The following is a 71,888-nucleotide window of genomic DNA, read 5'->3' on the forward strand; positions in this document are numbered from 1 at the left end:
TTGGATGCTGCCTGAACTGTTGTGCTCTTCCAGCAACACTAACCCAGAATTTGTTGTAAAGTGCCCTCCCCTCCTCCAGCTCCCTCAGCACGAGGGCAGCGCGTGGGCCCTTTGTCCGGAACAGGCGCGGCTCCTATTGGCTAACCCCTGACAGCTCGGCATGCGGATTAGCCAATAGACAGTGTTGGAGGACCGGAAGCACGCTAGTCCTCCATCCAATCAGCGCGCTTACCGCCTGAACACGGAAGTTGCCCGATTCTGGGGGTGTTCATTGCTGCCGCTGCAATAACATTCCACCATCAAGGGGTTCTGTGTGTGTGGGGGCACTTCAGGCTCCAGTTCATCATCCAACCTGGAGGGACACAAGGACAACAGCACCGTGGAGAAGCCATGGCAGTGTGGGGACTGTGGGAAACGGTACCGGTTTCCCTCTGAGCTGGAGCGTCATCGGCGGGTTCACACCGGGGAGAGGCCGTTCATCTGCTCTGACTGTGGGAAGGGTTTCACTCACTTATCTGGCCTTAAAACACACAAGCGAGTTCACACAGGGGTGTTGCCGTACTCCTGCTCGGAGTGCGGGAAAGGATGCATTTCAGCGTACAGCCTACGGATCCACCAGCGGGTTCACACCGGGGAGAGGCCATTCTCCTGCTCCGAGTGTGGAGACATATTCAGCGATCCGTCCAGCATGCGGAGACACCGTCAGATACACACCGGGGAGAGGCCTTTCACCTGCTCTGAGTGCGGGAAGGGATTCACTCAGTTGGCCCCACTTTTGGTCCACCAGCGCATTCACACCGGGGAGAGACCATTCCCCTGCAGCGTGTGTGGGAAAGGATTCCGGGATTCATCTGCTGTGCTCAAACACCAGCGAATTCACACCGGGGAGAAGCCATTCACCTGCTCTGTGTGTGGGAGGGGGTTTAACCAGTCATGCACGTTGCGGAGACACCAGAGTGTTCATCAACGAAGACTGCAATTGGACTCTGCTATTCTTGCTGCTGAGAATCACATCCAAGACTGAACCGTGTTCGTTCGCATGGTGGGTGAAGTGGGAGCGTTTTTATTGAAGTGTTTTATTGAAGTGAGTTTAATGCTTCTCAGCCCGGGAGTGCACATTTCCTCTGAAATGATCCACAGAAGCTGATGAACAACATTTACTTTCTCCTGGTTAGGAAGCAGAGTGTGCATCCCACTGCAGGTAGATCTGAAGTTAACACATTTAGACCATGACATCGAGGAGCAGGAGTACACCATTCAGCCCATCGAGCCTGCCCCACCATTTAATACCATTGAGGCCGATCGCATCCCGGCTTCAACTCCCCTTTCCTGCCTACTCTCCATAACCCTTCAACCCGGTACTGATTAAACATCTGTCTATCACCTTAAGTTTACTGAATATCCTGGCATCCACAACACTATTGGGGGAGTGAATTTCTCAGATTAAAGACTCTTTGAGGGAAGTAATTTCTCCACATCTCTGATTGAAATCTGCTACCTCTCATCCTAATGATATGACCTCTTATTGTAAAGTGCTGTAGGAATTGAAGTATCTTACCGATGATGAGGAAATGAGTAATGGTGCGTAAACCGATGTTGTCCCATTTGCCAGTTTTGGGCCCATATCTCTCCAAACCTTCCGATCTATGTACCTGTGGAAATGGCTGTTAAATGTTGTAATTGTAGCTGGCTCTACCATTTCCTCTGGTGGCTTGTTCCATACACGCACCACCCTTTGCATGAAAAAGCTGGACCTCGGATCCCTTTTAAATCTTTCCCCTCTCACTGAAAACCTATGGTCGTCATTTTGGACTGCCCCTACGCTGGGGAAAATGTCTTCACTAATCACCTTATGTCTGCCCATCATAATTTTGTGAACCTCAGCAAAGGTCATCCCTTGTCCTCTGATGCCGCATGGGAATAAATCCCAGTTTGTCGAGCCTGTCCTTGTAAGTCAAATCCTCTATAACATTCTTGTAAACCTTTGTTGCACAATTTGCAGTTTAATGATAGCCTTCCTCTAACAGTGTGACCAGAAGTGCACGCAACTATGCTCTTACCATTGTCATTTGTAGCCTTAATGTGACTTGCCAACTTCTATACTCAGTGCTGTCACCAATGAGGGCAAGCATACCAAACGCTTTCTTCACCATGTTGTCTACCTATGACACCACTTTCAAGGAACTAATTACCTGCATCCCTAATCTCTCTATTTGACAACACTCAGGACCAGTTTAAGCCCTGCCTTGGTTTGTCTTAGCAAAATGCAACACCTCACATCTGTCTAAATTAACCTCTATTTGCCATTCCTCAATCCAACTAATCCTGATCCTGTAGTAGTATCAAATATCCTTCTTTACCTTAAACTATTTCAGCAATTTTGGGAATATTGACCATTCCCATTATCATCACATCCAATGCATTTATATAAATGACAAGTAATCATGTTGAGGTGAGTGGTGCTGGAAAAGCACAGCTAGTCAGTCAGCATCCGAGGAGCAGGAGAATCGACATTTTGGGCATAGGCCCTTCATCAGGAATCTAGTCAGTGTACCTTGAACCGATACTTCGGGCACAGGTGACTCACAGGTCTGCAGTCTGAATACGTATCCTCTCCCACCACCCTCTATCTCCTACCATCAAGCCAATTTTGTATCCCATTGTCTAGCTCTCCTTGGATTCCATGTGATCGAATCTTGTGTCGATGTGTCGACTGAGGGTCAAAACAGTTCCAATCCAGATTGTTAAGGGTTAATTGTGTATGGCAATAAGTAATTGAAGGGGAGATACTTGAAAAACAGGCTTTGGGTAAACACAGGCCGTTCTGGTTGGAAGGCAACTGCAATGACATTGGGTGGTCTTGGGGACAGACTGTCGTGCAAAGGCACAGAGATACCGGGACCTGTTTGTGTACAAAGGAATGAATGGGAAAGGTACTCAGGGACTGCAGTACAGCACATAATATCTGAGTCAGAATAGTATTAACATTGGGAACATTTCCTAACCCAAGAGACATTCACTATCAGACTAGAGTTCGAGAGACCAGTTTGTGGGAACGGAAATAGAGTTCGAAGTGACAGCCGTCACCCAGGACACCCCGATGTGATGACAAGGCAGTGAGACTCACTTGTTGACTGTATCGAACGTCTTTTAAACTAATTGAGTCCCTCATTAGTTTCCATGTACCTTAAGTAGATTCAGTGAATAAATGTGCTTTGTACTGGAGTGCATATATCTGCTTATATTCGTTTTGATCACACCTTAGGTCCTTTCATTCAAATGGCCTGTGCAATCCTTCTTGGAAATTCATCTCACTCATTCCAGGGATCTGTCTTGGTTGCTGCTTCCTGCTCTTCTTTTGAATTTGAAAGGTTAATCAGTTTTGCTTTGGATTTCTGGCCTGCTGTCACTGGTCCATCACTGACTTCTCAATTGCCTTCCATTTCTGTTGATGGGCTGGCAGCTAAATTCCAATACAGATCTATCGACTCCCACAGTTACCTGGACTGTATACACTCAATCATTGCTTCATGTGAGGACACTGTGTATTCTACCAGTGTCTCCATCTCTCCCACTTTTCACCATACCAACTCTGAAGTGACTAGTTTCCTCAGCCATGCAGTTCCCCTTCTGTTGTGTTTGACAGGATCTTTAGCCATGTCTGACCTATCTTTCACGCGTTTGCCCTGATCCCTTCCCGGAACAATACGCTTTCCACAGCCTGTCCTCACTGAATTTGTGTACTAACTGAATGTATTCAGTAGAAATCTTTGTATCGCTTTGCGACTAGGCCGCAATAGAGATGTGGGTGAATTGAGTTGTATTTAGTGCTTTGTTAGAACCAAAAGTCCCTTCCAAACTTGCAGATGGAATTTGTCACGGGTGGACAGTAATTATGGCAGGGAGTTGAGATGGCATTCTTGGGAGGCGGTGGGGAGATTCAGTTTAACCCCAGGATGGGAACAGAGAGTGTAGTGCTCACAGATGTTGGGCCAGATGAGGAAGTCTCAGGGAGTGTGAGGTTACAATGAAACCCTGGGCTTTGTGTGAACACGTGCCTTGGAGGACAATGAAGGGAAGGGATTTGTTGTAAAGTGCCCTCCCCTCCTCCAGCTCCCTCAGCACGAGGGGCAGCGCGTGGCCCTTTGTCCGGAACAGGCGCGGCTCCTATTGGCTGGCTCCCGACAGCGCGACAGGCGGCCCGGCCAATAGACAGCGCTGGAAGACCAGAAGCGCTCTGGTCCTCCAGCCAATCAGAGCACTCCCATTGTCTGAATGCGGAAGTTATTGCTGCTGTTGCTGCTGCAATAACATTCCTCCAGGAGACACCATCAAGGGGTTCTGTGTGTGTCGGGCACTTCAGGCTCCAGTTCATCATCCAACCTGGAGGGACACAAGGACAACAGCACCGTGGAGAAGCCATGGCAGTGTGGGGACTGTGGGAAATGGTACAGGTTTCCATCTGAGCTGGAGATTCATCGACGTGCTCACACCGGGGAGAGGCCGTTCACCTGCTCTGACTGTGGGAAGGGTTTCAGTCACTTTTCCAGTCTTCAGAAGCACACGCAAACTCACACATGGATCTTACCTTTCACCTGCACAGGGAAGGGATGCCATTCTTCAGACAGCTTGCTGACCCCCCAGCGCGTTCACACGGGGAGAGGCTGTTCACCTGCTCCAAGTGTGGAGAGATACTCAGCGATCCATCCAGCATGTGGAGACACCGGCAGATTTTTAAATTTCAAAATATACTTTACTCATAGGAATAAATCTTTGATACCTGTACAATTGGTCATGCCGTTCATATATATACATTGCATGTCTTTACATTGAGACAGATTGAGTTAATCGTATTTACAGTTATCATATTTACAGTTCTGTATATTAACCATCCAGTCTCTTGGTATTTAGCTGCAGCGTCAGCAGAACCCAACTACTGAGTGGGCCCCCTGTTATACGATAGCAAAGGAACCTTCTTTAACCTTCAGTTTTATGGGGTTACCCTTGTCCATTTGACTGTCCATGTCTCTGGGGTGGCATGCCCATGGTGAAAGTGAACTGCTGGACCCTTGCAGGGCTGAGGTAGCTGTCCAGCTCCTCACTGGGGTCATTTACCCGCTCTGGTGTCATTGAGCCGAGGCAAGGGTCCGCACCGTCCAGTTCTGTGTCTGACAGTGGGACTGTTAGAGGATCACAGCTCTCAGTTACCTGTAGCTGTGGGGTAGTGGGTACCCCTGGGTGGAGGGTGGACTTTGGGGGCTCCGTTGTTTCCTGGTTGGGAGTAAATGCCCTCCTCTTCACCTACAGTGCTCTGTCTCTTCTTCTGGTGATGACCCTCCTTGCGCCCATCTTCACCATCCGAAGAGCTGACTGTGCCTTCCTCATGCAGCTGCCATTTTTCCCATTGCTGGGAGGCTTTGGGGACCTGGCAGGATTTTTTCTTCATGTTTTTAACAGGTATCCACTCCTCTGCCTTCTTGATAACCTCCTCCTCCATTGCTTCCATTTGCCCAGCTAGAGCTAGGATCAGCTGCTGTGTCTCTCTGCTGGCTGCCGCCTCCTCCACTCCAGCCTGTTCTTCTTTCTGGGTGCCACCAGGCTGTCTGGGTGGACCTTGCTGGTCTTTGGGGGTCCGCAGATCACGCTGCCACCTCCGGCCATCTGTGCGTAAGTGGGCCCCCCCCACCCACCCCATCTTGGGCAGGTCTTGTTCATGTGGCCTGCCTCTCTGCACAGGTTGCAGCTCTTTGCTTCCTGACAGTTCTTGGTCAGGTGACCCTCCTGCTTGCAGTTCCTGCAGATGGTCACCTTACAATCGGCCGCCATGAGGCCTGACCTCCCGCAGGTTCTGCACACTTTCGGCTGCCCTGAGTATGTCAGGTAGCCTCTGCTTCCTCCGATTGCGAAGCTCGAGGGTGGGTGGAGGATGTTCCCATTGTCATTGGCCCTCAGAGTTACCCTGACCTGCCGCTTACTGGTCCAGATCCTGAAAGGATCGATCACATCGGTACTCTCTCCCTCGACCTGGAAGTATCTTCTCAGGAAGGTCAGGACATCCGCTGCTGGAACGTGGGGGTTGTACATATGGATTGTAACAACCCGACTCCTCTGTGCAGGAAGCACACACAACGGGACCACCGACAAGATGGAGAACAGAGGCTCCCCTTGCTTCTCCTTGAAGACCTTCAGGAGCTGCTCGCAATTCTTCACGCTCCTGAAGGTGATGTCGAAGTAGAGTGCCGCAGGGAAATCCTGCAGGCACTACACGTCCACTGCGGCGAACCCACAGCATCCCAACAGTACCTCCTTGATGAACAGGGTCCGATTAACCGGTGTATGCACACCCGGGAGAGGCCATTCACCTGCTCTGTGTGTGGGAAGGGATTTACTCAATCCTCTGGCCTCAGGATACACCAGCAATATCACACCGGGGAAAGGCGGTTCACTTGTTCAGAGTATGGGAAGGGATTCACTCAGTTGGACTGACTGTTGGTCCACCAGCACATTTATAAGGGGAGAGAGACCATTCCACTGCACTGTGTATGGGAAAGGATTCAGGGATTCATCTGTTGTGCTGAAACACCAGCAAATGCACACCGGGGAGAAGCCATTCACCTGCTCTGTGTGTGGGAGGGGATTTATCCAGTCAAGCAAGCTGCGGAGACACCAGAAAGTTCATCAGTGAAGACTACATTTGGATTCTGCTGTTCATTGCTGCTGAATATCACATAGAACATTACAGTGCAGTACAGGCCCTCCGGCCCTCGATGTTGCACCGACCTGTCATACCAATCTGAAGCCCATCTAACCTACACTATTCCATGTATGTCCATACGTTTGTCCAATGACCACTTAAATGCACTTAAAGTTGGCGAATCTGCTACCGTTGCAGGCAAAGCATTCCATACCCTTACTACTGTCTGAGTAAAAGACTGAACCATGTTCATTCGGACAGTGGGTGAAGTGGGAGAGTTACTGGGATTTCTTGTTTCAGTGAGGCTGATGCTCTCTCAGCCTGGGAGTGCAAATTCTCCGAAGAAGCTGATGAACAACATTTACTTTCTCCTGGTTAGGAAACAGAGTGTGCCTCCCACTGCAGGTAGATCGAAAGTTGACCTAGTGAGACCACGACATCGGGGAGCAGGAGTACACCATTCAGCCCATCGAGCCTGCCCCATTATTTAATACCATCTCAGCTGATCGCATCTCGGCTTCAACTCCCCTTTCCTGCCTCCTCTCCATAACCCTTCAACCCGGTACTGATTAAACATCTGTCTATCTCCTCCTTAAATGTACTCCATGTCCTGTCATCCACAGCACTCTGGGAGAGTGAATTTAACAGATTAATGACCCTTTGAGGGAAGTAATTTTTCCACATCCCAGTTTGAAGTTACTATCCCTTATCCTGAGATCGCTCATTCTAAATTGCCCCACAAGATGAAATAGCCTTCCAATGCTGAATAGATGAGTAAAGATGGTGAGGAGAGTGATGTAGTCCCATTTCCCAGCATTTGGCCCATATCCCTCTTACACTTTCCAATCCACATACATATCGGAATGCGTTTTTTAAGTGTTGTAATTGTACCCTCCTCCACCAGTTCTTTTGGCAGCACGTTCCATACACACACCATCCTCTGACCCTCGGGTCCCTTTTAAATCTTTCCCCTCTCTCCTTAAATTTATGGCCAAGTGTGTGGTGCTGGAAAAGCACAGCAGATCAGGCAGCATCCGAGGAGCAGGAAAATCGACGTTTCAGGAAAAAGCCCTTCATCAGGAATGAGGCTGGGAGCCTCGGGGCGTGGAGAGATAAATGGCAGGTGGGTGGAGCTGGGGGGAAGGTAGCTGAGAGTGCAATAGGTGGATGGAAATGGGGGGTAAAGGTGATAGGTCGGGCAGGAGGGTGGAGCGGACCGGTGGGAAGGAAGATTGACAGATGGGACAGGTCATGAGGACGATGCTGAGTTGGAGGGTTGGATCTAGGGTAAAGGGGGGGAGGGGAAATGAGGAAACTGTTGGAATCCACATCGATGCCCTGGGGTTGGAATGTCCCGAGGTGGAAGATGAGGCATTCTTCCTCCAGGTGTTGATTGGTGAGGGTGTGGCGATGGAGAAGGCCCAGAACCTCCATGTCCTCGGCAGAGTGGGAGGGGGGAGTTGAAATGTTGGGCCATGGGGCGGTGTGGTGGATTGGTGCGGGTGTCCCGGAAATGTTCCCTGAAGTGCCCTGTGAGGAGGTGTCCAGTCTCCCCAATGTAGAGGAGACTGCATCGGGAGCAACAGATACAGTAAATGACATGTGGAAGTGCAGATGAAACTTTGATGGATGTGGAAGGCTCCTTTGGGGCCTTGGATGGAGGTGAGGGAGGAGGTGTGGGAGCAGGTTTTACATTTCCTGTGGTGGCAGGAGAAGGTGCCAGGATGGGAGGGTGGGTCGTGGGGGGGGGTGTGGACCTGACCAGGTGGTCGTGGAGGGAATAGTCTTTATGGAAAGTGGATAGAGATGGGGAGGGAAATATATCCCTGGTGGTGGGGTCTGTTTATAGGTGGCAGAAATGGCGGAGGATGATGCGATGTATACAGAGGTTGGTGGGGTGGTAGGTGACGACTGGAGGGGTTCTGTGCTTGTTGCGGTTGGAGGGGTGGGGTTCGAGGGCAGAGGTGCGGGATGTGGATGAGATGTGCTGGAGGGCAACATCAAAAACATGGGGAGGGGAAATTGCGGTCTTTAAAGAAGGAGTCCATCTGGTGTGTTCTGTGGTAGAACTGGTCCTCCTGGGAGCAGATGCGGCAAAGGCAGAGGAATTGGGAATATGGGATAGCATTTTTGCAGGAGGAAGGGTGGGAGGAGGTAGCTGTGGGAGTTGGTGGTCTTAAATCTGCCATACACAATTAACCCTTAACAATCTGGGTTGGAGATATTTTGCCCCCTCAGTAAATACATTTACTCAGGGTTCCATTACGTAAAAATCCATGGACAGTTAGCCAATGGGATGGGAAATCAGCTTGACGGTAGGAGACAGAGGGTGGTGGTAGAGGATTGGTATTCAGACTGGAGACCTGTGACCAGCAGTGTGCTGCAAGGTACAGTTCTAGATCAACTGTTATTTGTCATTTATATAAACGCTTTGGGTGAGACTATAGCAGCAATAGTTTTGGATCTAGTTTTGGATTCCCATACCCTTGGGAATAAAACTTGGCAATTCATCTTATCTTTGCCCTGCCATGATTTTAGAAACCTCTACAAGATCACCCCTCAGACTCTGGTTCTCCAGGGAAGATTGTCTCAGTCTGTCCAGCCTTATAACTCAAATCCTCCTGCCTCAGGAGCATCCTTGTTAATCTTTACTGAACGCTGTGGCCATACCAATGTGTTGTGCAGCATAACATTCTGTCCCAATTCCAATACGCGATTCTCTGAACAATGAGAGGAAGTATACCAAACGCCTTCTTCACCACCCTGTCTACCTGCGACGCCACTTTCAAGGAACTTTGTACCTGCATCCCTAGTCTCTCTGTTTAACAACACCCTCCACCTGAGTAAGTCCTGCCTTGGTTTGTCTGAGCAAAATGCAGCACCTTACATTTCTTTTAATTAAACTCTCTTTGCCATTCCTCGGCTCAGCTGATCAAGGTCCTATTGTACTCTCAGATCGCCTTCTTTACCTTAAACTTTATCAGCAATTTTGGTGTCACCCACGAACCTACTAACTATTGCTGCTATAGTCTCACCCAAAGCGTTTATATAAATGACAAATAACAGTTGATCTAGAACTGAACCTTGCAGCACACCGCTGGTCACAGGTCTCCAGTCTGAATACCAATCCTCTACCACCACCCTCTGTCTCCTACCGTCAAGCTGATTTCCCATCCCATTGGCTAACTGTCCATGGATTTTTACGTAATGGAACCCTGAGTAAATATATTTACTGAGGGGGCAAAATATCTCCAACCCAGAGTGTTAAGGGTTAATTGTGTATAGCAGTAAGCAATTGAAGGGGAAATACGTGATAAAGGGCTTCAGGTAAACACAGGCCGTTCTGGTTGGAAGGTAACTGCAGTGACCTTGGCTGGTCTTGGGAACAGACTGTCGAGCAAAGGCACAGAGACCCACCCACCTGTTTGTGCACAAAGGAATGAGTGGGAAAGGTACTCAGGGACTGCAGTACAGCACGTACCGAGTCAGAACAGTATTAACACTGGGGACTTCTCCCAGCTCGAGAGACATTCACCCTCTGACTGGGTTTTGAGAGACCAGATCATGGGAACGGAAATAGAGCTCCACGTGACAGCTGTCACCCAGAGGACTCAGATTTGAAGCCAACGCAGTGAGACTGACTTGTTGACTGTATTAAAAGTCTTTTAAGCTAACAGAGTCATTCATTACTTTGCATGTACTTAAAGGATATTAAGTGAATAAAGTTGCTTTGTGTTGAAGCGCACATTTCTGTTTGTATTCATTTTGACCAGGGAGCAATATCAACATCTTTGAGAGAGACCTCGACCAACCTTTCCAGAGTCTGTCCCCCTCTCCTTTGATTCACTCCCTTTCCCTCAAGCTCCTGTACATGAACAGTTTAACCCCAGGATGGGAACAGAGAGTGTGGTGCTCACAGATGTTGGGCCAGATGAGGAAGTCTCAGGGAGTGTGAGGTTACAATGAAACCCTGGGCTTTGTGTGAACACGTGCCTTGGAGGACAATGAAGGGAAGGGATTTGTTGTAAAGTGCCCTCCCCTCCTCCAGCTCCCTCAGCACGAGGGGCAGCGCGTGGCCCTTTGTCCGGAACAGGCGCGGCTCCTATTGGCTGGCCCGCGGCAGCTCAGCATTCGGACTGTCCAATAGACAGCGCTGGAGGACCGGAAGCGCCCTGGTCCTCCAGCCAATCAGAGCACTCCCATTGTCTGAATGCGGAAGTTATTGCTGCTGCTGCTGCTGCAATAACATTCCTCCAGGAGACACTATCAAGGGGTTCTGTGTGTGTGGGGCACTTCAGGCTCCAGTTCATCATCCAACCTGGAGGGACACAAGGACAACAGCACCGTGGAGAAGCCATGGCAGTGTGGGGACTGTGGGAAACGGTACCGGTTTCCCTCTGAGCTGGAGCGTCACCGGCGGGTCCACACCGGGGAGAGGCCGTTCACCTGCACAGACTGCGGGAAGGGGTTCACTTTTTCCTCCGACCTGCAGAGACACCGGAGAGTGCACACCGGGGAGAGGCCGTTCACTTGCTCCGACTGTGGGAAGGGATTCATTCGGTCTTCGTCGCTGCTGGCGCACCAGCGGGTCCACACCGGCGAGCAGCCGTTCACCTGCTCCGAGTGCGGGAAGGGGTTCAGTGCGTCGTCCAGGCTGCTGGCGCACCGGCGGGTCCACACCGGGGAGAGGCCGTTCACCTGCACCCAGTGCGGGAAGGGGTTCACCGAGTCGTTCTACCTGCTGAAGCACCAGCGACTACACACCGGGGAGAGGCCGTTCACCTGCACTGACTGCGGGAAGGGGTTCACTGAGTCGTGCCACCTGCTGTCACACCGGCGTGTCCACACCGGGGAGAGGCTGTTCACCTGCTCTGACTGCGGGAAGGGGTTCAATATTTCCTCTGACCTGCGGAGACACCGGAGAGTTCACACCGGGGAGAGGCCGTTCACCTGCACGGATTGCGGGAAGAGATTCACTCGGTCCTCCTCGCTGGTGGCTCACCAGCGGGTGCACACCGGGGAGAGGCCGTTCACCTGCTCGGATTGCGGGAAGGGATTTACTCAGTCCTCTTCCCTGGTGGCGCACAAGCAGGTGCACACCGGGGAGAGGACCTTCACCTGCTCCGAGTGCGGGAAGGGATTCAGTTCATCGTCCAAGCTGCTGGTGCACCAGCACATTCACACCGGGGAGAGGCCGTTCACCTGCTCTGACTGTGGGAAGCGTTTCACCCACTTCTCCTACCTGCGGAGACACCGGCGAGTGCACACCGGGGAGAGGCCGTTCACTTGCTCCGATTGTGGGAAGAGATTCACTTTGTCTTCTTCGCTGCTGACACACCGGCGGGTTCACACCGGGGAGCGGCCGTTCACCTGCTCTGACTGTGGGAAGGCATTCACGCAGTCTTGTTCACTGGTGGCGCACAAGCGAGTGCACACCAGGGAGAGGCCGTTCACCTGCTCCGAGTGCGGGAAGGGATTTGCTCTCTCCTCTTCCCTTCTCGCACACCAGCAACTTCACACCGGGGAGAGACAGTCCACTTGTTCTGAGTTCGAGAAGGGATTCACTCAGTCGGCCTGACCGTTGATCCACCGGCGCGTTTGAGACTGGGGAGCGACCATTCCCCAGCACTCTGTAGGCGAAAGGATTCGGGGATTCATCTGCTGTGCTGAAACACCAGCGAGTGCACACCAGGGAGAAACCATTCACCTGCTCTGTGTGTGTGTGTGAGAGAGAGAGAGAGATGGGGTGGGGGGGTATCCAGTCATACAAGCTGCGGAGACAGCAGAGTTCATCAGTGAAGACTGCATTTGGATTCTGCTGTTCTTGCTGCTGAGAATCACATCCGGGACTGAACCATGTTCATTCGGACAGTGGATGAAGTGGGAGGGTTAATTGTGCATGGCAATAAGCAATTGAAGAGGAACACATGGAAAAAGAGGCCGGAAGAGGTACATGCAGTTCGGGGGATCGGTGAGGCGAGTGATGCAAGTCAAGGACTGTCGAAGGGAATGGTCCTTGTGGAAGGCAGAGAGGGGTGTGGAGGGGAAGATGTTCTTGGTGGTGGGGTCTATTTGGAGTTGGTGGAAGTGTTTAAGGATGATGCGTTGGAGTGTAGACTGGTGGGGTAGTAGGTGAGGACAAGGGGGACTCTGTCATTATTGCATTGGGAGGGAAGGGGGGGGGGGGGGGGTTTAGAGCAGTGGAATGGGGGTGGTCTGGATGACCAAGGGAGGAAAAGCACTTTGTTCAAATTCGGTGGACATCTGGGATGCTCACTAGTGGAATGCGAGCAGTTTGTATGTCCCTAAAGTAGATGAAGTGATAAACTTTGATTTGCATTGGAGTGCATGTTTTATAGCAGGTCATTTGGCCCAACAAGTCCACACTTTACCTCTGAAGGGTAACTCTCCCAGACTTGTCCCCTGTTCCTGTAACCCTGCATTTCTCACAGCCGATCCACTCTAACCTGCACTATGGGTAATTTAGCATAGCCAATTCACCCTAACCTGCATATCCCTGTGTACTAGGTAATTTAGCATGGCCAATTTCCCCCTAATCTGCACATCCCTGGGCACTATGGGTGTTTGGACTGTGGGAGGAAATCCGCACAGACATGAGGGGGCAAAACGTGTAAAGCCCACACAGTCACCTGAGGCTGGAATTGAACCTGGGACCTTGGTGCTGCGAGGCTAGCCACTGTGCTGCCTTTCGTGTGCAGGTATTCATTTTGACCTTAAAGAACCCTTTCAGCCTAATACTGCCAGTGGCCCACGCAATCCGTGCACATCCACCTTCCCGATAGGTAGGACATCCTGGGTTATGACCTGTCGCTGTTGGAATAATGCTTTTCCTGAGATCGGGGAGGTGACTTCCTTGCAGCGTAACCCCTGGACTTTTAATCCAGATATCCAGGCAACATCCCGGGTTCAAATCCTGACGAAGGGATATGAATTCAAGAAAAGTCTGTATTTGGGAGTCGGGTGATGACCACGAATCCATTGTCGATTGTTGGGAAAATCCCATCTGGTTCACTAATGCCCTTTTAGGGAAGGAAACTGCCTTCCTTACCTTGTCCGGCCTATGTCTGACTCCAGACCTATCCTTGCGCCCTCTTCCTGTGAATGGAAAAGTTTTTCGAAAACCTATGTATCTCTAATCTGACAATACAGTGTCATGTACATTACAACCTCGATTATCCGGATGGCAATTATCTGAATTTTGGATTTTCCGAACAAGATCTCAAGGTCCCGTAAAAATGGCATTAGGCAACTCCGTCATCAGTTAAACGGTATTATGGCGCGTATTGCGGGATGACCATAAGAAATAGGGGTGGAAGTAAGGCCATTGCGTCCACTCTACCATTTAATCATGGCTGATGGGCATTTCACCTGCACCCGCCCCATATCCCTTAATTCCTTGCGAGATTAAGATATTATCAGTCTCTGCCTTGAAGACATTCAACGTCCCGGCCTCCACTGCGCTCCGTGACAGTGAATTCCACAGGCCCACCACTCTCTGGCTGAAGACATGTCTCCTCATTTCCGTTCTAAGTTGACCCCCTCTAATTCTAAGGCTGTGCCCGCGGGTTCTAGTCTCCCCGCCTGATGGAAACAACTTCCCAGCGTCCACCCTTTCTAAGCCATGCATTCTCTTGTAAATTACTATTAGATCTCTCCTTTAACCTTCTGAACTCGAATGAATACAATCCCAGGATCCTCAGCCATTCATGGTATGTTAGGCCTACCATTCCAGGGATCATCTGTGTGAAATGTTTGATAACTGGCACTCAAATTACCGCGTGCGTACGATAGATCAGTTATCCGATCGAGATACTCCCATCGTTCGGATAATCAGTTGCACCACACGTGGAAATGTGCAGACAAATGACCTGCGGCAGACTATCAGGTTTTCAACAGGTCAGAGCACTCTTTTCCACAGTCAGGTCACCGGAACACTTGCGTGTGGGTAAATCTCGGTGCTTTTCCAGCCCACCTCCCCAATGTCCTGAAGCTCCGGGGAAGTTGAAACGTCTCAGAGGATCGTGGAGGGTGCTGAGAGGCTCTTCGGCTCATAGGGTCCATGCTGGCAAAGCTCTGCTAAATTGACACTGGCTCCATTTCCGCAACTTGCTCTGCAGCCTTGGAGCGCCAGTTCAATTTATAAAATGTTATATATAATTGACTGCCCGCAGGTTGGATACTTTTTGAGCAAAAATAGAATGTATTTGCAAATATAATTCTGCAAATTCACCCCATTGACTTATGTATGTTTTTGTGTGGGTGTGAGGGGTAGAGAATGTGTGTGTATACAGAGGCTGTGCGTGTGTGTATGCAGGGGATGTGCAAGTGTGAGAGAGAGAGGTACTGTGTGTGTGAGTGAGTGGGTGTGAGAGGAAGGTAGAGAAAGAGAATGAGTGTGTGCATGTGATGCTGCTAAGTCTTTCATTTTTTAGAATGGATTGCAGGTTTCGTTTCGATTGTGTGACACTGATCTTTTACTCTAAATTTTATTATAAATGGACGTACATGGAATAGTGTAGGTTAGATAGGCTTCAGGTTGGAATGACAGGTCGGCACAACATCAAGGGCCGCAGGGCCTGTACTGCGCTGGAATGTTCTATGTTCTATTCTGTGTCTTATGATCCTGCTCCACAATCTGACGAAAGAGCAGTGTTCCAAAAGCTGGTGCTTCCAAATAAATCTGTCGACTATAACCCAGTGTTGCGTGATTTTTAACTTTAGATTAGATTCCCTATGGTGTGGAAAGAGGCCCTTCGGCCCAACAAGTCCACACCGACCCTCCGGAGAGCAACCCACCCCCCCCCCCCTACATTTATTGCTGACTAATCCACCTAACACTACGGGCAATTTAGCACGGCCAATTCACTTAACCTGCACATCCTTGGACTGTGGGAGGAAACCGGAGCACCCGGAGGAAACCCACGCAGACACGGGGGTGGGGGGGGGAGAATGTGCAAACTCCACACAGACAGTTGCCCGAGGCAGGAATTGATCCCAGATCTCTGGCGCTGTGAGGCAGCAGTGCTCACCTCCACCTCCACCCCCCACACCCCCCCACACCATGGTTACCTTTCATTTCCTTGTATTTCTGTTTTCCTTTGTCTTTCTGTTTCTAATTCTTGTTTCCTATTCTTTTAAAAGGGCAATGCTGCGTGATACACTCCTGTTTTTTTTTCTAATTAACCCCCACACTCCCGCCTAACTGCGGTAGTGCTCATTTTTCCCCAGCACCCATGTTGTGTGTGTGCAGGTGTGAGACACAGTGAAAGACACAAAGTGCACGAATCTTTATTCAATTCCCACCACCAGGAAGATAGGAAAATACCCAAGTGGCCCGTGACAAGCACTGCCCTTCACATCAAAGGGCAATGCTGTGTGATCAAAACAGTGAAGGGGAGGGTAGTGACGAAATCAAAATAGAGTTGGAGGGGGAAATGATGCACTCCACTCCCTGCGGCACCCACCTCTCCCTGAACGACTCCAGGGTGTTGGTGGACACCGCGTGCTCCTTCTCCAAGGACACCCGGGCTCTAACGTAACCCCGGAAGAGGGGCAGGCAGTCGGCCCTAACGACCCCCTCCACGGCCCGCTGCCTGGACCTGTTGATGGCCAGTTTGGCCAAGCCCAGGAGCAGACCCACGAGGAGGTCTTCGGACCTGCCCTCCCTCCTCCGTACCGGGTGCCCGAAGATCAGGAGCGTGGGACTGAAGTGCAGCCAAAAGCAGAGGAGAAGGTTTCTGAGAAAATCAAAAAGGGAGTGCAAACGCCCACACCCAATATACACATGGTCCACGGACTCCACAGCGCCACAGAACAAGCAGTTGCATGGTTACCTTTTATAGATCTTTAAAAAAAAACTCTTGCAATCTTCTTTTATATTACTAGCTAGCTTACCCTCATGTACAACGTAGAACATTCCAGAGCAGTACAGGCCCTTTGGCCCTCAATGTTGCGCCGACCTGTCATACCACGCTGAAGCCCATCCCCATCTATTTTCGTCCATATGTTTATCTAATGGTCATTTAAATGCCCTTAAAGTTGGTGAGTCCACTACAGTTGCAGGCAGGGCATTCCATACCCCTACTACTCCGTGAGTAAAGAACCTACCTCTGATGTCTGTCCTGTATCTATCACCCCTCAATTTAAAGCTATGTCCCCTCATGCTAGCCGTCACCATTGGAGGGAAAAGGCTCTCCCTGTCCACCCTATCTAACCCTCTGATTATCTTTTATGCCATAGAGTCATAGAGATGTACAGCATGGAAACAGACCCTCTGGTCCAACCCGTCCATGCCAACCAGATATCCCAACCCAATCTAGTCCCACCTGCCACCACCCAGCCCATATCCCTCCAAACCCTTCCTATTCATATACCCATCCAGATGCCTCTTAAATGTTGTAATTGTACCAGCCTCCATCACATCCTCTGGCAGCCTGTTCCATACCCGTACCACCCTCTGCATGAAAAAGTTGTCCCTCCTTTTATATCTTTCCCCTCTCACCCTAAACCCTCTCCAGTTCCGGACTCCCCCACCCCAGGGAAAAGACTTTGTTTATTTCCCCTATCCATGCCCCTCAGGATTATATGAACCTCTTTAAGGTCACCTCTCAGCTTCTGACGCTCCAGGGAAAACAGCCCCAGCCTGTTCAGCCTCTCCCCGTAGCCCAAACCCTGGCAACGTCCTTGTAAATCTTTTCTGAACCTTTTCAAGTTTCACAACATCTTTCCTGTAGCAGGGAGACCAGAACTGCTCACAATATTCCAAACGTTGCCCTAACCAATGTCCTGTACAGCCGCAACATGACCTCCTGTACTCAATGCACTGACCAATATTGGAAAGCATACAGTTCACTGGCGCCTTCTTCACTATCCTGTCTGTCTACAACTCTACTTTCAAGGGGAACATTTGCTCAAGGCAACTGGTCTGGAAAGATAAAGGCAGGTATATTGTTGCTGGAGGAACACTGCTGACATCCTAATACCAGAGTATATTCTGCTCAGGTACCAGCAACTGGGCGGATTTTGAATGGGTCAGTCAAGGGAGGTGCAGTACTGGCCAGCCAATGGCGAGGGACGTTTGAAACAAGACAGACAAAAACAAAAGAGTGGACTGTTTTTGGCAGGGAAAGGTTGAAACAAAACTAATTAACAGAAAAGACAAAGTCAGAGCATTGAGTAGTGGAGTTGGGACATCATGTTGCGGCCGTACAGGACATTGGTCAGGCTGCTTTTGGAATACTGCGTGCAATTCTGCTCTCCCTGCTGCAGGAAGGATGTCGTGAAACTTGAAAGGGTTTGGAAAAGATCTACAAGGACATTGGAGGGTTTGAGCTACAGGAAGAGGCTGAGTCAGCCGGGGCTGTTTTCCCTGGAGCATCGGCGGCCTGAGAGAGATTTATAAAATCATGAGGGAAAAGCGATAAGGTATTTTCCCTGGAGTGGGGGAGCCCAGAACTAGAGGGTTTTAAGGTGAGAGGGTTAAAAGGGACCTGAGGGGCAACCTTTTCACCCAGAGAGCAGTGCATGTATGGAAAGAGATGCCAGGGGATGGAGGCTGGTACAATTACGACACTTTTTTTATCCACTGATAAATCCTTAAGTTAACTCGGGGCAGTGACTTGACAGAAGTTCTGGGATTTACATAATAATCAATCAGAAACTGCACCCCCATTCTAAGTGATTACAGACTTAACAGAAATCTAGGTTTGTTCAACACATCGCATCAGTTGTTTGATCTTTTACTGTAAGTCTGTATCATATGTTCCTGTCGCACTAGCTCCCTGACGAAGGAGCAGCAATCCGAAAGCTTATAATTCTAAATAAACCTGTTGGACTAGAACCTGGTGTTGTGTAATTTTCTAACATTTAAAAGGCATCTGGATGGGGACACGAATTGGAAGGGTTTAGATTACTTACAGTGGAGAAACAGGCCCTTTGGCCCAACAAGTCCACACCGAAGCGCAACCCACCCCAGACCCATTCCCCTACATTTACCCCTTCACCTAACACTACAGACAATTTAGCATGGCCAATTCACCTAACCTGTACATTTTTGGACTGTGGGAGGAAACCGGAGCACCCGGAGGAAACCCACACAGACACGTGGAGAATGTGCAAACTCCACACAGAGAGTCGCCTGAGGCGGGAATTGAACCCAGGTCTCTGGCACTGTGAGGCAGCAGTGCCACCCATATGGGCCAAGTGCTGCAAAGGGGACTAGATTAAGTTAGGACATCTGGACGAGTTGAACTGAAGGGTCTGTTTCTGTGCTGTACAACTCCATAACAGCTCAGTTTTACTTTTTTAAAAATTCTCGGATGAATGAATGAGTCAGTGAATACAAACATTGAATGAATGAGAGCATGGAATCCTTACAGTGTGGAAACAAGTCACTCGGCCTAACAAGTCCACACCAACCCTCCGAAGAGTAACCCACCCACACCCTTATTGCTCGACATTTACCCCACACTAATGCGCTACACCTGCACATCCCTGGACACTATGGGCAATTTAGCACGTCCAATGCGCCCTAACCTGCACATCTTTGGACTGTGGGAGAAAACTAGCACAGCCAGAGGAAACTCATGCAGACACAGGGGAGAATGTGCAAACTCTACAAAGACAATAGCCCAAGGCTGGAATCGAACCCAGGTCCCCTAGCACCGTGAGGCAGCAGTGCTAACCACTGAGCCTTAGTTTTATAAGGGAGAGAGTCAAGCTGTAAAGGAATAAAGACAGAACATGTGGATAGTTTCCTAAGTCTATGACAGTAAAATGTAGGGTGTGCAGGTTAGTTTGATCTTAGAATAGGATCAAAGGTTGGCACAACATCGAGGGCTGAAGGGCCTGTACTGTGCTGCACTGTTCAATGTTAAGATGGATGTTACATAGCACAAATATACAAGAATGAGAAATGGTAGGTGAAAATTGGTGGCGTATTGGTTCAGTGGTTTGTGCCTCTGTGTTACAGCATCAGGGACCCGGGTTCGATTCCAGCCTCAGGGCAACTGAATGTGTGGAGTTTGCACATTCTCCCAGTGTCTGTGTGGGTTTCCTCCCACAGTCCAAGATGTTAGGGTGGATTGGCCATGCCAAATTACCCATAGTGTCCAGGAATGTGTAGGCTAGGTGAATTAGTCAGGGGTAAATATAGGGTAGGGTAGGGGAATGGGTCTGGGTGGGTTACCCTTCGTAGGGTTGGTGTGGACTTGTTGGGCCAAAAGGCCTGTTTCCACACTGTAGGGATTCTAGATGGACCCCCCTTTGATGAATTGACCAGCAGTAATAGAAAGGGAGGTAGAGAGTCTGTAATTTATTGGGGTAGGGAGCTGTGTACACGTGACCCTCCCAAACAGGGATCTCCACATAGGTTCAGGTCAGAGCGAAAAACCCTGCCATGACTAGTCGATAAACCTTTCAGGAGGAGATCAGGATCCTGACTGTGGTGACTCTTAGGTCAAATTCCTCAGTCAGGGTTCAGACCTGCATCTTCTGATCAACCATAATTTAGCAGGTCCTTTCCCCAAGGTGTAGGATTCCAGAACTAGAGGGGCATAGGTTTAGGGTCAGAGAGGAAAGATATAAAAGGGACAAGGGCAGCTTGTTCACACGGAGGGTAGTGTGTGTATGGAATGTGCTGCCAGAGGAAGTGCTGGAGGCTGATTCAACTACAATGTTTAATAGGCATCTAATGGGAAGGGTTTAGAGGGATATGGGCCAAGTACTGGGACGAGATTAGGTTAGGATATCTGGGTCGGCACAGACAGGTTGGACTGAAGGTCTGTTTCCATGCTACAGCATCTCTATGACTCTATGCCATTCAGCGAGAGCTAATTGAAAGTTGGGCATTTGAACTACAAGTTAATACGATGAGGAAACTATGTTCACTTGGCAGGTATTTTCATCAGGATCAGTTTATCCCGCTTAACTGTAGCAAAATCCACACTTGTGAAGGTGTTTGAACAGACAGTGATTAGAATCACAGAATTCCTACAGGCCAGATAGAGGCCATTCAGCCCAACAAATCAGCACTGACCCTCGGAAGAACAACCCACTGTATCCCTGTAACCCACATTTACCGTAGCTAATCCAGCTAGCTCCCACATCCCAGGGTGCTACGGGACAATTTAGCGCAGACAATCCACCCTGACCCACATACTTTTTGGACTGTGGGAGGAAACTAGAGGAAACCCCATGCAGACACGGATTTGGGAGTGGAGGGGGGTAGAGGGGAAGAAAGGGAGAATGTGCAAACACTATATAGACAGTCGCCTGAGGGTGGGATCGACCCGGGTCCCTAGCACCGTGAAGCAGCAGTGCTAAACCATTGAGCTACTCAGATTTAAATGTTTAGTCACCAGTTAGAATGTGTGACATGAACCATGGTTTGGTGGATCGTCTGATGCTTTCGAGCGGGTAACTGTATTTTGTGCAGACATTTCCCACTATTCATAACTTAGAGTCATCCAGCACATAAACAGGCTCTTCTGACCAACCAATCTACATCGACCATGTTCCCAAACTAAACTAGTCCCAAATGCCTCCGTTTGGACAATATCCCTCCAAACATTTCCTGGTCGTGTACTTATCCAAACATCTTTTAAACGTTGTGACTGGACTCACGTCCACCAGTTCCTCTGGAAGCGCATTCCACACACGAACTATACCCTCTGTGTAAAATCGTGTCCTTTTTAAATCTTTCTCCTCTCACCATAAAATATGCCCCCCCCCCCGCCATGGTTTTGAACTCCCCCACCCTGAGGAAAAGATCCTTGCTGTTCACCCTATCCATGCCCCCCATGATTTTATAAACCTCTACAAGGTCACATCTCAATCTTCTACTCTCCAGTGAAAAAAAATTCCCAGGCCCTCCTTATAATTCAAACCCTCTATTCCCAGCAATATCCTGGGAAATCCTTTTCTGAACCCTCTCCAGTTTAATAGTATCCTTCCAATAGCAGGGTGGCCAGAACTGCACACAGTATTTCAGAAGGAGCCAGATTTAGTGGAGGGTCTTTGAGCGCTGCTCCACATCTCGTCCACTTGGCCCATTAGATGCCTATTAAATGTTGCAATTGTACCAGCCTCCACCACTTCCTCTGGCAGCTCATTCCACACACGTACCACCCTCTGTGTGAAAATGTTGCCCCTTAGGTCTCTTTGATATCTTTCCCCTCTCACCCTAAACCTACGCCCCTCTAATTCTGGAACGTGAACAAACCATTTACACCTTTGCCTTTGTTACTTGACACTGACCACTTAGACTCACAGAGATATACAGCAGGGACACAGACCCTTCGGTCCAACTCGTCCATGCCGATCCTAAATTAATTCAGTCCCAATTGCCAGCGCTTGGCCCATATCCCAACGGATTTGATGCCAACACCAAAGGAAGGAGCTGGTGCCCGGAATGAAGCAGGATGAAATGCAGCAGCGTGTGTGTGTGTGTGTGTGTGTCCCTGAGGGGGGAGGTGCATTGATGCTGGTCCCTATTTGAAAATACGCCTGGTTGCAAAGTGCTGCCCTTCCAAACAAGACTGGGACAGACTGCAACAAAACCTTCTAGGATTCCTGTCTTCCGGGGTGGGGGGTTGGGCGGACGGCGCATGTGTTGGGCGATCGGGGTTTGTGTCGTCACAAAGGGCTGCGCCCCGATGGACCAATAGTAAACTTTGGAGGACCGGAAGGTGTCCGGTCCTCCTGCCAATCCGAGCCCTCCCTATTGTCTGAATGCGGAAGTTGGACTATGGGCTTCTGAATGTGCTGCTCCTCTCTCTCTCTGAATGAAGATTAAGCTTCACCTCAGGCTGCAACTTCCTCTGGCCAACATCTGTGAGCGCAGCACTCTCTTTTGTCACCCCATTTTCTGATCCTGGGGTTAAAGTGTTGCCTTGCAGGATCTGAAAGGAAAGGAATTGAATCCAGGGAGGAGGTAGACTCTGGGAAAGGTTGGTCTAGGTCTCTCTTTTGAAGACGTTGAAATTCTTTTCCTCCCTCAACACGGTGCATTTATTTGTCTCGCTAAAAGGATGGCCTCTCACCTGATGTTTACAATTATTTCCCCGGGAGGTGGCTGGCTTTGAGGGAACTGTAAGGTAACATCAGACAGAGACTTAGAGTCATAGAGATGTACAGCACAGAAACAGACCCTGCGGTCCAACTTGTCCATGCTGACCAGATGTTCTAACCTAATCTAGGCCCATTTGACAGCACTTGGCCGACATCACTTGAAACCCTTTTCATTCATGTACCCATCCGGATGCCTTTTAAATGTTGTAATTGTACCAGCCTCCACCACTTCCTCTGGCAGCTCATTCCACATATGCACCACCCTCTGAGTGAAACAGTTGCCCCTGAGGTCCCTTTTAAATCTTTCCCGCCTCTCACTCTAAACCTATGCCCTCTAGTTCTGGACTCCCCCCACCACAAAGAAAATACCTTGTGTATTTATCCTCTCCATGCCCCTCATGATTTTATAACTTGTGTAGTGTTAAAAATGCATTAACTATGTACTATATAAATACTAATGTTCCTCAAGTAAAATATGTTAAATAAATTTCTAAATTCATAATGTAGTCTTTTAGCTATGGTGTTGGAACGTGCAATGAGTCCATTCAGCACTTGTGCCTGCAGTGATTCTTCATTCAGCAGTCTGTTTCATCTCACGTTGCCCATCTCGTTTTGAATTCGTTGCTCCCCTGTGCTTTCACCGGCCTCCTGAGCGCTGAGTTCCAAGCCACCAGGACTCCCCGCCACCAGCACTTGCTGCACGTTCAGATTGTGTCTCCGTCCGACAGTGCACCCTGAGGGCGGGAGGCAATGGCTTAGTGGTATTTTCTATTGACTCTTGACACAGATAATGTTCTGGGGGCCCGGGTTCAAATCACGCCACAGCAGACGGTGGAATTTGAATTAAATTAAGATTGGTTCCACAGGTCGGCACAACATCGAGGGCTGAAGGGCCTGTAGTGCGCTGGAATGTTCTATGTTCCAATATCCCCATAGTGCCCAGGGATGTACAGGTGAGGGTGGATTGGCCATGCTAAATTACCCCTAGTGCCCAGGGATGTGGAGGTTAGGGTGGATTGGCCGTGCTAAATTACCCATAGTGCCCAGGGATGTGGAGGTTAGGGTGGATTGGCCGTGCTAAATTACCCCTAGTGCCCAGGGATGTGGAGGTTAGGGTGGATTGGCCGTGCTAAATTACCCCTAGTGCCCAGGGATGTGCAGGTTAGGGTGGATTGGCCATGCTAAATGACCCATAGTGCCCAGGGATTTGCCGGTTAGGGTGGATTGGCCGTGCTAAATGACCCATAGTGCCCAGGGATTTGCCGGTTAGGGTGGATTGGCCGTGCTAAATTACCCATAGTGCCCAGGGATGTGCGTTAGTTAGTCATAAAAGTAGAATAATAGGGGAATGGGTCTGGATGGGTAACTCTTCGGAGGGTCGGTGTGGACCTGTTGGACCTGTTTCAGCACTGTAGGGATTCTGGACGGGAGAGGACAGACTTATTTGTTTTGAATTTATACCCTGGACTTGACAGTGTGATCACCTTTTGCAGGATGTTAAGAAGGAACGACTTGCAGACAGATTGCAAACCGACCATCCCGTTGAGGAGCAGCAGTGGCGCTGAAGTCTACTTGGTGTCTGATTGTCATGAGGCTTCCGATCTGGAAGGAGAAATGATGTCCGCACTCTGCCTCCTTGATAAGATTTGAAACATCTGTGCCACTGTGAAAATAACCAAGGTACATACCCACCTTTGACTGGCCTGAGAAAGTATCTTGCCACTCGCAGAGGGGAGAGTGTGTTCAGGGTCCGCGGGGGGTCAGATCGGAGTGAGTGTGGGGTCACCCCTCCCCCTCCTACCACCCCCTGCACCATGGAGAGACCGTGGCGATGTGCGGACTGCGGGAAGGGCTTCAAAGCGCCGTCCAGGCTGGAGATCCACCGGCGCGGTCACACCGGGGAGCGGCCGTTCGCCTGCCCCGAGTGCGGCAAGGGCTTCACCAACTCGTCCTCGCTGGTCACCCACCGGCGGCTCCACACCGGGGAGTGGCCCTTCTCCTGTCCCGAGTGCGGCAAGGGCTTCAGTGATTCCTCCCACCTGCTGACCCACCGGCGGGTCCACACCGGGGAGAGGCCCTTCCGCTGCCCCGAGTGCGGGAGGGCCTTCGGGAACTCCTCCGCCCTCCTGGCCCACCGGCGCTCCCATCCCGGCCGCGGAGGGGCGGCCCCCCCCTGCGGCGCGGCCGCGCTCCGGGGAGCGGCCGTTCCCCTGCCCCGAGTGCGGCAAGCCCTTCGGCCGGCTCTCCCACCTGCGGGCCCACCGGCGGGTCCACACCGGGGAGAGGCCCTTCGCCTGCCCGGAGTGCGGCCGGGGTTTCGCCCAGCTCTCCCACCTGCTGACCCACCGGCGCGGTCACACCGGGGAGAGGCCCTTCGCCTGCCCGGAGTGCGGCACGGCCTTCGCCGAGGCCTCCAGCCTGCAGAAACACTGGCGGCTCCACACGGGGGAGAGGCCCTTCCCCTGCCCCGAGTGCGGCCGGGAGTTCCGGCAGTCCGGCACCCTGCTGGCCCATCGGCGGGTCCACACCGGCGAGAGGCCCTTCCCCTGCCCCGAGTGCGGCAAGGCCTTCGCTCAGTCCTCCAACCTGGCGAGGCACCGGCGGGTCCACACGGGGGAGAGGCCTTTCTCCTGCTCCATCTGTGGCAAGGCCTTCGCCCAGAGCTCCACCCTCCTCAAACATCACAGTAGCCACGCAGAGTGAAGGGACCTCTCCCTCCACTTTCGGCTGCTTCCTGCCAGCCTTTTCTTTTACTCGTTCCCAGGATGAGGACTGGGCCCAGAATTTATTGCCCCCCCCCCCCCCCCCCCCCCCCGCTCCCTGATTACCCAGAGAGTCAAATCACATCGCTGTGGGTCTACAGGCCCGACCGGGTTAGGACGACATGTTTCCGACCCTAAAAGGAACATTAATGAACCCAGATGGGTCCCACCCTGATTCGTGGTCATTGTTAGACCCTTAGGCCTTTTCTCGAATTCTGAGTCCACTGTTCTGGGCGGGATGTGAACAGGGTCCCTGAAAAGCATTACCTGGGCTCTCTGGGATAAACAGTCCAGTGATGATACAGCTAGGCCATCACCATCGCCTTCTCCTCCCCCCCCTCATCATCTGCACATCCCTGGGGCACTATGGGTAATTTAGCATGGCCAATCCACCCTCACCTGCACATCCCTGGGCACGATGGTGCAAGTTAGCATGGCCAATTCACCCTAACCGGGCACACCCCTGAGCACTACGGGACTATTTAGCATGGCCAATCCACCCTAATCTACACATCCCTGGACACTATTGGAGATTAGAGTCAAGAGTGTGGTGCTGGAAAAGCACAGCAGGTCAGGCAGCATCTGAGGAGCAGGAGAATCGATGTTTCAGGCAAAAGCCCTTCATCAGTAATGGACACTCTGGGTAATTTAACATGGTCGATCTGCCCTAACTTACATATCCTTGGGCACTATAGGTAATTTAGCACTGCCAAACCACTCTAACCTGCACATCCCTGGGCATTATGGGTAATTTAGCACGACTAATCTACCCTAACCTGCACATCGTTGGCCTGTGGGATGTGCAGGTTAGGGTGGATTGGCGTGCTAAGTTGTCCTGTAGTGCCCAAGGGGTGTGCAAGTTAGGGTGGATTGGCGTGCTAAGTTGTCCCATAGTGCCCAAGGGATGTGCAGGTTAGGGTGGATTGGCGTGCTAAGTTGTCCCGTAATGCCCAAGGGATGTGCAGGTTAGGGTGGATTGATCATGCTAAATTTCCCATAGTGCCTAGGGATGAACAGGTTAGCGTGGATCGGCTGTGCTAACTTACCCATAAGGTCTAGGGATGTGTAGGTTAGAGTGGATTGGCTGAGCTAAATTGTCCTACAGTGTCCAGGGATGTGCAGGTTAAGATGAATTGGCTGTGCTAAATTACCCATAGTGCCCAGGGATGTGTAGGTTAGGGTGGATTGGCCGTGCTAAATTACCCATAGTGCCCAGGGCTGTGCAGGCTAGGTGGGTTAGCCCTAGGAAATGGAGGGATACAGGGCTAGGGTAAGGGGGTGAGTCTGGGTGGGGTGCCATTCGGAGGGTGGGTGTGAACTAGTTGGGTCTGCTTCCTCACTGTTGAGAGGTTGCTTTTTCGGGTGGTCGTTTTGTTTGAGCAGTAGTTTTGCAGGCAGTTGGGTCTTGGGTCTGGCGGGTGCGGCTGGAAGCCTGCTGAACTGTAGGCTGCTGAGCTCACCTCTTCTGTTTCCGAAGCACCTCTGTTGTGACAAATGTATAGTTATTGCAACAACTTATCAGTTGGCATCTCTGGAATTGAGGGAGAGAAGATGAAGGACATAATTGGGAATAAATGCTATGAGAAAGTCATAATTTGAATGAGGTTGAGGTTATTGAAACATAAGTATCTTCAGAAATATTATGATGAATTGTAGTCCAAAAGCTAGTTAGTTGGGAATACACAGGGTATACCAATGAACACAAGTTTGTTGAGGGAGGGGGGGGGGGGGGAGGGGGAGGGGAAGCGGCATGGTGGCTCAGTGCTTAGCATAGCTGCCTTAAAGCATCAGGGACCAAGTTTCGATTCAACCCTCAGGCGACTGTGTGTGTGGAGTTTACACATTTCCCCTCCGTGTCTGCATAGGTTTCCTCACACAGTCCGAAGATGTGCAGGTTAGGTAAATTGCCCGTAGTTGGTTCAGTGAATTAGACCTGTGGAATGCAGGGGTATAGGATGGGGGTTGGGGAGGCGAGAGAATTAGAATTAGAATCCCTATGGTATGGAATTATGCCCTTCGGCCCGACCCTCCAAAGACTAACCCACCCAGACCCGTTCCCCTACCCTATGTTTGCCTAATGCACTTAGCCTACACATCCCTGGATACTATGGGTAATTTAGCACTGCCAATCTACTCTAACCTACACATCCCTGGGCACTATGGGTAATTTAGCATGGCCAATCCACTCTAAACTACACATCCCTGGGCACTATGGGTAATTTAGCATGGCCAATCCACTCTAAACTACATATCCCTGGGCACTGTGGGTAATTTAACATGGCCAATCCACTCTAAACTACACATCCCTGGGCACTATGGGTAATTTAGCATGGCCAATCCACTCTAAACTACATATCCCTGGGCACTGTGGGTAATTTAGCACACACTGGAGCCACTCAGAGGAATCCCATGCAGACACGGGGAGAATGTGCAAACTCCACACAGACAGTGGCCCGGAGGCTGGCTTCGAACCCGGGTCCCTAGCACTGTGAGGCAGCGGTTCTAACCACCGAGCCACCCATGAGTCTGGGTAGGATGCTCTTTGGTGGGTTGAGGTGGGCTTGATGGCCTGAATTGCAGGGATTCCTGACCCTCTGTTTCCTTCATCACTAAACCGACTGGAAATGTTTTTATCCCCAAGGAGAATCTCTGTACTGACATCTGTATTTCTTTACCGTTGCTTATTGTGTGTCTGTGTACACGTGTGCCGTTAATAAAAGTGGTAAACATTTAGATCTCTAGTTCTGCATCTTTTTTTTGAATGATCAGATGGGCAAATGGGCCGAGGAATGGCAGATTGAGCTTAGTTTAGATAAATGGGAGGTGCTGCATTTTGGACAGGCAAATCAGGGCGGGAGTTGTATGTTTAATGGTAAGGTCCTGAGGAGTGTTGCTGAACAAAGAGACATTGGACTGCAGGTTCATAGCTCCTTGAAAGTGGAGCGGCCGGTAGACCTGGTAGTGAAGAAGGCGTTTTGTAGTTGGGAAGTCATGTTGCGGCTGAACAGGACATTGGTTCGGCCACTTTTGGAATACTGCATTCAATTCTGGTCTCCCCGCGATAGGAAGGATGTCGTGAAACTTGAAAGCATTCAGAAAAGATTAGAAAGTTTGAGCTACGACGAGAGGCTGAACAGACTGGGGCTGTTCTCCCTGGAGCTTCAGAGGCTGAGGGGTGACCTTATAGAGGTTTATAAAATCGTGAGGGGCATGGATAGGATAAATAGCCAAGATCTTTTCCCTGGGGTGGGGGGAGTCCAGAACGAGAGATGCGTAAGTTTGAGGTGAGAGGGGAAAGATATAAAAGGGACCTGAGGGGCAACCTTTTCACACAGAGGGTGGTGCGTGTATGGAATGAGCTGCCAGAGGAAGTGGTGGAGGCTGGTACAATTACAACATTGAATGGGTATATGAATAGGAAGGGCTTAGAGGGATATGGGTCAAACACTGGCAAATGGGACTAGGTTAATTTAGGATGTCTGGTTTGTGTGGACAAGTCAGTTCGAAGGATCTGTTTCCGTGCTGTACAACTCCATATTCTGTTTTGTAAAAAAACTCAAAAGATTTTGTTGAAGAAATTTGATTGACCGATATTTTCGCTCGAAGTCTAATTGAGGGAAAGCATATTGGAAGGGGGAGAAACAATTACATTTATATGGTAGACAATGGACAATAGGTGCAGGAGTAGGCCATTCTGCCCTTCGAGCCATCTTGGTCGTAACAGCATATCAAAGAATAAAGTGAAACAAACAATGTGGTTTGCAATGATGTCTCCAGGTTTACTCCATACATTACCTCAGAATTCAATTGCAACATTTAAAAGGCATCTGGAGAGGGACATGAATGGGAAGGGTTTAAGAGGGATGTGGCCAGGTGCTGGCATATGGACTAGATTAGGTTAGGGATATCTGGTCGGCATGGACGAGTTGGACCGAAGGGTCTGTTTCTGCACTGTACATCTCTATGACTCCATCTATTCCTGGAGGTAAAATGGTCCATTTATACCATCAGTTGGTTACAGATAGAACATAGAACAATACAGCGCAGTACAGGCCCTTCGGCCCTCGATGTTGCGCCGATCCAAGCCCACCTAACCTACACTAACCCACTATCCTCCATATGCTTGTCCAATGCCCGTTTAAATGCCCATAAAGAGGGAGAGTCCACCACTGCTACTGGCAGGGCATTCCATGAACTCCCGACTCGCTGAGTAAAGAATCTACCCCTAACATCTGTCCTATACCTACCACCCTTTATTTTAAAGCTATGCCCCCTGGTAATAGCTGACTCCATACATGGAAAAAGGTTCTCACGGTCAACCCTATCTAAACCCCTAATCATCTTGTACACCTCTATCAAATCGCCCATAAACCTTCTTTTCTCCAATGAGAAAAGCCCCAAGTGCCTCAGCCTTTCCTCATACGATCTTCCTACCATACCAGGCAACATCCTGGTAAACTTCCTCTGCACCCGTTCCAATGCCTCCACATCCTTCCTATAGTCTGGCGACCAAAACTGCACACAATACTCCAGATGAGGCCGCACCAGAGTCTTATACAACTGCAACATGACCTCAGGACTCCGGAACTCTATTCCTCTCCCAATAAAAGCCAGTACGCCATATGCCTTCTTCACTGCACTATTTACCTGGGTGGCAACTTTCAGAGATCTGTGTACATGGACACCAAGATCCCTCTGCTCTTCCACACTACCAAGTATCCGACCATTAGCCCAGTACCCCATCTTTTTGTTACTCTTACCAAAGTGAATCACCTCACACTTAGCTACATTGAACTCCATTTGCCACCTTTCTGCCCAGCTCTGCAGCTTCTCTATATCCCACTGTAACCTGACACATCCTTCCTCACTGTCAACAACTCCTCCGACTTTTGGTGCTCATCTCCTTGTTGTGTTTCCAATATTTCCAGGTGTAGAGTTTTTCTCAGTAGCTTCAACCTGTTCAATCTTCTGATCTTGTAAGGTTTGTGACTTGGCCTCACCTCGAGTTCAACACAGGCAATGGCAATATCCGTCTTTTCCTCTGCTTACTACACAGGTCTAAAAGCCTTAGCTTGTCTAACCTCTCTTGGTCAATCCATATGAAAACGAAAACCATTCCCGACAAATGCACAGATAAACTGAAACCAGTCGGCCTCCTGTGTTTCACCCTCTCCAATATGGCATAGCACTCATGGGTTTCCCCACCAGCTGCTCAGCAGCTAAGAGCCCAGCCTATCCCAGTTTCATACCATTTTTGTCAAGTAAAACAAAATATATCTGTGTGCTGTTCTCAAAACGCGAAGCGAAGATACTTTGTCGAGTCAATAGCTAGGACTGGGACTTGATTTATAAGCTTTTCACCCCAAAGGAGCTATAGAGTCATAGAAACGGACCAGCCTGCGCTTAGCCCGTATCCCTCCAAACCTTTCCTATTCATGTACTGGTCCACATTTTTTTTTTACGTGCTGTAACTATACCTGCTTCAAGCACTTCACCATCTGCCCCTCAGGTCCCATTTAAATCCTTTCACCTTAAAATTACGCCGCCCAGTTAAGCCCTAAATAAAAGTGTGGCATCATCTGCGGAGGAAGGACAAAAAGTTAAGTCTTCAGATCGAAAGTGAGTTTTTCTCAGTAAGGATTTGGACACCTGGAATGGACGGTGCTGGGTTTGTATCCTTTATTGACAGAGCTGTGTTTCATAACCTCCATTACAGCAGGAATGACTATACAGTAAACATCTCTTCATGATCCCACAGTATCACTTAATCAGCATCTGAACTTAACTGGAATGTGGTTTGGCTGTGCTATCAATAAGAGGACAGAGATGAGGAGGAACTGCTTTTCCCGGAGAGTAGTGACTCTATGGAATTCTCTGCCAAGGAAGTGGTAGAGGCAGCTTCGTAAATATATTCACGACACAGTGACGGGTTTTTGCATTGTAGGGGAATTGTGGGCTATCGGGATAATGCAGGGAGGAGGAGCTGAGACTATGGATAGATCAGCTGTGATCTGAATGAATGGTGGAGCAGGCTCGACGGGCCAAATGGCCTACTCCTGCTTCTATTACTATGAATATAATGAACTGCTCACCAAACCCTGGTGATGGATGGACAACTGTAACCAGACTTGGAATGAGCTGTATGAACGTGGCAGAAGGAGGGATTCTGTGGAAATCACCAGACAGTAAACTCAACCACATGGCCACACTGGGCATAAGCTGTTCACCTGCAATGTATATCGTAAAGGATTCCCTCGCTCATCTGTCCCACTTCGACACCAGTGAGGTCGCCCTTTGACTGCTTGTGGGGAAGAGGTTCGGAGATGCCTCTATCTTGCTGTGACACCAGCGTGTCCACATCAGGTAAACCATCCTCTCACACTATGGGAAGGCACACTGTAGGAGTCACCCAACTCCTAAGCACCCTCTGCTCCCCACCAACTCATGCATCTGTCCAGATGCATCTGGAATGAATCTACCGTGCCTGCCTCTACCACCTCTGCTGGCAACGCGTTCCAGACGCCTACCACCTTCTGTGTAAAGTACTTACAGTGTGTATCCCCCTTAAACTTTCCACCTCTCACCTTGAAAGTGTGACCTCTCGTTATTGAATCCTTCACCCTGGGAAAAAGCTTGTCTCTATCCACCCTGTCTACACCCTTCATGATTTTGTAAACCTCAATCAGGTCCCCCCTCAATCTTCTTTTTTCTAATGAACATAAACCCAACCCGCTCAACCTTTCTTCAGAGCTAGCACCTTCCACACCAGACGGTAAACCTTCTGTACACCCTCTCCAAAGCGTCCACGTCCATTTGGTAATGTGGCGACCAGAACTGTACACAGTATTCTGAATGCGGCCGAACCAAAGTCTTGTACAATTTTAACATGACTTGCCAACTCTTAGACTCGACACCAGGGAAAGTTTCTGACGGACAAACGTTCACATTTGACTCCGGGAACTGAGCAAAGATGATGCTGTTAATGATATCCAAATCTGAACCATGTTCAGGCTGACAGCTGTGGTTTATCTCTGACGTTAAATCATCCCTGTAATTGGGCTAGACTTTTTAATCCAGTGGGGAAAATCTCAAATGAATCACCCTTGCTTAGGAAATAGTCTGTCAAATCTTAAAAAGGGGTAAAACCGAGGACTGCAGATGCTGGAAACCAGAATCTAGATTAGAGTGGGGCTGGAAAAGTACAGCAGGTCAGTCAGCGTCCGAGGAGCAGGAAAACCGACCGTTCGGGCAAAAGCCCTTTATCAGAAATGTCTATCCCTGATGAAGGGCTTTTGCCTGAAATGTCAATTTTCCTGCTCCTCGATGCTTCCTGACCAGCTGTACTTTTCCAGAACCACTCTAATCTAGACCCTGTCAAATCTTAAATGCCAATGTCATCAGAAATAGAAATTCCTCCACCGTTTCTTTATTCCCCATTACTATTTCTCCTGCCTCATATACACTCTTGCCTCACCCTTACCTTTTATAAGGTTAAAAATCACACAACACCAGGTTATCGTCTAACAGGGTTTATTTGAAAGGACGAACACTGCTCCTTCGTCAGGATCATAAGACACAGAATTTATAGCAAAAGCTCACAGTGTCATGCAATTGAAACAATATATTGAACAAACCGAGATTGCTGTTAAGTCCTTCATCTTTTAGAATGGGTTGCAGGTTTCAGTTCATTAATATGTAAATCCCAGAACTACTTTTAAGTCACATTCTTGAGATAACTTAAGGTTTTGTAAAAAAAAAGTGACATCTCAGTTCAGACAATGCATTACAGGTGTGGTTCGAGTCTGTCTGTATCCCAATTTCGAGTCAGACTGGGTCGATCTCCAAAGTAGGAATTTATAAAATGTTATATATAATTGACTGCCTGCAGGTTGTGCGGTTTTTGAGCAAAAATAGAATGTATCTGATAATTTAATTCTTCAAATGCAAATTCACCCACAGACTTGTGTGTATGTGAGAGAGAGGGGTAGAGAAGGAGAATGTGTGTGCGCATGCGATACTGTTACGTTTTTCATCTTGTAGAATGGATCGCAGGTTTCATTTCAATTATACTTTTACTCTAAATTCTGTGTCTTATGATCCTGTCCCACAAGCTATCTGATGAAAGAGCAGCATTCCAAAAGCTAGTGCTTCCAAATAAACCTGTCGGACTATAACCTGGTGTTGCGTGATTTGTTCACCTCAGTCCAACACCAGCACCTTCACAGCATGGTTACCTTTTATAGATCTTTAAAAGAATTCTTGCGATCTTCTTTATATTACTAGCTAGCTTACCCTCATGTAGAACATAACAGCGCAGTACAGGGCCCTTCGGCCTCGATGTTGTGCCAACCTGTAAAACCAATCTGAAGCCCATCTAATCCACATTATTCCATTATCATCCATATGTTTATCCAATGACCATTTAAAGGCCCTTAATTTTGGCAAGTCTACTCCTTTTGCAGGCAGGGCGTTCCACACCCTTACTATTCTCTGTGTAAAGAACCTACCTCTGACATCTGTCCTATATCTATCACCCTCAACTTAAAGCTATGTCCCCTCGTGCTAGCCATCACCACCCAAGGAACAAGGCTCTCACTCTCCACTCTATGTGATCCTCTGATCATCTTGTAGAGCATCCCATCCCTTTCCATAACCCCTCATGGAGTTTTAACCACGGCTGTCGCACCTAACTTGGACATCCCTGGGCACTATGGGTAATTTAGCACGGCCAATCCACTCTAACCAAAACATACTTGGGCACTATCGGTAGTTTAGCATGGCCAATCCACCTGAACCTACACATCCCTGGATGCTACAGGGCAACTGAGCATGGCCAACTCACCCTAACTTGCACATCCATGAACATTATGGGTAATTTACCATGGCCAAGCCACCCTAAATTTAGCACGGTCACTCCACCCTAACCTGCACATCCCTGGGCACTATGGGTATTTAGCATGGCCAATCCACTGGAGCACCCAGACACTGGGGCAGAATGTGCAAACTCCACACAGGACAGTTGGTCCGAGGGCTGGGATCGAACCAGAGTCCCTGCCGCCGTGAGGTAGCGGTGCTAACCACTGAGCCATCATGACCTCCTCTGACCAGAAGAAACACACATATTCTACTGTTGCACACATTTACAAAGAGAGTGCCAGAGAGTTTGTGAACAAATGGAACAAACCACAACTCACTAAGCAATTTGCGATTACATAGTGCCAGTCACATCCCAGTCCAACGTAATTTTGTTGCTTTTTTTTCCCCTGCTGGGGTTGATTTCACCCCTCGGGCGTTAGCAGTGCCACAGCCAAGCGAGTAGTTTGTCTCCGACAGACCGTGCTTCTGCTCTAATCCCCAGCCACGACCTATTACTCCAATTCCCCCTCGGAGACACTGGGGTGCCCTTGTATCACTGAATGCAAAACTGTGTGGGGAAATCTGACACCAAGCAGCAGTCTCTTGTATCAGTGGGGCCCAGGAGGAGGGACAGAGGTATATCTCCCTCCTCGGATGAGGGTGAAACTCCAGTTGCTGGCCTCCCGGGTGGAGGGAGAGGAAGGGGGGAGAGGAAGGGGGGGAAGAGGAAGGAAGGTGGGGGGGAGGAAGGGGAGGGGAGGGGGGAGGAGTGGAGGGGAGTGGAGGGGAGGGAAGGGGAGGGGAGGGGAGGGGAGGGGAGGGGAGGGAGGGAAGGGAGGGAAGGGGAGGGAAGGGGAGGGAAGGGGAGGGGAGGGGAGGGGAGGGGAGGGAAGGAAGGGGAGGGAAGGGAAGGGGAGGGGAGGGGAGGGAGGGGAAGGGGAGGGGAGGGAAGGGGAGGGAGGGAAGGGAAGGGAAGGGAAGGGAAGGGAAGGGAAGGGAAGGGAAGGGAAGGAAGGGGAGGGAAGGGAAGGGAAGGGAAGGGGAGGGAAGGGAAGGGAAGGGAAGGGAAGGGGAGGGGAGGGGGAGGGGAGGGGAGGGGAGGGGGAAGGAAGGGGGGAGAGAGGAAGGAAGGGGGCGGGAGGGGAGGGGGGAGAGGAAGGGGAGGGGAGGGGGGAGGAGTGGAGGGGAGTGGAGGAGGGGAGGGAAGTGGAGGAGGGGAGGGAAGTGGAGGAGGGGAGGGAAGTGGAGGAGGGGAGGGAAGTGAGGAGGGGAGGGAAGGGGAGGGGAGGGAAGGGAAGGGAGGAAGGGGGGGAGAGAGGAAGGAAGGGGGGAGAGAGGAAGGAAGGGGGCGGGAGGGGGGGGGGGAGAGGAAGGGGAGGGGAGGGGGGAGGAGTGGAGGGGAGTGGAGGAGGGGAGGGAAGGGGAGGGGAGTGGAGAGGGGAGGGAAGGGGAGGGGAGGGGAGGGGAAGGGGAGGGGAGGGAAGGGAAGGGGAGGGGAGGGAAGGGAAGGGGAGGGGAGGGAAGGGAAGGGGAGGGGAGGGGAGGGAGGGAAGGGAAGGGGAGGGGAGGGGAGGGAAGGGAAGGGGAGGGAGGGGAGGGGAGGGGAGAGGAAGGAGGGGGGAGAGAGGAAGGAAGGGGGGAGAGAGGAAGGAAGGGGGGAGAGAGGAAGGAAGGGGGCGGGAGGGGAGGGGAGTGGAGGGGGTTCGGTGAAGTCCTTGCTCTCGGTGACAGCTCCTGAAAGACTCTGTCCCACTCCCACCTTATCCGCCCCCTCCCTCCCCCCTCCCCTCCCCGCCCGTCCACGGAGCCCGGTAGCACCGTCGGGTTTGGGGACCTCCAACCGCGGGTCTCACCCTCGCTGGAGATCGACCTTGTCGCTGGTGCATCTGTGGCCGAATCCCGAGGAGGAGGAGGAGGAGGGGGAGGGGGAGGGGGAGGGGGAGGAGGAGGGGGAGGGGAGGGGGAGGAGGAGGGGGAGGAGGGGAGGAGGGGGGAGGGGGGGAGGAGGGGGGAGGGGGAGGGGGAGGGGGAGGGGGGGAGGGGTGGAGGGGGGGAGGGGGAGGAGGGGGAGGGGGGGGAGGGGGGGAGGAGGGGAGGGGGGAGGGGGGAGGGAGGAGGGGAGGGGGAGGAGGGGGGAGGGGGAGGGGGAGGGGGAGGGGGAGGGGGGGGAGGGAGGAGGGGAGGGGGAGGAGGGGGGAGGGGGAGGGGGGGAGGGGAGGGGGGGAGGGGAGGGGGGAGGGAGGAGGGGGGAGGGGGGAGGAGGGGGGAGGGGAGGGAGGGGGAGGAGGGGGAGGAGGGGAAGGGGGGAGGAGGAGGGGGAGGAGGGGGAGGGAGGAGGGGAGGGGGAGGGAGGAGGGGAGGGGGAGGAGGGGGAGGGGGGGAGGGGGGGGAGGGGGGGGAGGGGGGGGAGGAGGGGGGAGGGGAGGGGAGGGGAGGGGGAGGGGGGAGGAGGGGGGAGGGGGGAGGAGGGGGGAGGGGGAGCGGGGAGGGAGGGGGGAGGGGGAGGGGGAGGAGGGGGGAGGGGGAGGGGGGGAGGGGAGGGGGGAGGGAGGAGGGGAGGGGGAGGAGGGGGGAGGGGGAGGGGAGGGGGAGGAGGGGGAGGAGGGGAGGGGGAGGAGGGGGGAGGGGGGAGGGGGAGGGGGGGGAGGGGGAGGAGGGGGAGGGGAGGGGGGGGGAGGGGGGAGGGAGGAGGGGAGGGCGGGAGGGGGGAGGGAGGGGGGGAGGGAGGAGGGGAGGGGGAGGAGGGGGAGGGGGAGGAGGGGGGGGGAGGGGGGCGGGGGGGTGCTGTGGGTGCCAGAGCGATTGGGATTCACCTCCTGCTTCACCTGGAAAGCAACGCACGTCTGGCCATCTTCCGAACAAGACACAGGCATGCCCCCACTCTTCGGAAGTTTCACTTCCCTTGTACGAAAGACCCACTGGTTTTTGCTAACCAGAGGATTTTCGCTTTTGCGAGAAAAGGCGGAATATAAATGAATTGATGGCAATCGCTTCTTCGCTTGCGAGAGAGGTTTCACAGGAAGGCTCGGCTTGCAGACAGCAGGGGGGGGGGGGGAACACTTTACATTTACCTAGCGCCTCTCTGGACTCACGAATGCTTTACAGTGCGTGACTTTTGAAGCGTTGTTGCTCCTGGAGAGTTGGAAGCTTCCGCAGAGTGAATAAGATCAGAGTACACTGTGCACTGACGGAGGGGAAAGGAGTTGAAGGGTGGGGGGGGTGGGGGATCCGATTAAAGAGGGTGCTGGGTGCAGACACGAGTGAGAAAGGAACGGGAGGATAGGCGGATGGTGGGAGGAGATTAAAGAAAAAGGGGGTGGGTGCAGCGTAAACACCGACAGAGGCCAACTGAGCCGACCGGCCTGGAGACTCAATGGGGACAGGAGACAAATATAGAGCTTAAAAATGTGTTGCTGGAAAAGCGCAGCAGGTCAGGCAGCATCCAAGGGGGCAGGAGAAATCGACGTTTCGGGCATCAGCCCTTCATCAGGAATGAGGAGGGTGTTTCGCTGCTCCTCGGATACTGCCTGAACTGCTGTGCTCTTCCAGCACCCACTAATCCGGTATTTGGTTTTCAGCATCTGCAGTCATTGTTTTTACCTTCAATGAGAAGGGTGTGTCCAGCAGGTTAGGATAAAAGGACGGACTTGGGAGAGGGGCGTTGGGAATGGGATAGGTGGAAGGCGAGGGTGTTAGGCCGGAGAGGGGGTGGGGGCTGGAGAGGTCGGGAAGAAGATTGCAGCCACAGGGGGTGAATGCAGAGTTCTCCAGTTTCCTTATTTCCCCTACCCCCCCCCCCCCCCCACCCCCCTTGTCTCAGCATCGCCTTCCTAACCTGCAATCTTCTTCCTGACCTCTCCGCCCCCACCCCCTCTCCGGCCTATCACCCTCACCTTGACCTCCTTCCACCTATCCTATTCCTAACGCCCCTCCCCCAGGTCCCTCCTCCCTACCTTTTATCTTAGCCCGCTTGGCACACCCTCCTCATTCCTGAAGAAGGGCTGATGCCCGAAATGTTGATTCTCCTGCTCCTTGGATGCCGCCTGACCTGCTGCGCTTTTCCAGCAACACATTTTTAAGCTACAGTCCTCACTTTCTCCCAGAGACAAATATGTCTATTTCAGATCTAACTGCAGTGGCCGGACAAATAAATATGCTCCACCCCCAATACATATGCTCCACCCCCAATACAAAACGTCCTTCTTGTGTTCCTGTGGATGGTCTCCATAGGGAAGGTGCAGTCCCCTCTGGGAGTAAAGAGGGTGAGAGAGCGGCTAGTCCGCCCCCTCCTCTCCCAATGTCAAAGTGAGCAGGGTCGGGTCCCGGACGTGGCTCTCGGGCAGAATCAAACCAACCTCCATCTCCCCCCCCCCCACCCCAACCTCCCGCAATCACTTGTGGACGCGCTGGTGCGACACCATGTTGGACAGCTGAGTGAAGCCCTTCCCGCACTCGGAGCAGGAGAACGGCCTCTCCCCGGTGTGGATGCGTTGGTGGGTCCGCAGGTTGGTGGACTGGGTGAAGGCCTTCCCGCAGACGGGGCAGACGAACGGCCTCTCCCCGGTGTGGACCCGCCGGTGCCGCTGCAGGCCGGAGGACTGCACGAAGCCCTTCCCGCAGACGGGGCAGGACAGACGGCCGCTCCCCGGTGTGGACCCGCCGGTGCCGCTGCTGCTCCGACGACGTCTTGAACCTCTTGGCGCAGTGGGAGCAGCCGAACGGCCTCTCCTCCGTGTGGATGCGCTGGTGCAGCATCAAGTCCCAGGAGCTCTTGAAAGCAGCCCCGCAGTCGGAGCATCGGTACGGCCTGTCCTCGGTGTGGCTGCTCTGGTGTCGGCGTAAACTGGACGACTGACCGAAGCCCTTCCCGCACACCGAGCAGGTGAACGGCCTCTCCCGGGTGTGGAATCGCTGGTGCTTCTGAAGGCTGCCCGAGTCACGGAAAGCGTTCCCGCACACCGAGCAGGTGAACGGCTTCTCCCCGGTGTGAACCCGCTGGTGCAACCGCAGGTGGCTGGACTGTGTGAATCCCTTCCCACACACGGAGCAAGTGAACGGCCTCTCCCCCGTGTGACTGCGCCGGTGAGTCTCCAGCGCCGACGGTGTCGGGAACACCTTCCCGCAGTCCCCACACTTCCACGGTTTCTCCATGGAGGGAGTGCCCTGAGAACGTGTGCTCGTCGCGATTTCTTTCGCCGTCCAATGGGTAAACCTCTACCCACGGTCAAATCACTGTGAAACTGTCACTCAGTTGCTTTTCCAGTCTGAAGCAAACAGAACTGAAGTTCCCCTCAAAAGCCCACACGTTCAGTTCCCGGTGAACTGATGTTCAGTTTGAGATTTCCATTTCAAAATCGTCCTCTCCCTCAGTAGCCTGTAAAAGAAAAGTCATCTGTGTCAGTCCTGGTTAGGAATTTGGAGCAAAGAGAATAATCCACAGAACAATCTGTTCTCTCATATTTGCCAAAAATCTGTAAACCACCATCCCATAGACTCTCCCTCTGCTGCAACTAATCTTCCTACTGATTCAAACTGAAAGACAAATTCTAAATAATGATGTTGCATACTATACACTGTTTCTTAGCTTGAGAAACAGTTTGGGATTCTTTGCCTGTGAGCAAAACGGAAGTAAAGATCATTAATGATGACAAAACTAAACTGGATGGGTGTTTGGCAGAAATAAAATTGCAGGGATAGAGGGAGTTGGAAGGATACATGGGGGCAGCTGGGTTAGTGAGCAGTTGATTTGCTGAGTACTTTCCATTACTGGAAATATGTGCAACATTTGTTGAATCCTCTCCACGAGACCAGAAATAATTGGAAATGACAATGAGAGAACCACAAACAAAAGTCAGAAGCATAGCACATAAGACTTGTCTCTGTTTTGTATCACTCAAACGGGGTCTTCCTCTGTAAAATAAAATTGCAACGGTGAACATGAGGAATGTCAGCCTTTGGAGCCAACAAATATTTCAAACCGAGAGAATAAAAGGATGTCAATGTCTCTGAGAAAGAGATGGACACCATTACCTCTGCACAGCTTGCACTCTTCCTGCATTCACTGCTGGACAGAAAGCCCACACTGCGCCTGCTCCGGACAGCGGGTCCGCACTGCGCCTGCTCCGGATAGAGGGTCGGTACTGCGCCTGCTCCGGACGGCGGGCAAGTGCGAGACAGAGGAAACGCACTGCGCCTGCTCCGCACACCATGCCCGCCCTCGACAGCGAGCCCGAACTGCGCCTGCTCGCGCTGTGGCCAGCAAGACCGCACTGCGGCTGCGCTAACCTGCTACTGTGGCAGTGGGAGTGGGGAGGAAGGGCAGGAAACTTAGCAAAATCCCTTCTTTTGATTTTCCTCCAAGTCATGCAGTTTTAGTTCAAATAAAGCACATGGTTCCAGATTCACTGACATTTGCTCCTCTGTCCAGCATCTGCGAGTAAAACACATTGTCTCTTCCCCAGGGGAAACACAGAGAGTTGTGTAGCTGGAGGCTTTTTTTTACCTATATTTTATGAACAATTCTATTTGAAATTTATTCCTCACACAGACATGAGGGGTGAACGTGCTCTTTTTTTGTGTGCCACAACTATCCCATTGTTTGTCAGGCTATAGCTGCTTTTAAATACTTAGGTTAAGCAGTATAAAGCTGTGGGTGAGTACCAGAGAGTAGTACTCCCAAGTAATCCGGTTGGGTCAACAGAGAAAGAGGATGTCACATCTAAAGAACAGACTGAAGGGGTTATGCAGCTTGTTGGGTCAGTTGAGTTGGCTCTGCACTCAGACAAGACTGGACACTGCCTTTGATGGATGATAATTAAATACTATATCATGGAACAGGGAGAAAGTAAGGACCGCAGATGCTGGAGATCACAGTTGGGAGTGTGGTGCTGGAAAAGCACAGCAGGTCAGGCAGCATCCGAGGAACAGAAGAATCAACATTTCGGGCTTATGCCTGAAACGTCGATTCTCTTGCTCTCTTGGATACTGCCTGACCTGCTGTGCTTTTCCAGCACCACACTCTCAACCCCTATATCATGGAACACTCTAAATTCAAGGGCAAGTCAAACACGAAGTTTGGAGAAATATGTCCTTACATTTCTATCCTTGGTTAAAAATCACACAACATCAGGTTATAGTCCAACAAGTTTATTTGGAAGGACTTCCAATTAAACCTGTTGGACTATAACCTGATGTTGTGTGATTTTTAACTTTGTACACTCCAGTCCAACACCAGCACCTTCAAATAATTTCTATCCTTGGGTGACCCAAAGAACATGAAATGGAGATTTTTGTGTAGATGGCTCCCATGATAATCTTCCTGTTTGACCAGAGTATCAGTGCAATTAGTTTCAGGATAGTTTTGGTAGGTGAGAGCGGCAAATGTCGTGTATCCTGGGAAGACAAAATGTTTTTTTAAAATTTATTCATGGGGTGAGGGCATCACTGGCCAGGCCAGCATTTATTGCCCCATCCCTAACTGCCCAGAGGGCAGTTAAGAGTCAACCACGTTTCTGTGGGTCTGGAGTCACGTGTAGGCCATACCAGGCAAGAACGACAGCTTCCTTCCCTCCAGGACATGAGTGAAGCAGATGGGTTTTTCCGACAATCGAAAACGGATTAATGGTCAGCATTTATTAAATCTAAATTCCCCATCTGCCGTGGCAGTTTTCAAACCTGGGTCCCCAGAACATTACCTGGGTATCTGGATTAACAGTCCAGTGATAATACCTCCAGGCCATCGTCTCTCCATAATAATGGGCAGTTAAAAAGCATTTTAACTGTGGAAACTGTGGAAGCAATGCTGGACACTGTGTAGAAATTGCTTATTTTATTAACTAATTCATCTTAAATAGTATTTGATTGGAACAGTTAACACATGCTTTATTTCTGTTGATGTAAATATTGTTATAAATCATAACTCAGGACTAAAAGGGAGATGGAGGTGAGAGAGAATTCCTCCCCTCATAGGGCACTATAAAGAATCCTGGGAGACCTCTATTTCTGGTTTACTTCCTAATGAACATAAAATGGAGCACAAGCCCCAACTATGTATTTATTTCTAATCTTGTTTCACTTGTATTCCCTGCTACAATGACTGGGTGATTGACAGGCTGGGAGATCGTGAGTTGGGCTTTGATTGACTGAATGTTTCATTGATCTGGAAAGTGTAAAGGGAGGGGTGTGGGTCAAAGCAGAAATCTAGCATAGCTGAGAACAGACATCTTAACCCTGTGAGAACAGGGAGATCAATGAAGGACAGAGAAAACAGGACGTGAAATTTGAGCGAACACCAGACCACTGTTACAACAAATTTGAATTTGGCCAAAATCAGTTTAAATTATGCCTGAAGATATGAAAATCCAATCAAATTTGAATTTCTGTTTTGACCACTTCAAACCAATGCGATAGTCTGACTTTTGGGGGTATAAAAATCAGGCAGTTAGTTAGAGCAAAGAGCACCAACAAAGAGACGGCCTGCAGAGATGATCTCTGAAAGGCACGTTTTCCTATGAAATCTGTGAAGCAAAAGACCGAAGAAAAGAAGACAGGGAGACACAGATAAGAATCGACCCAGCTGACTGGTTTTAACAAGAAAATCAAATTTTAAACTTAATCGGGGGTATAATCAGATCAGTTTAGTGTGGTAGAGTGGGAGGTAGATAAATCGATCAGACAAAGGAAGATTACAGTGTAGATAGTTGTTTAATTTTTTTTCTTGGAGTTAAAGAATAAATTGTGAATTTTTTCTTTAAATGGTGGGATTTAGTAGTTCTTTGTCAGTCATACTTGTACAGATCACGGCGCGAGGTGAACTTTTCTGTGTGCCTGGTTTAATTAGCAGAAAGGTTTACCCCATGTTGTAACATTACCATGTTATCAATGCCTGGCAGGATCCTTGGTCAGTTTCAGAACGTGCTAAGAAACTATCTTGAAAGTCTTTTATGAAGCTCTCATGGGAGGTGACTATTATTCAAATCAGATGTTCACACCATCTCTCTCACTCATGCACGCACATACAAGTCTATGGGGTGAATTTGCATTTGCAGAATTATATTTGCAGATACATTCTATTTGGCTCAAAAAAAAACACACAATCTACAGGCAGTCAATCCATTTTATAAATTCCTACTTTGGAAGTAGAACCAGTCTGATTCAAAATTGGGATAAAGAAAGACTTTAATCTCACACCTTTCATGCATTGTCTGAGCTGTCACCTCTTTTTATAAAACCTTAAGTTATCTCGAGAACGTGACTGAAAAGTAGTTTTGGGATTTACATATTAATGAACAGAAACCTGCTACCCATTCGAAAAGATGAAAGACATAACTGCAATCCAGGTTTGTTCAACAGATCATTTCAGTTGCATGACACTGTGATCTTTTGCTGTAAATTCTGTATCTTATGATCTTGCTCCACAGCTAGCCGATGAAGGTGCAGCGCTCAGAAAGCTAGTGCTTCCAAATAAACCTGTTGCAGTATAACCTGATGTTGTGTGATCTTTAAACTTTGTCCACCCCAGTCCAACACAGGCTCCTCCACATTGTTTCGAGTGAATACAGCCCACACCTCCCGGTGCTGCAGTAAACTTTACAATGCTGATGAAATGATGCAGTAGCTGCATTCCTGAAAAATTTACAATTTCTAATGATACTAGCTATTCATTCACTGCTCCTTCTGATAGATGACATTGGAAACTTAGTGCTGGAGGCTGAAAGAAATCAGCAGCTTTAAAACAAAAACCTCTTTCAATGAGAGTCTGAGCCAGGCGCTAAGTTCAGGTAACCTTTATTCTGACCCAAATTTGTTACAGCTTCAGATCTCCCCAGCAAAAAGGCGTACAAAAACTAGCTTTTTTTTTAAAAACAGCTCAAGGTCAAAGTGCACACACTCCCCCCATACCCCCACATGCTTTTCTATTGGTCAGCTGAGTTGTCTCTTTGTAATTAGATCCCTGGTACAGCCTTAACCCTTAGGAAGTATTGCCCAACTCAACAATTTCAACCTACACACTGTCTCCAAGTAAGATTCTCCTCACTCATTTGCTGCGGTGGTGATGGTGGGGTGAGGGGCAGTCAAGAGTCAGCCACACTGCTGTGGGTCTGGAGTCACGTGTAGGCCAGACCGGGTGAAGGATGCAGATGGGACGACCAAGTGGATCCTTTCCTGCAACAGCAGCTTCCTTCCCAAAAAAAGGACAAGAGAGAATTTGGTGAGATTTTTCCCCCCCCGAAAATGGTTTCATCATTAGATTCTGAGCTCCAGATTTCTGTCCAAATTCCAATTCCACCATCTGTCACAGCTGGATTCGAACCGGGCTGTCCCCAGAACTGGGCTGATAGTCCAGTCGATAATGGCACTCGGCCATCACTCCTTCAATCCCCCTGTGATGGCACGTGAGCTCGCTGGTGCCTCCGCAGGTGGGAGGAGTGGGTGAAGTCCTTCCTGCACTGAGAGCAGGTGAGCAGCCGCTCCCCCGTGTGGACTCACTGGTGGGTCAGCAGGCCAGAAGAACTGATGAATCCCTTCCCATACTCGGGGCAGGTGAATGGCCTCTCCCCGGTGTGGACCCACCGGTGCTTCCGCAGGGTGCCCACATGACTGAAGCCCTTCCCGCAGTCGGGGCACGTGAAAGACCTCTCCCCCGTGTGGACCCGCTGGTGGGTCAGCAGTGTAGATGACCGAGTGAACAGCTTCTCTCCCGTGTGAACCCGCTGGTGTTTCCGGAAGTCACTCATCTGACTGAAGCCCTTCCCGCACTCAGGGCAGGTGAACGGCCACTCTGTGGTGTGGACCCACTGGGTGGGTCAGCAGGGCAGAAGAAGAATTGATGAATCCCTTCCCGCACTGACAGCAGGTGAAGGGCCTCTCCCCAGTGTAGACCCGTTTGTAGATCAGCAGTGTAGATGAATGGGTGAACGCCTTCCCGCATTCAGGGCAGGCGAATGGCCTCTCCCCGGTGTGGACTTGCTGATGCTTCCACAAGTCACCCTTCTGACTGAATCCCTGCCTGCACTGAGAGCAGGAGAATGGCTTCTCCGCCGTGTGAACACGTCTGTGGGTTTCCAGCACCGAGGGTGAAGGGAATCCTTTCCCACAGTCTCCCCATGGGGAGAGCTTTCCTTGTGTCACTCTGGGTTTGAAATTACAAACAGAATGGAGACACAGTCTCTCCCCACCGTGAGGGGTGAGATTTTGATTGCCCCAAGCTGAGTAAATGGTTTGAAGCACTTTTCATAGTCAGCACACCGAATCTCCCTCACTCAGGTGTCTCAGTATTCTTCCTGCCACACCAGTATCCAAAATCTCTCAAGCACACAAAAGCAAACATTTCTTCTCTACTTGAATGGCTGCTGATATTCAAGTCCCAATGAATCAAGTGAGTCTGTTAGAAGTCGATGTATCATTTGCTTTCAGATTTCATTCCGCATTTCTTCCTGCAGAAAAACAAAATCACAAAATAAGTGATCACTGTCAGTACAGTTAAATTAACATAACATAGGTGACAATTCCTGTAGATTGCCTGATGCCTGCTGATCACATATTATCCAGAACCCAGAAGCCTGAAAACCCTCATGCAGCCAGATCGCCTTAAGTGTGTACGGAGGAAAACTTCATTTAGGTGACAATGACCTGGAACAAGCTGCCGACAAAGGTGCTGCAAATGGAGTTGAATCAGGGACATGATAATGAAATGTCAGGGCTGCTTGAGAAAAGTAAGTCAGTAAAGTTGCTGAATGACTTCCTGCTGTCCTATTAAATAAAAAAAGATGACAAGAAACACCAGATGTAACTCCATTACTACATTAGAAGGTGAAAAATAATTGCAAAGAAGCTTTTACAACAGCCAACAATATCAGATAGACACCATAAGAAACAACATAAGTCTACATTTTGTATCAATGTGCCAATCCCTTAAATACTGCTCAGTTCCATGAGAAACTACCCTTTTAATTGTGAACATGAGGAAAGTAGCAATTCTTTTGTGGGCTGCAGGTGCCAAACTGAGGGAATACACAATGAGAATTCCTTTAAGGTGGGACAGAGAGGGTCTGAGCACTCCAGTTGCTACAAGTGAACAGTGTCTCCAACCCTCCCTCCCAGGATGGGGAATGGAAAAGGGGGAAGACATTGCTTTGCTCCCAGATGTTGCCCAGAGGGGGCGGGGTTTCACTCTGAAGCTGAAAGGGCTACTTCCGGGTTGTGACGTTCACAATGGATCGTGGGGGCGGGGCTGACAGTGGGCCGGCACTGCGCCTGCGCAGCCCTGCAGCTGAGGACACTTTGCAAACTCCCTTCACTCTCCTCCAAGTCGATGCATTTTGAGATCAAGCAAAGCACGGGGTTTCATTTTGGCTTCACCCTCACAGAAAACCACCTCCTCTGTGAATCCAACATTTTACCCCTCATATCCACCCCATGGCAATAGCGATGAGAGAGACTCCTGAGTTGCAGTTGCTACCAAACCTGCTGCAGGGGGTTTGGTAGAAACTTATTTATTTTATGAACCATTTCAATTCAACCTCATCCTTGCCATTCAAATACTCAATCATACACGGAGGGTGGTTCATGTGTGGAATGAACTTCCTTAGGAAGTGGTGGATGGGGATACAATTAAAAAATATTTGGATAAGTGCATGAAAGGGAAAGATTTGGAAGGATACAGGTCAGGAGCAGGCAGGAGGGACTAGTTTAATTTGGGATTATGGTTGGCATGGACTGGTAGGAACGGAGGTCTGTTTCCATGCTGTATGAGTCTATGACAGGTTCATAGTTCCTTGAAAGTGGAGTCGCAGGTAGGCAGAATAACGAAGAAGGTGTTTGGGTACGCCTTCCTCTTTTTTTTAAGATTAGATTAGATTCCCTACAGTGTGGAAACAGACCCTTCAGCTCAATAAGTCCACACCAACCCTCCGAAGTGTAACACACCCAGACCCATTTCCCTCTGCCTAATGCATCGAGCACTATGGGGCAATTTAGCATGGCCGATTCACCCGACCTGCATATCTTTGGATTAGATTCAATTAGATTACTTACAGTGTGGAAACAGGCCCTTTGGCCCAACAGGTCCACACCGACCTGCCGAAGAGCAACCCACCCAGACCCATTCCCCTACATTTACCCCTGACTAATGCACCTAACACTACAGGCAATTGTGGGATAAAACCGGAGCACCCGGAGGAAACCCCCGCTGACATGGGGGAAATGTAGGCAAACGTGAGGACTGCAGATGCTGGAAATCAGAGTCAAGATTAGAGTGGTGCAGCATCCGAGGAGCAGGAAAGTTGACGTTTTGGGCAAAAGCCCTTCATCAGGTGCAAACTCCATACAGACAGTCACCGAGGCTGGAATTGAACCCAGGTCCCTGGCGCTGTGAGGCTGCAGTGCTAACCAGTGCATTGGTGTATCGGTGTCGGGAGGTCATGCTGTGGCTGGACAGAACATTGATTTGGCCACTTTTGGAGTATTGCGCGCAATTCTGGTATCACCTGACATACCATATACCAGAGATTGTGACTAAAATGGACTGTGACACAGAATACAATCACGAAACCCCTGCAGTGCAGGAAGAGGCCATTTGGCCCATTGAATGCATTAGGTATAGCAGTTGGGAGGTCATGTTGCAGCTGTACAGGACATTGGTTAGGCCACTTTTGGAATACAGTATTTCAGTCGATTCTAGTCTCCCTGCTATAGGATAGATAAAACTTTGCGAAACGTGAAAGGGCGTAGAAAAGATTGATAAGGATAACACCAGGGTTTGTGGTATAAGGAGAGGCTGAATAGGATGGGGTTGTTTTCCTGGAGCGTCAGAGGCTGAGGGGTGACCTGATAGAGGTTTATAAAATCAGGAGGGGCATAGACAGGGTAAATAGACAAGATCTTTTCCCCAGGGCGGGGCATCCAAAACCAGAGGGCTTAGGTTTAGGGTGAGAATGGCAAGATTTAAAAGGGATCTAAAGGGCAGGTTTTTCACACAGAGGGTGGTGCGTGTATGGAATGAGCTGCCAGAGGAAGTGGCTGGTACAATCACATTTAAAAGGCATCTGGATGGGTGTGTGCATAGGAAGGGTTTGGAGGGATATGGGCAAAATGCTGGCAAATGGAACTAGATTTACATAGTTAAAAATCACACAACACCAGGTTATAGTCCAACAGGTTTAATTGGAAGCACACTAGCTTTCGGAGCGACGTTCCTTCATCAGGGGATAGTCATCAGGTGAAGGAGCATCACTCCGAAAGCTAGTGTGCTTCCAATTAAACCTGTTGGACTATAACCTGGTGTTGTGTGATTTTTAACTATGTACACCCCAGTCCGACACCGGCATCTCCAAATCATGACTACTAGATTTATATAGGATATCTTGTCAGCATGGATGTGTTGGATTGAAAAGTCTGTTTCTGTCCTGTATATCTCCATGTCTATTTAATAACAGATCCTTTATTTTTGTTGATGTAAATATTATTGTAAATCAGAGCTGGATATTAATATATATTTGTAAGGGAGAGAGAATTATTCAATTAGGGCACTATAAGAATCCTGGGAGACCCCTATTTGTGGTTTACTTCCTAATGAACAAACATTAAGCACCATCACCAACTGTGCATTTATTTCTAATTTTGTTTCATTTTTCTTGTTTTATTCTCTGCTATGACAACACTGTGTCTGGATGGTTGACAGGCTGGGAGACTGGGGTTTGGGCTTTGATTGACTGAATGTTTTATTGGGAGAAAGTGAGGACTGCAGATGCTGGAGAACAGGGCTTAAAAATGTGTTGCTGGAAAAGCGCAGCAGGTCAGGCAGCAAAGGAGAAGGAGAATCGACGTTTCGGGCATAAGCCGTACTTCAGCCCCTCTCCTTTGATGCTGCCTGATCTGCTGCGCTTTTCCAGCAACACATTTTTAAGCTCTGAATGTTTTATTGTCCTGGAAGGTGTAAAAAGGGGGTCAGAGCTTCAGCAGAAATCCAACAGAGCTGAGAACAGACCGACACCTTACTCTGTGGGAACAGGGAAATAAACAGAGGACAGTATTCAGGACCTGAAATCCGAGCTGACACCAGACTACCTTGTGGTCGGTGCGTTGATTAGCAGTGCCAATCCTCTACCTTTACTTAGCCTCCCATTTGACTTGAATGCCATGTACCCCCCTCGATATTCAGGATCCAATCCTTGTCATCCTGAAGCCATGTCTCTGTAAGGAGTCTCAGATGGTAATTATTCTCTTCAATGTGTGCAGACTATTCATTCACTTTTGTTACAATGCAGCACACATTCAGGCACACGGTCTTTCCTTTCAATTTTTGTGATCTTTAGAATCCAGTTTTGATTGCTGGGACATTTACATTGTCCCTTTCTATCATTCTCGGGTGTTCATTTTCCACATCACTACATTGCTCACCTGCCCTGATTTGGATGGCCAGGCTAAATTGCCCACAGTGTCCAGAGATGTGCAGGTTAGGTGGGTTAGCCAATGGGAAATGCAGGGTTATAGTTTCATCGTAATAGAAGCAGCAGGAGGCCATTTGGTCCGTCAAGCCTGCTCCACCATTCATTAAGATCATGGCTGATCTACCCATCGTATCAGCTCCTCCTCCTTGCATTATCCCACCTATCAGCAATTCCCCTACCATGCAAAAACTTATCCAACTGTGTCCTGAATATATTTAATGATACGGTCCATAGCTTAACAACTCTCTGGGAAAAGCAGTTCCTCTTCATCTGTGTCCTAAATCAACTCCCCCTAATCTTGAGGCCTAGTCTCACCCACCAGTAGAAAGGACCTAATATGGTATGGTATGGGGTTGGGGTTGGGGTTGGGGTTGGGGTTGGTGTGGTTTGGGTGGCATGCTCTTCGGAGGGGTTGGTGTGGACTCGATGGGCTGAATGGCCTGCTTCCACACTATAGGGCTTCTATGATTTACCGCAGTTGTCCACGCCCCGGATCACAGAACCCAGAACCTCCTACCTTGTGCAAATTGAAAGATAAGTCCCACCCTGCCCTCTTGTATGTGTGTTATCTAACTGCTTAATCGTTTCTAGTGAACACAGGCCACACCTCCCACTGCTGCCTGTAACCTTTACAATGCTGATAAAACAATACAATACCTGCAGTACGGAAATTTGTAAGGCATCTCACATAACCAGTTACTGATTCACCGCTCCTTCTGATGGACAGCATTGGAAATACAGTGTTGGAGGCTGAAAGAAATGGGCAGTTTAACTCTAAAAACCCACCTAACCCTTCACTAGGCTCCTCACCCAGCGCACTTTACTTCCTGCTGGTAAACCTTAAAGCATATGCAATGAATTCCCACTTTCAAACAAAATCCTGGATATACTCACTCAGTCAGTCGGTGTCTCACAAATGAAAGATTTCATTGTAACTTCTTCCAGTAAGCGCAAAACATCTTTGTAAGCTGCTCTGGAAGTCCAATCTTCACAATGACACTTCTGCTTTTACCGAAACCAGATGGAGTCATATAGCACAGAAACAGACCCTTCGGTCCAACTCAACCGTGCTGCCCAGATATCCTGAATTAATCTCATCCCATTTGCCAGCACTTGGCCCATATCCCTCTTAAACCCTTCCTATTCATTCCCCATCCAGATGCCTTTTAAAATGTTGTAACTGTACCAGTCTCCATCACTTCCTCTGGCAGCTCATTCCTTACATGCACCACTGTGTGAAAATGTTGCCCCTCAGGTCCCTTTTAAATCTTTCCCCTCACACCTCAAACCTATGCCCTCTAGTTCTGGACTCCCCTAACCTGGGGAAAAGATCTTGGCCGTTCACCTGATCCACACCCCCCCCTCCAATGAACTTGTATAAGGTCACCCTTCAGCCTCCAGGGAAAACAGCCCCAGCCTGTTCAGTCTCTCTCTACAGCTCAAACCCTCCAACCCAGGTGACGGCCTTATAAATCTTTTCCCAACCCTTTCAAGTTTCACAACATATTTCCTATAACTGGAAAACCAGAACTGAATGCAGTATTCCAAAAGTGGCCGAATCAATGTCCTGTACAGCCGCAACATGACCTCCCAACCCCTATACTAAATGCAATGACCAATAAAGGCAAGCATACTAAAAGCCTTCTTCACTATCCTATCTACTGGCTACTCCGCTTTCAAGGAACTATCAATCTGCACTGCAAGGTCACTTTTTTTCAGCAACATTCCCCATTAGCTGTGTAAGTTCTGCCCTGATTTGTCTTATCAAAATGCAATATCTCGCATTTATCAAATTAAACTCCATCTGCCACTCCTCGGCCCATCCGATCACTTCTAATTTATAATCGAACTTCCTTGCCTCTCACCATTCCCTAAAAGCAGAAAATCTCCATCCCACACACACTCCCTCCATTCTCACTTTGCTGAACCTCATCCTGAAGGGTCTGGTTCAGGCCCACACTTGGGGGAGGGGGGGGGTGATATCTAATAAAAACAGACAGAACACTGAACGGCCTGAACAGAGTGGACGTTGGGAAAATGTTTCCATTGGTAGCAGAGTCTAGGACCCAAGAGCACAGCCTTAGAGTAAAAGGAATACCATTAGAAGGGAGACAGGGAGAAACATCTTCAGCCAGCGAGCGGTGAATCTATGGAATTCACTGCTACAGAAGGATGTGGAGGCCTGGTCATTCAGTATACTTAAGACTGAAATAGACAGGTTCTTGAGTATCAGGGGGATCGAGGATTATGGGGAGTAAGCAGAAGAATGGAGTTGAGAAACTTATCAGCCATGACTAAAATGGTGGACCAGACCTGATGGGCTGAATGGCCTAACTTCTGCTCCTATATCTTACGGTATTTTGCTGTCCTGGACAGTGCGAGAATTGGGAGCAGGAGTAAGCCATTTGGTCCTTCAAGCCTGTACCAGCATTGAACAGATCATGACTGGATAGAAATATGCCTACATCTAGGAGCATAGGAGGTTGAGAGGTGACCTTATAGAGGATTATAAAATCATGAGGGGTATAGATGAGGTGAACGTTGGGCGTCCTTTCCCTAGTGGGGGGTTTCAAGATGAGGGAGCAAATTTTGAAGGTGAGAGGAGAAAGATTTTAAAGACATGAGGGGCACCATTTTGTTTTTACACAGAGAGTGGTTTGTGTGTGGAATGAAAATCCAGAGGAAGTGGTGGATGCAGGTAGAGTTACAACGTTCAAAAGACAATTGGGTAAGTACATGAATAGGAAAGATTTGGAGGGATATGGCCAAACACTTGCAAGTGTGACTAGCTTTGTTTGAGAACATACTCAGCATGGACTAGTTGGACTGAAGAGTCTGTTTCTGTGCTATATGACTCTGTAACTGTTCTGTACTGGTCTTAAAGACATTTTCTTGCCTTCCCCCATATCCACCCACTTCTTTGTTGTTCAAAAATCAGATGAACCCAGCCTTGAATATATTCAGTGTCTTCCTAACTGCAGGAAGACATCCCCACTTCTGAACACAATTCCTCTTGCTAATATGTCACTTGCCTTGATCATTGCTTGTCCGACAACTGGCATTTACTGATGTAGAAGGACGCTGAGGCTCCCTTGTCCAGACATTAGTCCTGATGAAGGGCTCATGCCTGAAATGTTAACTCTCCTCAGGTGCTGCCTGACCTGCTGTGCTTCTGCAGTGCCACACTTTTCAACTCCGATCTCCAGCATCAGCAGCCCTCACTTTCTCCACATCCCAATGCACCACCATTTAAACAACGCATGTCCTTTCTGCTTTTTTTTTTACACAGCAAAGCCTACAACTTCATTGTGGTACCACATTGACATGTGTTTGCCAATGGAGACACAGACCTGGAACAACATTTCTTAGAGTCTGTCCCCTCCCTGGATTCACTCCCTTTGCTTTCAGTTGCTGCAAGTCAACAATTCAACCCCAGAATGAATAAAAAAAAAAGGAAAAGGGAGTGAAAAAAAAGAGAGTACTGTACTCCCAGAGGAAGGAAGTTACAGTCTGGGGGTGAAGCTCAATCTTCATTCAGAGAGAGAGAGAGAGGAGCAGCAGCTTCAGGAGCTCATGGCCCAACTTCCGCATTCAGACAATACGGGGGCTCTGATTGGCAGGTGGACAGACCCCTTCCGGTCCTCTAGGGCTCCCCATTGGTCCATCAAAAGATGGTCGTGGGCCGTTTCAGCGGACGGAAAGGAGCATGCGCACTCCTTTGCTGACACCGGCGAACGTGCGCACTGCTTGCTGACACCGGAGAGTATGCGCAGTCCGCCCTGTGGGGGGATGCTGGTGTTACTGACAGATTTTAAATGTCCAAATGCCAATAGGAGCAAATTAAAGGCTGGAGCCACATTCATCCCCCCCTCTCTGTGGCTCGACGTTTTATTTCTTTTGCATTTTGTCTGCCTGCTCAACTTCTGTACGTTTTCCCCCCCCCCAGGGTAGATGCTGGCGAATGGGTGACTGGATTAATTTAGGAAGTCTGTTCAACACGGACCGAAGGGTTTGTTGCTATTCCCTACAACTCTGTGACTTTATTTCTACATTGTCGGAACCAATTTCACAGGACTAGGAAAAGGCCATTCCCCCCTTCCAGCCTGTCCTGAGCTGTGGCCCAATACAGTACAAGTTTCAGAAAGATGTCTGCAGTTTTATTTTTAAAAATATGAACAAGGTTTCAGACATGTGAAAGTAATTTTCTGGCCCTGGAAGCCATTTTTTTAGATTTTAAACCTAGCCAAGTTAAAATAATCATTGCTAAAGAGAAATTTATAACTAACAGCGTGACAATTTAAGGATGTGTCACTGTCTGGCCCGATCTTGTAAATAAAGAGATCCGAGAATCCCTACAGTGTGGAAACAGGCCCTTCGGCCCAACAAGTCCACGCCGACCCTTCGAAGAGTAACCCACCCAAACCCCATTACTCAAACATTTACCCCAGACCAATGCACCTAACCTAGGCATCCCTGAACACCATAGGTAATTTAGCATGGTCAATTCACCTGACCTGCACCTCTTCGGACTGTGCGAGGAAACCGGAGCACCCAGAGGAAACCCATACAGACACAGGGAGAAATATGCAAACTCCACAGACAGTGGCCCGAGCTTGGCATCGAACCCGGGTTAAAGTTATCCGTAAGAAAGAAAGGTTTATTGAAAATTAACAGTTTTCTGCATAACTCATTACTTTATCTATGCAATTTCGTTAAATCAGCAATGTAAGTACAAATTATTTCCACAAACCCAAAACCCAAGACCTTCTGATAAACATTTTTTGGCATTTCATCCAAAGAAAGTGCAAGTCAGCCATCTAGTGACTGTTTTGTTGTATTGTAAGCGCAGTCAGGTACAAGGTATAAACCCTTGTCTATATCACGAGATGTATTAAAGTTGGGCAATACTGAAGGCGTATTTCCGAAATTTTCTTCAACAATTGGCGGTCAGTCAGCAGGTTCTCTACTTAGACTGAGACCGAGCCTGAAATTATTGGTTTCATAGCATGATCCTGATCCGAGTCAGAAGGCTGACAAAGAAGGGAGTTAAAAATCCCACAACCCCAGGTTATAGTCCAACAGGTTTAATTGGAAGCACACTAGCTTTCGGAGCGCCGCTCCTTCATCAGGTAATTGTGGAGTACACGATTGTAAGACACAGAATTTATAGCAAACGTTTACAGTGTGATGTAACTGAAATTATACAGTGAAAAATACCTTGATTGTCTCTTAAGTTTCTCATCTGTTAGAATGACCATTTTAGTTTCTCTTCTTTCATTTATAAATCGCAAAACTTCTTTTTAAAATTTACATTCTAAAGTGAACTTTAACAAAAATGAACTCTTTAAAAAAAATGAATTAACAGGCACTCCTGTAGACACACACATGCAACCTCTCACAGACCTAGACCCCTTTACACTCTCTCTCACACACAAACAAGCACTTCTATACACACACTCCCACATGCAACCTCTCACAGACCTACAAACCTTTTACACACACACACACACACTCTCTCACAGACACTCACAACCCCAACCCAGACACACACAAACCCACATGCACACGTGCACATATATTTTGTGGGGTGAATTTGTACTTGCAGAGTTACATTGTACTTTGCTCAAAAGCTGCATGAATCCCTGTGAGATTCTGCTAATTCATTTTTTGGATTAGAATCAGTCTAAACATTATGGCACAGACAGTAGCGACACAAAGGGGTGCTAATACCCAATGCATTATCTGGGCTGCCACCAATTGTTAAAGTTCACTTGAGAATGTAACTTTTAAAAAAAAGGTTTTGCAATTTACATATGAAAGAAGAGAAACTAACATGGTCATTCTAACAGATGAGAGACTTAAACAATCAAGACATTTTCAATATATAATTTCAGTTACATCACACTGTATACTTTTGCTATAAATTCTGTGCCTTATGATCCTGCTCCACAACCACCTGATGAAGGAGCAGTGCTCTGAAAGCTAGTGTGCTTCCAATTAAACCTTTTGGACTATAATTTGGTGTTGTGTGATTTTTAACTTTGTACATCCCAGTCCAACACCAGCTCCTGCAAATCATGACACGAAGGGAGAAGGGGAAGGAGCAGTATTCAAACTGTGTGGTTGACCACCAATTGTTGAAGAAAATTTTGCAAATATACCTTCAGTATTGTCTGGCTTTATTACATCTCATGGGAAACAGTCAATAGACTGTTCCAAAATGCAATGAGCAGCGAGGGTTGATGTCTTGTACCTGATCCCGGCTTGGGAAATAATGCTGAGGCAAGATTTGGGAAGATTGCTGCCAGTGTACCTTGAGAAATTGACCAGGGCGCCAGCGTCCGGCTCTCTGTTTCAGGGTTTTTTTTTGTTTTTTCTTTGTTCATTCACCTGCAGGTCGATGGGGGTCGCTGAACTCTAAGGAAGGGCTATCTCTGGGGGACAAGTAAATCGTGTCCTGCTGAGAAGGACGGTCCCCATCTGTTTGTCCACTCGACGAGGATGTAAAAGTCCCGGGGTAAACATGTGAATGAAATGCAACAACAACAAGAAGATTTATTTTGGGAGATAGTTATGGGGAGCATGGAAATGGCGGAGGAGTTGAACAGACATTTTGCATCAGTCTTTATGATGGAATGATTGGGAGATACCAGTGTTGGACTGAGATGTACAAAGTTAAAAATCACACAACACCAGGTTATAGTCCAACAGGTTTAATTGGAAGCACTAGCTGGTGGAAAATAGTTTGAACATCCCATTAATACTAAAGAATACAAGTGGTCAAATTAAGTACCATCATAAGAAGCTGTATTAGAAAAAAACTAATGAGAAGACAGGTTCCTTGGCCGTAATTACTTGCATCCAAGGATCCTGAAAGAGGTAGTTACAGAGAGAGCGGATGCAATGTTTGTAATTTCCCAAAAGTTCTTGGATAGGATAGAAAATAGAAAAGCGGGCCATGCCACCAGTGCTTCGTCCAGAGGCTCACTGAAGATGTTACCGAGGATGGTGACGAAACATCGGAAAATGAACCTTCCAGCTCAGCGAGCAAACCTACATCCAGAACCTCAATCTGAGCTACAAATCTTCTCAAAACTTGTTAATGGAACAATTAAGGTAGGAGAGACTCCGTGGTTCCGTCAGAATCACCAGCCAATATTGTTTGGAAAGAGACAGGTGATGGTAGAGAAATATCATTCCTTTTTCCTCCAGCCTTTTCCCAGGGGTGGCATGGCGGCTCAGTGGTTAGCACTGCTGCCTCACAGCACCAGGGTCCCAGGCTTGATTCCAGCCTCGGGCAACTGTCTATGTTGAGTTTGCATGTTCTCCCCGTGTCTGCGTGGGTATTCTCTGGGTGCTCCGGTTTCCTCCCACAGTCCAAAGATGTGCAGGTTAGGGTGAATTGGCCATGCTAAATTGCCCATAGTGTTAGGTGTAGGGGAATGGGTCTGGGTGGGTTACTCTTCGGAGGGTCGGTGTGGACTGGTTGGGCTGAAGGGCCTGTTTCCACACTGTAGGGAATCTAATCTAATCTATACGGGTTGTCCCACGGCAACTGGCGTTATGGAGGGTCCTTTAAGTTGGAAAAGATTGATGACTGGAGGACTAACACCGAGGGGGTGGATACGCTGACCCTTTGTGGGATAGGATTTGCATCGATACATTTTAAAGATCAGCCCCCTAAAAATAAAAATTGTGGCTGTCCTCAGTCCCCCAAACATACCATCCCTGCTCCGGACTCCCACCCTCAAATTGACGAGATTGCTGCTTTTGTCGCTTCCTGAACACGCAGGGCCAAAATGCAGAGAGAAACGCGGGTACAGTTCAGCTGCAAGATACTGGTGCGTGTACTCAATGGGGTCCGAGTGTCTGGGGTGGAAGGTGAGATAATGATGTACAGCACGGAAACAGATCCTTCGGTCCAACCCGTCCATGCCGATCAGATAGCCCAACCCAATCTAGTCCCACCCGGCCCATATCCCTCCAAACCCTTCCTATTCAAATACTCATCCAGATGCCTCTTAAATGTTTGGTGAAAGCATTGAAGCAGGGCCCAGCAGCATTGATTAGACTAGATTACTTACAGTGTGGAAACAGGCCCTTCAGCCCAGCAAGTCCACACTGACCCGCCGAAGCGCAACCCACTCAGACCCATTCCCCCCAACATTTACCCCTTCACCTAACACTACGGGCAATTTAGCATGGCCAATTCACCTAAACTGCACATTTTTTGGACTGTGGGAAGAAACCGGAGCACCCGGAGGAAACTCAGAGACACTGGGGGAGAATGTGCGAACTCCACACAGACAGTCGCCCGAGGCTGGAATTGAACCCGGGTCCCTGGTGCTGTGAGGCAGCAGTGCTAACCACTGAGTCACCGTGCCACCCCAACAAGGATCATACCCCTAGACTAACGAGCCACATAAATTGTATTTCTTCATTTTTGAAAACAAAAATTTACCCTTAGACTTGGTACTTACGAATCATTGCCTAGGGACCCTTTGTACCAAAGATGTTGCCGCAAGTGGCAAATTGTAAACTTTTTGTTTGAGTACACGACGATAAAGCTGATTCGAATTCTAACCCAATACTCAGTACCGAAGCAAGAGGTGACTGTTTCGGATAGCAGCCAGTTGAGAAGTTTGAAACTATACAGAAGTCTGACGAGGAGTAGATTAGATTAGATTCCCTTGCAGTGTGGAAACAAGCCCTTCGGCCTAACCAGTCCACACCGACCCTCCGAAGAGTAACCCACCCAGACCCATTTCCCTCTGACTAATGCACCTAACACTACGGGCAATTTAGCATGGCCAACTCACCTGACCTGCACATCTTTGGACTGTGGGAGGAAACCGGAGCACCCGGAGGAAACCCACGCAGACACGGGGAGAAGGTGCAAACTCCACACAGACAGTTACCTGAGGCAGGAATTGAGGCAGCAGTGCTAACCATAGTGCCACCGTGCCACCCAGACATGGGATGCTTGAAAAGGCAGCATCCAAGGAGCAGGAGAATCAGTATTTTGCTCGAAACATCGATTCTCCTGCTCCTCAGATGCTGCCTGACCTGCTGTGCTTTTTCTGATTTGGAGATGCCGGTGTTGGACTGGGGTGCACAAAGTTACAAATCCCACAACACCAGGTTGTAGTCCAACAGGTTTGATTGGAAGCACTAGCTTTCGGAGTGCTGCTCCTTCAGCAACCACCTGATGAAGGAGCAGCGCTCCGAAAGCTAGTGCTTCCAATTAAACCTGTTGGACTATAACCTGGTGTTGTGGGATTTGTAACTTTATGCTTTTTCCGGCACCATACACTGGACTCTGTTCTACAGCATCTGCAGTCCTCACATTCTCCCAGCAGGATTGACTCAGCCCCTGTTTCAGAGTCTGCCGTCTTGTCCACTTCTAACTTGTCTGGCTCTGTACAAGGCACCTGATCTCACAGTTCACAGAACATTAGTAGTAAATGGTGCGGTTGAATGGTCAGGGTGCGGTATAGTGGCACAGTGCTTAGCACTGCTGCCTCACAGCACCAGAGACCTAAGTTCAATTCCCACCTCAGGCAAGTGTCCGTGTAAATGTAGGGGAATGGGTTTGGGTGGGTTGCTCTTTGGAGGGTCGGTGTGGACTTGTTGGGCCGAGGGGCCTGTTTCTACACTGTAAGTCATCTAATCTAAGGGTGGCACAGTGGTTAGCACTGCTGCCTCACAGCACCAGGGTCCCAGGTTCAATTCCAGTCTCGGGTGACTGTCTGTGTGGAGTTTGCACGTTCTCCCCGTGTCTGCGTGGGTTTCCTGCGGGTGCTTAGGTTTCCTCCCACAGTCCAAAGATGTGCAGGTCAGGTGAATTGGCCATGCTAAATTGCCCGTGGTGTTGGGTGGAGGGGTGAATGTAGGGGAAAGGGTGGGTTGCGCTTCGGCGGGTCGGTGTGGACTTGTTGGGCCGAAGGGCCTGTTTCCACACTGTGGGAAATCTAATCTAAAGAACTTACTTGCCCCCGGATTATGATTGATGAAACTTGACAAGCCCTGGACCCAGTCTGAGGTTCGCAGTGTCCTTCCCCAGATCTGCTGAAGCGCCCAACATCATGTTTGAGTTGGCCAGTACAAATCTGCAATAAGTATAATTGCTTGCATCAGGACGTCCAGACTTTAATGAATTTGGCGTACGGGACACATTGGGCAACCATTAAAGACTTCATTGTGTCTCCCTTTGGGCTGTGGACTAATACAGAGGCTTGAAAATACTGTTAAGACTGCAATTGGAATGACTAAGAGGTATTTATGATTCCCACTTGTTTAAGCAACTACGTGTCACAGCCAGGATTTATAAGGCTAAACTCCCTAACTTTGACTGTGCTGTAATGTGAAGGTCTCATTACCCTTACAAGCAAGGAATAAACAAAAGCTAAAAACTGAGATAGGAAGAAAGTTGGAAAATGTTCATACTTGCAAGAGAGAGAGAGAGGGAGAAAACATTTTTCTGTAAATGAACTAAATGTTCAAAGGAAACCGAGAGAGACACCGACTCAGCGCTGATTCACTGAACCTTGTCAAAGGGTTAACTCTTTGTGGTCAGGTTTGAATGCATATTTGCTTATTGGCGTTCCATAGAATTCCTCCAGTGTGGAAACAGGTCCTTCGACCCAACAAGTCCACACCGACCAAAGAGTAACCCATTCCCCCTACCCTATATTTACCCCTGACTAATGCACCTAACTTACACATCCCTGAACACTATGGGCAATTTGGCACAGCCAATTCACCTAACCTGCATAGCCTTGGACCATGGGAGGAAACCCACGCAGATACAGGGAGAATGTGCAAACTCTGCACAGACACTCGCCCGAGACTGGAACCGAACCAGAGTCCCTGGCGCTGTGAGGCTGCAGCGCTAATCACTGAGCCACAGTGCCGTGACTGAATGATTGTGTTTTTATTCCCTGGAGCTGGAGATCTGGGAATGCTTTGAATTTAATTTGCATTTTGGCAATCTATGAGGATTTTTTTTTAAGGAACCATCAGTGACTACAAAATGCAAATTCTGTAAAAGAAAAAGTAACATTAATAAAGTATTAACCCACTTGTTCTTCTTACAAACCATGACTGCCCTACTGTCAAATTCTAACCCGTCATTTTTTTAATGTTTTCATGAAAGCCAATCTTATTTAATTCAAATCAGTTTAATATGGAGGAAAATAACATTACAATCTTTCAAAAATGTCTTTTCCTTAAGATTCTTGCACCATTTTAAACCAGTATAAACCTGCTCTTAACTCCATCATAATATCATACTACTGCCAAAGATCAATTTCACTCCTTTCACCCCCCCCCGGTGTTGGACTAGTGAGAGTCGTAGTTGAAGTGAGTTTCTCGAAATGGGGAAAGGTGACCAGTGGTGTTCCACAGGGCTCAGTGTTGGGGCCGCTGGTGTTTGTGAAATACATAAATGATCTGGAAGAGGGCACTGTTGGTATGATCAGCAGGTTTGCAGATGACACAAAGATTGGTGGAATAGCAGAAAGCATAAGGGACTGTACCAAATATAGGAGGATATAAATAGACTGGAGAGTTGGGCGGAAAAGTGGCAGATAGATTTCAATCCAGACAAATGTGAGGTGATGCATTCAGGCAAGACTAATTCTAGAGTGAATTACACAATGAACGTAAGAGCCTTGGGAAAAGTTGATGGGCGGAGAGATCTGGGAGCGCAGGTCCATTGTATCCTGAAGGTTGCTGCACAGGTGGATAGAGTGGTCAAGAAAGCATTTAGTCTGCTTGCCTTCATTGGACGGGGTATTGAGTATATGAGCTGGCAGGTCATGTTAAAATTGTACAAGACATTGGTTCGGCCACATTTGGAATACTGTGTACAGTTCTGATCACCACATTACCAAAAGGATGTGGAGAGGGTGCAGAGAAGGTTTACGAGGATATTGTCTGGTGTGGAAGGTGCTAGCTACGAAGAAAGGTTGAGTGGGTTGGGTTTATGTTCATTAGAAAAAAGAAGATTGAGGGGGGACCTGATTGAGGTTTACAAAATCATGAAGGGTGTAGACAGGGTGGATAGAGACAAGCTTTTTCCCAGGGTGAAGGATTCAATAACGAGAGGTCACACTTTCAAGGTGAGAGGTGGAAAATGTAAGGGGGATACACACTGTAAGTACTACACACAGAGGGTGGTGGGTGTCTGGAACGCATTGCCAGCAGAGGTGGTAGGGGCAGGCACGGTAGATTCATTTAAGATGCGTCTGGACAGATGCATGTGTAGGTGGGGAGCAGAGGGATACAGATGCTTCGGAACTGGACGACAGGTTTAGACAGTGCATTTGGATCGACTCAGGCTTGGAGGGCCGAAGGGCCTGTTCCTGGGCGGTTAAATTTTCTTTGTTCTTTGTTCTAGTCAAAAGATTGACTAAAGGAGGTAAAAGCTGTAACCAAATCAGAATCGATCTGCACACTGCTTTCCTATCAAAGTGTTCTGAAGCACGTTTGTTTTGTAATTAATAAATTTGATCTTATGGTATAGTATAGTGACATTAACTTTTCAGCATCCTGACCTTCGGTGCAGAACCAGGATAAAAACAGGTGTCTGCTCATTTATTAAAAGAAAATAAGCCTAATGTTGGGGAAGGTCACCTCAGACTTTAACATCTACTCATTAAGAGGAGGCATTACAGTGAACTTTAGATCATTTAATTAAAAATGTAAAACTGAAAGCATAAAGATGGATTTAAATATCCCAAACCAAAAATATTGTTTTCAGAAAATGATACGAGCAGAAATTTTTTTTTTAGATGTTTTGGACTCGTTTGTTTCCAGATAATTTTGAGAAACTGCTGCATTTCATTTGTGAGGCCATAGCTTTATTCTGTTTAAATCTCCCTTCCTCACTGAGAATTGAAGTTTCAGTTCAACATTATTTTGTAAAACGCATGTAACAAAGTTAACATGCTAGTGTTAATATTTGTGTCCTTGGACTAATCATTATTTGTACATTACACACATTTTGTTAACATGAACCTTACTACACTCTCAAAACAAAACAAAATGAATGTGAGTAGACAAGACTTTAGTTCATGCAGACGCAATCATTTCACAGCCTGTAGCAATATGAATGAGCAATGTCTGAACAAAACCGCTTAAAGAATCAAATTTGGGATTTAAATTGAGAGACTGGAGCCAGGTAATTGTAATGTATTTCAGCGTTGGAAACTGTGCAGTTTGTATTTTATAACATTGGGGTTTGATTAAATGAATTTCTAGTTTATTTTAGTTAAAGATCACATAACACCAGGTTATGAGTTGAAAAATGTGGTGCTGGAAAAACACAGCAGGCCAGGCAGCATCCGAGGAGCAGGAGAATCGACGTTTCGGGCATAAGCCCTTCTTCAGGAACACCAGGTTATAGTCCAACAGGTTTAACGGAGCGGTGCTCCGAAAGCTAGTGTGCTTCCAATTAAACCTGTTGGACTATAACCTGGTGTTGTGTGATTTTTAACTTTGTACACCCCAGTCCAACACCGGCATCTCCAAATCATAGTTTATTTAGGTTCCCTACAGTATGGAAACAGGCCCTTTGGCTCAACAATTCCACACTGACCCTCCGAAGAGTAACCCACTCAGACCCATTTCCCTCTGAATGATGCACCTAACACTATGGGCAATCTAGTGTGGCCGGTTCAGCTAGCCTACACATCTTTTGGACTGTGGGAGGAAACCCATGCAGACACGAGGGGAGAATGTGCAAACTCCACACAGACAGTCGCCCGAGGCTGGGGTCAAACTCAGGTCCCTGGCGCTGTGAAGCAGCAGTGCTAACCACTGAACCACCGTGCCTCTTAACAAAACTCAAACTCAGTGGGAAGAAAACTTATAATAGCTGAGTGGAATATGCGACATAATAGGACAGTCCTGACATAATTTTATGTGTACAACCCTGAGCAGATTTGAATCATTTTTGTGACATTAAAATCTGTTTGTTCTTATTAATTAACAGTGAAACGTCTCAGTCACTTGTACAGTTTCCATCTCCCAATGAGAAAATATGGTTATATTAGTCAATATTTTACACTATTTGTATTGGTCCTGAATTACATAATCAGAAATAGTTGGCAAGTTTGATTGGTTTTTATACCTTTATGCATTGTCAGTGATCTGTGTCAATCCCTCCTGATTAAACTGAAACATGGCTGCATTGATTAATGTTCACCTGGACCATCCATTAAAACAAGTTGAGCATTGTACATCCAAATGGCAATCGAAGTGGGCGATATGTCGGAAAGTGTAGGAAACCGACCGTTGAAAAAGGAGTTGAAGCAACAGCGCTGTAAGAATAACCTAGGTTATACTCGGGACCCTGAACTTTTAACAAAGTTAAAAATCACACAACACCAGGTTATAGTCCAACAGGTTTAATTGGAAGCACACTCGCTTTCGGTGCACTGCTCCGTTAAACCTGTTGGACTATAACCTGGTGTTGTGCGATTTTTAACTTTGCACAACCATCTGATGAAGGAGCGTCGCTCCGAAAGCTAGTGTGCTTCCAATTAAACCTGTTGGACTATAACCTGGTGTTCCTGAAGAAGGGCTTATGCCCGAAACGTCTGGCATACCGACACTATTTGAGGAAGGGGATGAGACTGATGGGGATGAGCCCAGAACATCTCCTGATAATCCCCAGCACACCCCCCCCCCCTAATTCTAACCTTCCCCTTTACTCAGATGATGAAGGGTCCAATATCGGGTCACCAGCTTCATAGTCGACATTATGAGGATGAGCAGCCGAGACCATTCTCAACCAAGGGGCCGTTGCAGGAAACTGAGTAACCTGACCGCAAGGAGAAACCAGCCCAATTTACTCAATATGTCCGAAGGGCAATACATACTCCTCGGGACTTGTTTGCTGTTTGCTATATGTTCCTGTCCCCTGAAGAAGTTACCACATGGCAAGGACAGATGGGCCAGGGTGGTGTAGAGCCAGGGCGGTGTACAGTTACGACAACTTGAAGGAGAGATTCCCTCACAATGATTCCCAGGCAGATCACTTAATCCAGTCATTACAATGTGCTTTACAACAACCTGTAAACATTAGTTATGGACTGGAATGCAAAACCCAAACCTGGGGAGTCAGGAGGTGATTATGGAGAACTGTTTGTTTCCTGTTATGGAACATTTGCAAGTGATCGAGCCTTTAATTGAGAAGCTAACTCCCCTTTTGTTTAACACGATGCTTTTGCAATGTATTCCTCCTGGTATCGCTGACATGACCCAGACAAACAATATGAACTGGTCCAGGAATTCCCTGTCGCTAATGAGGTAAGCGGTAGTCTTCTGGGATGGCCAGAACCAGCCCAAACCACGATCCGAATATGTCCAGCAACTTCGTGATCCCTATACCTCATGTGCCAATCCCAGCGAGGTTCATTGAGACCAGGATACCAACTGGGGGTGGAACCTACCTCAGATACCCGCCCAGCGACCATCGCTGAACAACTCTTTCCCGAGGGAAATGGGACAGGCAGGCTCCAGTACTATACCTTAGGGACTGGGAACAACACAATTAGATCCCCCAGGGATGAATGGCAGGTCCTTGCTTTGACTATGGGAGGTACGGTCACTGGGGAGCCAAATGTCCTCCTGTCTGTATGGAGTTTGCATATGCAGCTGCATGTGGGTGGCACGGTGGCACAGTGGTTAGCACTGCTGCCTCACAGCACCAGAGACCTGGGTTCAATTCCTGCCTTGGGCAACTGCCTGTGTGGAGTTTGCACATTCTCCCCGTGTCTGTGTGGGTTTCCTGCGGGTGCTCAGGTTTCCTCCCACAGTCCAAAGATGTGCAGGTTAGGGTGAATTGGCCATGCTAAATTGCCCGTAGTGTTAGGTGTAGGGGAATGGGTCTGGGTGGGTTGCTCTGCGGAGGGTCGGTGTGGACTTGTTGGGCCGAAGGGCCTATTTCCACACTGTAAGTAATCTAATCTATTACCTTGGAACTCTTGAAAAAAGGAAAATCTTCAAATATATTTACTGACCCTCGTTGTGCTTTTGACATTTCGGGTTTGGAGAAGGGTTAATCCGAAATGTCGACTTCTCTGCCTCCTGGTGCTGCCTGGCTGGCTGTGTTCTCCCAGCCTCCTGCCTGTCTATTTTGGATTCCAGCATCTGCAGGTTTTATTTTGGTCTCTCATTGTGCTTTTGGCGTGGCCCACGGTTACGGAGCCTTGTGGGAAGATTTAATTTCCACAGGACATGGGCAAAAGTGAGGACTGCAGATCAGAGTCAAGATTAGAGTGGTGCTGGAAAAGCACAGCAGGTCAGGCAGCATCCAAGAGTAAGGAAAATCGATGACACCTATTTTATTTGCGGCCATGATGCAGATCCTGGCTACCACTCTCCTGGACTACTCATAGCTATCTGGGGCATGTGATTAGATTAGATTAGATTACTTACAGTGTGGAAACAGGCCCTTCGGCCCAACAAGTCCACACCGCCCCGACCCCTACATCTACCCCTTACCTAACACTACAGGCAATTCACCTACCTGCACATCTTTGGAGTGTGGGAGGAAATCGGAGCACCCGGAGGAAACCCACGCAGACACAGGGAGAATGTGCAAACTCCACACAGTCAGTCGCCTGAGGCGGGAATTGAACACAGGTCTCTGGCGCTGTGAGGCAGCAGTGCTAACCACTGTGCCACCGTGCCGCCCATGTGCTTCTCCTCATTTACTACACGTACTCCTCCCCATTCAAATAGCCTTAGACTCATACCAAGAGAGGTATAAACGAGACTCAGCAGTTCTTTGCCATGACTATGAAAGTGTAGATGTACCCGGAAGAGAGTTGAAGAATTTAGCTTGCACACAGAGTGCTGAAGAATTTACAATGTAACATTTGGTCCAGCGGTTAGCAGTACCTGGGTTGCTGAGATACAAAAGCAAATTCAAATTCGGCCATAGTGCCCAGGGATGTGCAGGTTAGGATGGATTGGCCGTGCTAAATTACCCATAGTGCCCAGGGATGTGCAGGTTAGGATGGATTGGCCGTGCTAAATTACCCATAGTGCCCAGGGATGTGCAGGTTAGGATGGATTGGCCGTGCTAAATTACCCATAGTGCCCAGGGATGTGCAGGTTAGGGTGGATTGGCCGTGCTAAATTACCCATAGTGCCCAGGGATGTGCAGGTTAGGATGGATTGGCCGTGCTAAATTACCCATAGTGCCCAGGGATGTGCAGGTTAGGATGGATTGGCCGTGCTAAATTACCCATAGTGCCCAGGGATGTGCAGGTTAGGATGGATTGGCCGTGCTAAATTACCCATAGTGCCCAGGGATGTGCAGGTCAGGGTGGATTGGCCGTGCTAAATTACCCATAGTGCCCAGGGATGTGCAGGTCAGGGTGGATTGGCCGTGCTAAATTACCCATAGTGCCCAGGGATGTGCAGGTCAGGGTGGATTGGCCGTGCTAAATTACCCATAGTGCCCAGGGATGTGCAGGTCAGGGTGGATTGGCCGTGCTAAATTACCCATAGTGCCCAGGGATGTGCAGGTCAGGGTGGATTGGCCGTGCTAAATTACCCATAGTGCCCAGGGATGTGCAGGTCAGGGTGGATTGGCCGTGCTAAATTACCCATAGTGCCCAGGGATGTGCAGGTCAGGGTGAATTGGCCGTGCTAAATTACCCATAGTGCCCAGGGATGTGCAGGATAGGGTGAATTGGCCGTGCTAAATTACCCATAGTGTTAGGTGCATAATCAGAGGGAAATGGGGTCTGGATGGGTTACTCTTCGGAGGGTCGGTGTGGACTGGTTGGGCCAAAGGTCCTGTTTACACATTCTAGGGAATCTAATCCTCTCTTGAGTCTCCTGACCTATTCTTTTGATCTCAAACAAAAAAAAAGGAGATATTGTGGAAGTAATTTTGTGGCCCTGGAAGCCATTTTCATTGAGCGTTAACTACTCTAAAAGTCATTATCGAGAGAAATTTGTAACTAACTGTCTAACGAGATTCTGTGTCATAGTCTGACCTGACCCTGGAGGGATGAGATGAAGTTTTACCCATAAGAAACAAATCATTATTGAAAATTAACAGTGGTCATGCCTGTTCTGTTCTCCTGCAACGATGTACAAGAGAACGAGTTCTTGTAGCATGTTGGCTCAGTGGTCAGCACTGCTGTCTCACAGCGCCAGGGACCTGGTTCGATTCCTGCCTCGGGCAATTGTCTGTGTGGAGTAGCACATCTCCCCGTGTCTGCGTGGGTTTCCTCCCACAAGCTAAAGACGTGCAGGTCAGGTGAATTGGCCATGCTAAATTGCCCATAATGCATTAGTCAGGGGTAAATATAGGATAGGGGAATGGGTCTGGCTGGATTACTCCTCGGAGGGTCGATGTGAACTCGTTGGGCCAGAGGGCCTGTTTCCACCCTGCAGGGAATCTAAACGGTCTGCAATTAATTATCAGCCTGCAATTAGTAAAACTCAGATAAATGTCTGTTAATTTGTGACTCCTAGAATTAAAAAAAGGGTTCAGTGAAGAACTTAGGTCCTTTCCTGAATATTCCCTGTTTTTCCTTTCCTTACGGTGCTGCCTTTTCTTGATTTAAGGTTTCGCCTCTGATAACCCTAAGCACGCTTCTGCATAACTCATGAAATACCTTATCTATGGAATGTCCTTAAATCAGCAAGGGGAGGGGTTACAAAGTAAATTCAAAGTATTGACACAAACCTAACACAATAGACCTTTTAATATACATTTTTGGCAAGACCTCCACTCTGTCCAATGCAGGTGCAAGCATGCCATCTCGTACTGCGTCCAATTAAAGTAAATTATCAGCTGAAATCCTGTATACAGAGGTTAAAAATCACACAACACCAGGTTATAGTCCAGCAGGTTTAATTGGAAGCACAGTAGCTTTCGGAGCGCTGCTCCTTCATCAGGTAGTTGTGGAGGGCACAATTGTAAGGCACAGAATTTATAGCAAAAATTTACAGTGTGATGTAACTGAAATTATACATTGAGAAATACTTTCCTGTACACAGAGGAACCTTGCATTTTCCAAACGAGATGGGCGGGCACTATTTCGTTCGGATAAATGATTTCACCTTAAACAAAGGAGGCCACGCTGATCTAACACTGTGCTCTATTGGAGAATCTGTTCAAATCTCTAATATTAATGAGTCTCGGGTACACCCGATCAGGTCCTGGGGATTTATCCACTTTCATGTGTTTCAAGACATCCAGCACTTTCTCCTCTGTAATATGGACATTTTTTTCAAGATGTCTATCTATTTCATCTATAGATTTCATCTATTTCCCTACATTCTATATCTTCTATATCCTTTTTCACAGTAAGTACTGATGCAAAATATTCGTTTAGTATCTCCCCTATCTCCTGCGGCTCCACACAAAGACCGCCTTGCTGATCTTTGAGGGGAGGGTCTAGGTTAGAGTGGTGCTGGAAAAGCACAGCAGTCCAGGCAGCATCTGAGGAGCAGGAAAATCGATGTTTCGGGCAAAAGCCCTTTATCAGGAGGGCCCCTATTCTCTCCCTAGTTACCCTTTTGTCCTTAATGTATTAGTAAAAACCCTTTGGATTCTCCTTAACTCTATTTGCCAAAGCTATCTCATGTCCCCTTTTTGCCCTCCTGATTTCCCTGTTAAGTATACTCCTACTTCCTTTATACTCTTCTAAGGATTCACTCGATCTATCCTGTCTATACCTGACATATGCTTCCTTCTCTTTCTTAACCAAACCCTCAATTTCTTTAGTCATCCAGCATTCCCTATACCTACCAGCCTTCCCTTTCACCCTGACAGGAATATACTTTCTGTGGATTCTCGTTATCTCATTTCTGAAGGCTTCCCATTTTCCAGCCGTCCCTTTACCAATCAGCTTTTGAAAGTTCTTGCCTTATACCGTCAACATTAGCCTTTCTCCAATTTAGAACTTCGACTTTTACATCTGGTCTACCCTTTTCCATCACTATTTTAAAACAAATAGAATTCTATCGTGACATTGAGTTCCCGGAAACTGTACATCTCTATGACTCCAAAGACAGAAGCACTGCCTCATGCATGCGTTTACTTTGTCGGCCATTTTGTTCATGAACGGCCCAGTAAAGTGATGGGAATACCCCGTAAAACACTTAAGGGCTGTGAAATTAACCCTTACCTAAAAAATATCCAGTCGCTTGAGCTGCTTGTGTTTCTTTGTTCTTGCCAGCATTTTCACATGTTCTTCAGTACAGGTAAATCAAATACACATATCTCACGCGGGGCCTTGAGAACTTCGGATCGTCCGAAATTCAGACAATTGAGGTTCCTCTAAACCTCAAGCAGAATTGTAATTTCGAAGCGGTTTTACTGGCTGTTTCCCGTGATAAGTAGTGAAATAACGTTGGTCAATACTGAAGGTCTCTTTCTGAAATTTTCTCCGACACTGGCCAATCCCCTGTATCTGTCCACACCAGCCCAAGAGGTCAACAGGGCTGATGGAGTGAGACCACCCCAAAGATCCAATCAGATCGTTCCGTTTCATTTACTTGAGCTGTAATTAGCACTGTCGAGTTGCAGGTTGCTCAAGATTTCATTCACAGTCTTAGTTCCCCTGACCTATACAGAGGGTACAGAACGGGTGTTCCGTACATGGTTACAGCCTATTTACAATAGCTCAAAGTTTGGTAGAAGATTTGTAGCTCGGGTGCTCGTTGTTGTGGTTCTGTTCGCCGAGCTGGGAATTTGTCTTGCAAACGTTTCGTCCCCTGTCTAGGTGACATCCTCAGCGCTTGCGAGCCTCCTGTGAAGCGCTTCTGTGCTGTTTCCTCCGGCATTTATAGTGGTTTGAATCTGCCGCTTCCGGTTGTCAGTTCAAGCAGTTCATGAGCAAAACTAATGTAGTGTACAAAATCCCATGCAAGGACTGCAGAAAACACTACATCGGACAAACAGGAAGACAGTTAACGATCCGTATACACGAACACCAACGAGCCACGAAACGACACGACCAGCTATCCTTAGTAGCCACACACACAGACGACAAGCAACATGAGTTCGACTGGGACAACACTACTATTATAGGACAAGCCAAACAGAGAACAGCCAGGGAATTCCTAGAGGCATGGCACTCATCCACAGATTCAATCAACAAACACATCGACCTGGACCCAATATACCGGCCACTACAGTGGACAGCTGGAACTGACAACCGGAAGCGGCAGAGACAGGCCACTATAAATGCCGGAGGAAACGGCACAGAAGCGCTTCACAGGAGGCTCCCAAGCGCTGAGGATGTCACCTAGACAGGGGACGAAACGTTTGCAAGACAAATTCCCAGCTCGGCGAACAGAACCACAACTATTTACAATAGCACTGACAAGGACGGGTGTCCCCACATCTCGTTCAATACCCGAATGTCGTTCGATGTCACCCGCCACACCTTCACCAGTTTTATTTTACAGATTTTAGAACACTTGACCAAAATCTAGTTCAGTAAAAACAATGACTGCAGATGCTGGAAACCAGATTCTGGATTAGTGGTGCTGGAAGAGCACAGCAGGTTCAGGCAGCATCCGAGGAGCAGCGAAATCGACGTTTCGGGCCTTTATTTCTGATGAAGGGCTTTTGCCCGAAACGTCGATTGTCCTGCTCCTCGGATGCTGCTTGAACTGCTGTGCTCTTCCAGCACCACTAATCCAGAATCTGGTTCAAACAAGTTTAGCATTTCCAAAATGCCAATTTTTGCAAAGTACACGAAAATTGTGTCAGCTGGAATTAAAGAGTATATTTGACTAAAACAGTATTTGACAGTTCACTCTGGCCAGAAAATGAAATTCCAAGCATGATAAATTCCAATTCTGAGAGATAAATTTCACTCATCTTTCAGACCAAATTTTTAAAAATCAACATTTCCTGGCAGATTTTGATTTACACCAGTACTGAGGGGGTCAGGCAGTTTCCGAGGAGCAGGAGAATCGACGTTTCGGATGTAAGCCCTTCATCAGGACCTGAATCCCAACAGTGTGGAAACAGGCCCTTCAGCCCAACAA

General features: G+C 48.6%; 2 protein-coding genes, 1 long non-coding RNA gene and 1 pseudogene across 3 annotated transcripts; 2 read left to right on the forward strand and 2 right to left on the reverse strand.

Moving 5' to 3' along the window:
• Window positions 1-289: 289 nt before the first annotated feature.
• On the forward strand, window positions 290-5,680 carry LOC140460876 (uncharacterized; the record flags this gene model as incomplete). Its single annotated transcript, XM_072555581.1, has 1 exon — window positions 290-5,680. A coding segment is annotated over one exon (735 nt), but the record flags the coding sequence as incomplete, so codon positions are not given.
• Window positions 5,681-10,940: 5,260 nt separating this feature from the next.
• On the forward strand, window positions 10,941-28,278 carry LOC140460034 (uncharacterized; annotated as a pseudogene).
• A 10,212-nt stretch (window positions 28,279-38,490) lies between these two features.
• On the reverse strand, window positions 38,491-40,478 carry LOC140460035 (uncharacterized). The gene is made up of 2 exons (XM_072554442.1): window positions 40,432-40,478; window positions 38,491-39,775 (listed from the first exon to the last, which is right to left on the reverse strand). Exon 2 carries the CDS (start codon window positions 39,550-39,552, stop codon window positions 38,491-38,493), a length of 1,062 nt encoding a protein of 353 aa, XP_072410543.1. The 5' UTR covers window positions 39,553-39,775; window positions 40,432-40,478.
• Window positions 40,479-44,171: 3,693 nt separating this feature from the next.
• On the reverse strand, window positions 44,172-53,421 carry LOC140460890 (uncharacterized). The gene is made up of 2 exons (XR_011954376.1): window positions 50,745-53,421; window positions 44,172-45,836 (listed from the first exon to the last, which is right to left on the reverse strand). It is a non-coding gene; the product is annotated as an uncharacterized lncRNA (long non-coding RNA).
• Window positions 53,422-71,888: the final 18,467 nt, after the last annotated feature.

Source organism: Chiloscyllium punctatum, chromosome 36 (assembly GCF_047496795.1).
Source record: "Chiloscyllium punctatum isolate Juve2018m chromosome 36, sChiPun1.3, whole genome shotgun sequence".
Classification (NCBI taxonomy): Eukaryota; Metazoa; Chordata; class Chondrichthyes; order Orectolobiformes; family Hemiscylliidae; genus Chiloscyllium; species Chiloscyllium punctatum.

Bases quoted from the DNA above. Each gene is read 5' to 3' on its own strand.
- LOC140460035 (XM_072554442.1), bottom strand. From the start codon at position 39,552: ATGGAGAAACCGTGGAAGTGTGGGGACTGCGGGAAGGTGTTCCCGACA.